The sequence below is a fragment of the Calliphora vicina genome, chromosome 3 (genome assembly GCF_958450345.1).
Source record: "Calliphora vicina chromosome 3, idCalVici1.1, whole genome shotgun sequence".
Classification (NCBI taxonomy): Eukaryota; Metazoa; Arthropoda; class Insecta; order Diptera; family Calliphoridae; genus Calliphora; species Calliphora vicina.
Window position 1 is genome coordinate 51,167,574 of NC_088782.1, and position 72,089 is coordinate 51,239,662.

The window sequence follows — 72,089 nt, forward strand, 5'->3', positions numbered from 1 at the left end:
AATAAGCGTTTAATCAAGAAAAGGAGCTTGATCTGTTATCACTCATATTTCTGAAGAAAAATCGATTTTTTATATAAAAACTCAAAACATCAAAATGTTCTAATAACTTGGCCAATAAGAGTTAAATCAAGGAAAAGAGCTCGATCTGTGATCACTCAAATTTCTTAACAAAATTCGATTTTTTATATAAAAACTGAAAATATTTAAAATCACTAATAACTTGGCCAATAAGCGATTAATCAAGAAAAGGAGCTCGATCAGTGATCATTTATATTTCTGACAAAAAGAACAATTATTTATACACTCTAATATAATAACATGGCCAATAAAAGTTTAATCAAGAAAAGCTGATCGATCTGTGATCCCTTATATTTCTTAACAAAAATTGATTTTTAATATAAAAAGTCAAAATATCTAAATTCGCTAATAACTTGGCCAATAAGCGTTTAATCAAGAAAAGGAGCTCGATCTGTGATCACTCATTTTTCAGACAAAATTGATTACTTATATGCAAATTCAAAATATGTACATTGATTTACATCTATTCTGTTGTTTCAAGACTTAGGTTTTTGACAACAAAGTTATGTTCTTGTCTCTCAGTAGCGTTTCTATGTATATTTTATTAAATGTCATACATGAATAACAATTATCATTCAATAACACGTTTTTTCTTCTAACAAATTCACAAATCGAACACAAAGTTTTTTTTAACTTGGACAGGACAAAGTCTGTCTGGTCAGCTAGTTTGTAATATTTTGTTGGTGAGAAGAAACAAATCTACATTAGCACTATAGTTTCCAATTCAAATCCTGCTGGAAAAATTAGCTAGTAGGTATATTTTAATTTACTGAGCTTGAGGTCAGATCTACAATGTTTTTAAATTGCTATTATCACTGCTACATTGAGGATACAACTTCAGGGAAACGTAACAATTAACAATATATATTTAAAGACAAATTAACTGCCTTTAAGTGTGCTGTGTATTCTTGTACATTATAAAGTGTGCAGTTTAAGTGTGTATACTTCTGTATTTGTATAAAAACACATATTGACTATTGTTGTTGTACAGTTAATTAAATAAAGAGTCGTTACAATTTTAAACTTCTAAACTGCTTTTAGAATTATTCGGTTTATTTAAAGGAAACAAACCACTGTTTTCAAAAAGATAAAAACGTAATACTATTATAATTTCCTTTATTTTTGTTAATTTTTTATGAGGACAAAACACTGTAAAAATACTCCTATAGATTTATTATTTTTCAAATCCTATTTTAAATTAATACCGTTTTATGCATGATTATACAAATATTTCCCGTATCTTATTGAATTGTAGGATTAAGTTTTTTCTGAGTTTAACTAAAATTTATTACATTTTACTATATTTTTGTGAAATAGTTTTCGTATAGTTTTTCTAAACGTAGTCAAAACAGTACTAAATTGTAACTGAATTTTAAAAAAAAAACAACTTTGTTTTGTTTTATAACACTGAAGAACAAAACAAGAAACATAGTATAGTCCCACAAGCTAGTATTATACAGTAGTAGTAAAACTTTTTTCATACGCTGTAAAAATTACTTAATATGGGTTGTAGGTAGGGTTGCAAGCCAGGCTGGACTTGGCTGGATTGTCCAGCTTTTTTGATGCCTGTCCAGTTTCAAGCTAAAATTTCATTTGTCTAGCTAAATAGAAATTTTCGACAATAATATCTATATTATTTATTACTTCAAATTTACTTACTTCTAATTAGTACACAGTAATAACTTATGCAAAAGGTGTATGTATTTTTTGAAGAATGGACAAAATAAATGCCAAAAAGTTTTATGGGAATACGTGTCATATGAAAAAATGTAAAAGTTAAGGATTATCAGAAGCATTTAACAGCATTTTAAAAAAATGTCGCCTAATGAACAAAAAACTTTTAAGACTGATGTAGAAGACTTTTTAAAAACAGCGGCCAGCTATTTAGAAAATCGTTTTTTTAAAAAATATCATTTTTAAATTTAAAATAAAAACATATTTTCATGGGTAGATTTACAAAAACTTCCGCAAAACCCTCAAATATCTGAAGAAATAGATAGCGATAAACTTAAGATACATATGTATATCGATTACTGTAGCCTTCGTGAAGTTTATAAACAAATACCAAGAGATTTGTCAAATGATATGGTCCTATTTTATTAACAAAGGTGAAAGGAATGAATTCGAGAATTTAAGAAAGGTTATATGTTTCGTATTTTCAGTACCAGTAAGCAAAGGTTTTTGTGAAAGAGTTTTTACTATTTTAACCCTCCGACGGTTGAGGAAATGTTGCCCTTATACGAAGTACAAGGTCCACAGGTACTTCAATTATATGAAAACGCATTTTTTAAAAATTTTGTTTGTTTTGATTTATTATTATTTACTAATTATACATGTATAATGAATGTTAGAAAAAAAATTTTTCTTTTATATAAAACATTATTAATTTTTTATGAGTTTTATATGAAAAAAACCTAAAAAACTATTGTTGAAATTTCAGTACAAGTATCTTTTTACACGTGCCCGTACTAAACACATCTGAATCTCAATAGAAACTAAACTATTGGTCGGATCGCTTTGATTCTAGATAAAATTTTCTTGGAATACATTTGGAGGGCGGGTATACTTCCCATGGACCATCAAGGAATAATTTCAGTTTGAAAATGAAAAAGGTCCCCAGGGACCTTCTCACCCGCCGGAGGGTTAAACAATCTTTATACTAAAGAAATAAACCGAATGTCATTCGACCTGATTAGAGCTGGAATATTAATACGAACAAATTTAGAGGAAGTTTGAAAAGATTTTCAAAATGGGTTACAAATCTCTAGGTGTGGAATTGGCTAACCCCCAGTAACACGAAGTCTAGTTGTGCCTTAACTAATAGTTATACTGTCGGTTAAAATTATTTCTGTATGAAAACTGTCAGTATAACTATTAGTTAAAACATAACCAGACTTCGTGTTACTGGGGGTAAAATCCGTAAGCTCAAAAACGAAATAAAGTGGCAGTGTTTTTAGTATTTAATAATATACATATGTATACAATGGACTGAACCGAACAAACTTAAGTTTAGTTAAATAAATTTTAAGGAATGAAATGAAAATATTTAATTGTGATTCTAATTTTTTAAATAACTGCTAAAAATATGGATATTTTCTATGAAAATATATTTTTTTGTACAATGTTTTAAAGAAAATTGTATAAAGAAAAAAACGAGACATTATTGTTAAAATCGGTTTAAATTTGCAAAAGTTTATAAACTTTTTCGAAAAAGTTTTTGACACAATTTGTAATGCACTCAACAAAACCTATAACCCACGCTTTGTAGTTTTCCATGTTTCCATATACAGTGTAATACAAATATATGTTGATTACAATGGATAAAAATATATTTTAATAAAAATTATTTACACAAATCAAAATTAACATTTTCTCAGTAATTTTTTTAATGTCCAGTTTTTTTTGATTTGTCCAGCTTTTTAGACCCCAATGTCAAGCTTTTTGCAAATCTGAATCTGGCAACCCTAGTTGTAGGAGATATTAAGGGCAATCTATAGCTGTATAAATATTTGTCCTCGACTGCTAAAATAACAATAAACAATGCAAACCCAAAAATAACAAAAAAAATTTTTTAAGAAAATAAACCATACAAATGATATACATACGAATATAAAAAGCTATTCACAACAAGTGTTTTATTATTATCGTAATCGGCCCATGAATACAAAAGCGGCTCTAGAATAAAAACTGCTACTAGATACTACTATGACTTAAAAAAAGTTTGTTTAAATCATAAATCATTAATATTTTCATGGAAAAACTGGTAAAATTTTCGAAATAGAAAAAGAAAAACTACATGTGTTGGTATTTACATAGATTAATTTAAATACTCTGAAACGAAAATTGAAAAAACATATAAGCTTTTTGCATAGAAAAATGTAATAGTAAATTATTTATTTAATTTTTTAACTTTAAAACACAAACTTAAAATTAGTTAGTAAAATATTGTAGTAACAAAAATATTAATAAATAAAAATAAGTTTCAAACAGGAGATTAATTAATTAAATATGATTTTAATTCAAAATTTAAACTGTAAATTTGTATCATTAATTCATATTGGTATTCATTCAAACTTTGGATGATTTAATCTATGTTAATTTATAAAATTCTATTTAAAATCTTCTTTAAAGTTGGAAAATGTTGAACAAATAAAAACAAAAATATGTTTGTTGAAGAAATGCACACAAATTTTGTCAAAATACTTAAATAATGTATATACCTTTGGAAAGGCCACATTTTATTTTTAAATCAGTTTAAAAAATTAAAATCGATTGAGAATCAGCTTAGTTAATGGCTTATAAGTGCTTAGAGGTATGGAAAACCGGTTTTTTAGCCGTAACTCATGATTTTGGAGGTGTTTTGCAAATTTCAAAAACATATTCTTATTGTACTCGATAAAGCCTATCAGAAAAATAGTATTACTTTCCAGGTATTTCTACTTTAGTTTTGTTTATCTCATAGTGTAATTCATAAAACTACTAGAAGAAGGCGTTGTATATAGAAATAGTAAGAGCGAGTTGCAGAGAATTCCGTATATTGTAGGCGCAGTTATAGTTATTATCAACCGTATTATCAGTGTATTTTTAAAATGTGTAATGTGTAATAATATATGTATAACAACGTACGACACTAAATATTAGACACGAACCGGATGATATACGTCTGAAAAATAAATTAAATGGAGAAAAACTGCGTTTTTAGTTTTTCATTTCGTGATCTAGTTTCCTTTTAAAAGGACTTCAAATTTTCAGAGGAGTAGATTTTTAAAAAAATGTTTTAAAATACTTCTGACCATCCCACTATATCAAATTTGATGTCAAATGATCAAGAAGAAATATTTCGTATTATTTTAATTTTATCCTGCAAGGATCAAAAGATGTCAAAAATGACCTTTCAAAATTTTATCCTTGAATATCCTTTTAGATTTCCAATAATTTTTTTTAAAACAAATAGTCAGTTAAAGATCCAAATATTGAATACCACATGCCAAAATTTCATCCTTTTATCTTAACTACTTAAGTGTTAAAAAATATTTTAAATTCGAATTATTTGATTTTTTATATTTTATTTTAACATTTCATTCGAAAAAAATATAACAAAAACCATTGTGAAAAGAAACGAAAAATACTTTTTAAAAAAGCAAGTATAATGGTATAGTCGGGCAAGCCCGATCAACCAACTAAATGAATTCCCTACAGCCTACATTTGAAACGTTTTGGAGTATGTCCTGAGTAAGTAAGCAAATTTTTTTAAAGACCCACATAGCACAGCTTCCTACAAAAAGAAATTCTGTGGAAAATTCTAGAAAGCTGATTAGCTTTATGTATAAACTTTCTTACAACTACGTATGTAAAACTACGTCCTATTCAACTAAGCAAATAATAAAAACTCGTGTTATAAGGCCCATACACTACACCATCATGAATCTGCAATAAAGTGATTGTGCCAGCTGATTGGTCGTGTATGAGCTTGTAGTGTGATTGTACCAGCTGCTGGTACTTTATCAAAAATAGTTTGATATTTTTTTGATTGTACCAGTATGATTTCCTTTGTTTTCTAGCAATTTCTTTATCCAAACGCGTTTTTGTAGTCCTTTTACGTTTTAGGATAATAGCAATAACAATTTTTTGCATTACAATTTTTATCGTTATTCATTACAACCTATTCCACACAATTTTTGGTAAAAAGTTTATTTTGTACCAGCATGCTGGTTGTAGTAGGTGTGTCCAGCTTAATTGCACAATCACTTGATGGCACACCATTGATGGTGTTACATTAAAGCTCATTTTTTTTATTTATGTTCAAATAGTGCTATCTGCTTATTTCACTGTTAAAATCGAAAAAACTTCAACTTGTAAAAGGTGCTATCTAACATATAAGCTCGAATGTCAGGAATTAATAAAAATTTAACATATGTAGGATTTAGATGTCGTTTTTAAATAACATTGTAAAATAAACTTTAGTTATTACTCTTATAGTTAACGAAAAAAACTGATTTTTCACTCGCCTGTAAAATGTTGATTTTCCTTATAGCACTATTTGAATATAAACCCTCGATATAATCTACAAATTTTTTAAACGAATACGGTTTATTTAAAGAATACCGTTATTAAAATGTAGAAACGTAACGAATTAATTCTTCATGTTGTAAATATTAATATTGAGTTTAAAAATTTAATTAATATTTTTAAAGATTTTTTTTCATAATTTTCAACCTTCACTTCTAGCTTTTTCATAAACGAAATATTTTAAATTATATATATTTTGTCATAAGAAATTTTTTGAGTCTATGTGCAATTTATTATGTTCATTTCTATGTAATATGCAAAATAAAAAGAAAATTAAATATTACTTTCAAAATTAATTTAATTTAATAAAGATTATTTTATTTGGTAAACTTGACATCAATTTTCATAGAAAATACTGTCAGATACAAACACACAATCGATGACATTTGGTCAAATAAGGTCATACACATAAATTTATTTAAATTTGTTTTAGTTGAGTATTGATTTCTTAAGTATTTGCAAAATTAGAGCAAGGTGTTAGATCACATACAAACTTGACATTTGTAAATATTGATGTTGTCTGTCGTTTTATTTATTTTTTTTTATTTCAATAAAATTGCGAAAAATATTTTACCATCAAAAACCCATCCCTGGATTTATTTTATTTAATATAATAATAGCTCTACATATCTTAATTACATGAATAAATGTTATTCAATATTAAACAGCATATTTGCTGTTGAAATCGAATACACCACATTATAATGAACCTTATAATACACCAAGTAAGTATACTAATGAAACTCAACTTGTGGAGCTTGTTTTACTTAAAATGTTTACGTTCATTAAAAGTTGTAAAATTAGTGATTTTTCTATAACACCAGGAAGATAGTTATGAATTGCACAGTAGTAAAACTTGCATGGTTTATTAGTAGCTCCTGCTAATACACACTAAAATTCTTATGAACCTAATTTACAACATGGTAGCAACCAAATCAATGCAAAACACATGTGAACATGAAGATTATATGTTTGTGCATACAGTATGAAACATAATATTTACAACAAATTTGAAAGGCACTGATACCTTCCATCCTCTTCAAGCCAGCCGTGAATTTGAGTGAATTCCAAAATGTATGTATGCAATGCAGTCATATCTTTATCAAGACAAAGAATGCAAACGCGTAGTTAAAATTTTAAAAAAAAATTATCATACTGCCTTTTTACTTTTTCATACATTTTGCGATATGAAACATTATCAAAGTCTACACGGTTGAGTTAAGAATTGCCCGACTTTTTAAGATTGTATTGCATACATATATTTTGGAATTCACCCTTTGTTTAAATTCCACGATGACGAGAAGAGTTCCTCCACAAGTGCTGTACTATCCGATATAGAGAATTGATAGAGTGTGTAGAAGGACGGTTTTGTAAAATATCATATGGTAGGGCTTATCTAATTACTAGTTTGGCATGAATTGCAATAATCATTGTGTTTCAATATTACCTTTCTCTGTGTACTGTTTCATAATACACTTGATACAATATCGGTTAAGCTGTAACTTAAATCTGCAGTATACGATAAAATTACACATGCACAGGGAACAGCAAATACATTCAAGTATACATGAACTTAGCTATAATCCTGTGAACAAGCAACCATTCATAAATTAGCAATAAAGAGAAGAGGGATTTTACTATATTTCAGACACACCAGTATATACTTAGATGCTTTAAGTATATAAATGCAGACAAGTGGAACAGAAATCATGATTTTTATTTATAGTTTTGTCACAAAAGTGTAAATATTCCAGAAGTTTGAGGAGAATTAATAAAAGACCATGAAAATCAGACGACTTTTGAAACAAGAAAAACCAATGAATTGCGTACAGTAATAAAAATACTTTTCAAGTTGCGACAAACTCCGAATGTGGACCTGTAGTGGACGTTTATGTCCTTTATCCAAAACAAAACCCTTTCATTAAATTTAAGATAGAACTTACTTTTGAGTAGAAACACCAACTCATATCACACTCATAATCCACATTTGTTTTGGTTGTAGAAACATTGGTCACCAACTTATTACATTGCTTTTTGTGTTCTTCGTACATATAACTTGTTAATTTATTCATTATTAACTCTGATAAATTTATTAGTTTATATTATATTATATTTATACTTTTTTTTGCATAATTTGTAAAATTTTCACATTTTTTTTATATTCAGTTAAAATTTTGTTACTCCATTTGTCTCCACGATCATATGGTTTATTACTGATTGTTTGTTTTGTACCTTTGTTTTGATTTATGCATGAGAACAAATTGATGGAAAGCGTATAAGAGTTTTGTCTGAGCTAAATGTGTCCAGGGTTTGGGAAACTTCTTTATGACGAAAAAAAAAAGTTTTTTTTTTTTTGACTCAGACAGTGGGAAGAAAAGTATTTAAACATAAAACATTTTTTATTTCTCAAATTCTACGTAATTCGGAGTATATATAAAATGAATAGAAAGTAACTTTGATCATAATTTATTTAAATTATATTGTATACCGTTTTACCATCAGTATGCATGAAGACTGAGGAAAAGATTGATTGATTGATTGTAGTCTTTGATTAAGTGACAACATAAAGATCTTTGACAACTGATTGACGTACAATGTCAAAATTGATTAAAAATTCTCAGCCACAAGTTTCTTGTATAGAAGAAAATCTACAAAAGATCCTTTTCCTGTGATCTTTTGGAGTGTGAACATCGAAAACTAAATCTTTCCAGAAAAATCTGCAATTTTGCAGAAAATCATTTGATAATTGGTTAAAATTTCTTAATATTTTTCAATAAAATTTCACCAATTACACACCATCAGGTAAATTTTATGAAATTTTTATGATAATTTTCATAAATATAATAATTTCTCATACAATAGGAAAAGGTTTCTTGTCCAGCTTTATCTTGCCTTGACATATTCATACATACATTTGGAATCAGAACCCATCAACTTGTAAAAGTTCTTTACCATTCTTGAAAACTTGTAAGGTAATCTGAACTCCAATAAAAATTAAATCAATCAATCAATCAAAATTCTCACCTAATATTCATTGTATTTTATTATCAAGTTCAATTTGCTAGAAAATCCCATAAACACACAAAATACAAATCCCAAAACCTGGCGAGGGAATCCTCTTCCAGGGGATTCCTTTTGATGACTCAACAGACGGATCTTCTGCCGGCGATTGCGCAGTAGACAGGTTTGCTCTTTTCCAACATCTCATAATCAACATTCTCATCATGCATCTCTAAAACCATCTTATAACAACAAAAACATCATTTTATAAAAACCACCACCATAAATCATCGTGCTCAACATTATGCTCAAATACTCCAAATCAATAGTTCTCTTGCAATGAAAACAAATCCATAATTCTCCTCATAATATAATATTCCCGTCAAACAATAAACAAAATTAAAAGTGCAAAACAAAACAATACAGAAATAAGCAAAACAGTGGTCCCCAATCATGTAAATTTACACAAAATTCAGTGATTCCCAATAATTGGATCAAAAAACAAAATAATCTGTGAAAGTTGTAAAATTTTGTTAAATTAGCTAAAAATCGATAAAGTACTTAATTGTATTAATTTTACCTAATATAGAAATGAAAAAAGATCAGTAATAAATTAAAATTTTAAAGGAAATGAGGAAAAAAAATATTTGCTACCACTGATGTTTCTAAGTGTAAATTATTGAACAGATAGTCAAAGAAAAGAATAAAATGTGCACCCTATAATGGGCAATAGTCGCCGTAGTGAAAACAATGCAACATGTATGAAAATATTTACTAAATACTAAAATTAATTTTCCTAAAACCTAAATCTAATATCACAGATAATTCGTCTAATGACTTAAAAGTTAAAATTCAATGCTTACAAATAATATCACAGTAAAGCTTATAAAAATGATAAATAATTAAAATATGTGAAAAGAAAAATTTAAGTGATTAATAAGTTAAACGCTTAATAACTAATATCACAGATAAGGAATTTCAAAGTAAAGTTTAAACAACATTTTAACAAACTGTGTGTTAAATATCTCGGCTAAAACAATAATGAATTGAAAGTTTTAATAAACAAGAGAAACCAAGTAAAAGAACAAAAGATATGTACCCTATAACTTGTATTAGTCGCACTAGCAAACCATACGACCATTATAATTAAAAGCCTAAATTTAAAATTTAAATTACTTAAATTTAATCTTAAAACTATCACACAAATTAATTATCTTAAAAAGTTAAAAAACATGCAAATTTAAAAAAAAAATATGATTAAAATTGTTTAAAATTTTGTTAAAAGAAATGTTTAAAAGTTTTAAATTTAAAATAAACTTTTACAATTAAAATGTTTCAATGGTTACTAAAGTTTATCTAAAATTAAAATTTAAAGAATTTGCTAAATGATTACAAAACTTAAAAGGAATCTTTGAAATATTTAAATTGTAAAATGTTTAAAATTTTTATATTAAAATAACCTAAATATCAAACAAATGAATAACACAAATCTTAAATTAAAACATAACTAATTGAGAAATCTAAATATGAATATTTAAAACAAAACAATTAAAACACCAAAACCTAAAATATCAAAACCTTAATTAAATATCTTGCGAAAATTAAATCTAGCACACCGTTCCTGGAGAAGGCCTTCTGCAGAGTGTACGATTGGTGAGTGAAATTAAGACATTTTAATTCCTTTTATTTATTTTCTTGCATACTTATTTTATAAAGAAACAAGCAAACAAAACAAATTTATATTGAAGATCGATCGAACACATTACAACTCAAACATGTTGTAACCTAATTTCGTTCATCTACAACTTAAATTCTCTTGGGTCAAACAAATCCTGACCTATATATTTACTTACAACTTATTCTGAACATGCACACAAACCTGTGCAAATTGATCAGCTGTTGCAACCAAGTTCAATGAACTTTTAATATCTTTTTGTTTTGTTTCTTTGTTTATTTTCGTTTATACAAATTGCACAATGGGTCAAAATTACGTAAATAATCTACTTTTGTTTGAATTTTAACTATACAAATTTGGTTATTTTGATATTTAAAATTGCTCCTTATATTGTAATTGATCTTTGTATTGTATTGTTGTTTCATTCGAAACGTTAAATTTTTATTTGTTACAAATTTTATTGTTAGAATTTTAAATTTCCTACTTTTGTTAAAATTTATATTATAAAGCTAGTTTTATTGAATATTAAGATAAATAATGTTAACATTTATCAATTTTTTCTAATTCAATTTTTCTAAATTTTGTTAAAATTTCAAAAGAATTTGTTTAAATGAAAGTTGCTTGAAATTTAAATCTAAATATTTAAACTAAATATGAATAATGTATTTATGATTAATTTAAAAGATAAAAAAATAAATAGTTTGAATATGTTTGCTTAAAATTTAAATAACTTGGTCTTCTTATTGTGAGAATGTGAGAGCTGTTAGATAAAATTTAACCTAGGGGTTCTAGAAATTTATTTATGCCACTAGAACGAAGGTTGGTGAGGGTATCGAGGCATTTGCATCCACTAACATCTGGATTGCATACAAATTTGGCAAAAGGATGAAAACATCAACTTTGATTATATGTAGAATTCCACTTATGACTAGATTAGGGGCTTTATTTTGTTTTTTTAAATCTAGTTTTTTTTTTTAAATAAAACGACATGTTAAGTTTAGTTTTTTTTAAGCGACAGTATAACTATTAGTTAACACCTAACCAGACTTCGTGTTAATGGGGGTAAGAGAGCTATATTCGACTGTTCCGAATATACTTTAAAATAATTTTTTTTTATATTTTTAGGTAAACAAAATTGTTTTTAAACATTTTTTTTAAGTTGTTTTTTAATTGTTAAAAATTAGGGTTAAAAAACATTTTTCCCGATTTTTACCCATTGTAGGTCCAACCTACTATAGCCTTATATACATCTATGCAATGGAATTTGAAATATCTATAGTTAGATATCCATATTGTCTATATTAATCAGCCATTTGTGGCTCGATTTTGTCAACCGAGACGGAAGAAATGTCGAAATATTGATATCTGAATCATGTACATATAAGTTATTTGGGACATAGCTATATCGACTTCGCTATCTATAACGATCCAGAATATATATACTTTGTGGGGTCGCAAATGAAAAATGTAGAAATTACAAACGGAATGACCTTTGCCACTCATGGTGAAGGGTATAAAAATAGATTGACCCACATGTTGGACCGTAACTCTGATTCTGCTATACCCATTTTTCCTATTTTCAATGCTAAACATTTTTGAGGAACAACAAATATTTGGGGGAAATTTATCCCCCTCCATCCTTTCCTAGAAGCTATATCATGCCAATAACAGACGGAAAGACGGACTGACGTTCTAGATCGTCTTAGAATTTTTTAATGAACAAGAATATCAAACATTTCTGATCAACAAAAAATATTTGGGGGAATTTTAACCCCCTTTGTCCTTTCCTCGAGGCTCTATCATGCCAACAACAACCGGAAATATGGACTGACATAGCTAGAACGTCTTGGAATTTGTTAACGTTTGTTAAGAATATTTAAAGCTTTTTGGTTTTATGACCAATATTTCAATATCATACAAACGGAATGACAAATTCAAAATATCCCTCATCTTTTTGGTGGTGGGTATGTAAACAAAACGTTTTTATAGTAGTACAATATTTCAAAATATAAAAGCAAAATCATTCTAAGCAATGAAGCACATTTTGTCTTTTATTGCTTTGTGTGTCTTCAAAATTGCCACATTTCGGTATCAGAGAACCCACATATTATATGATTGACGAAATACAAATATATCCATAACGTATCACTGTGTGGTGAGGATGATGAAATGGAGTGTCTTTGGACCTTACTTCTTTGAAAAAGAGACTGTCAAATTTACTCGTGCTTGATACCACGATAAAGAATTTCTTTCTGTCTAAATTAGATGGCTGGTAAGGAGGTGTTATGGCTATCCATTTCACATCCATGTGTTATGACAAACCTCCCCGTTGTACTAGCTGGAACGGAAAATTGACAAGGCTTATGGGGCGACAGCGGGTGCATGGTAAGAATATAATCCTTATAAATTCCCAGCTGACCTCCATGGCCTTATCTAGTGCCATGGAGATCATTGGTGAGGTCACTTTTGTTATCATCCATAAAAATGTTATTAGGTACGCAAACATACATTTTTATGAATTTCTATGTTAGGTAAATTCTCTGATAGTTGTTAAGTTGTCCCTAATTAATTTGCCAGGTGCTACTTTGAGGAATCCTGGCCGCACCCCTGGTTTAGCCGTCATGGCAGGTACTCACGTAAATCTCTTACACATTATCCAACATATTGAGGTCGACGATTTTTGTTTTTAAGAAGATGTGCTTCACAACATACAGCCCGTGAACCAATTCAAATGCAAGGAGAAAAACCTATGTTTTAAAGCCATTTTAATATTAGTATTACCAGCATTAGATGATCTAACTATGTAAATAAAAATACATGTATGTATGTATATTGGAAAGTGATTCAATTTTCTATTCAAAATTATATCCATTTTTTGTTTATTCATTGAAAAATATACGTGTTGATATAATATTACATTCATACATATATGTAGTCAGTCATACAGACAAATATTGAAATGCTTTTCCAAATCTATATTCTTTCCATACGCATCAGTTACTTCAGAATAGATATGTATTTGAAACGTGAGCAAGCATGTCAGTTCAAATGCATGTTTTTGTTTTTTTTTGTAGAAAAATGTAGTTTTACTTTTAAATTTCCACAACATATTTTTCTTTTCAAATGCGTCACAAACATTGATCTGCTCTCGAAACATTAAACGTGGTGTGAATTTTCTGATTGACTTATAAGGAAACTGAAATAGAAACTGTTTATAAATAGGTTTGAAAAAACATGTTTATTTAGAACTTTCAAGGAAATAATAGCTCCATTTAAGAAAATACTGAATAGCAATCAACAGAATAGCAATCTAAAGTCCGATTAAAATATAATGTATGAACGAATAGTAGAGGAGGAATAAGTTTAAAAATGGCAATTTTTGAGAAAAAGGACAATAAGTGTTTATAATATTTCTCAAGGATGTTATAAAAATGTATAATATTTTGACATATTTAGTAAGAACTGGCTTCGAAAATGACTAATAAGAAATTTTTAAGTCGTTATGATGTTCCTTATTTTGACCCAAAGGTCAAATTTTAAAAAATTCCTCTTTGACCCATTTAAAATGACCGTGCCCCACTAACTATAGAGGGACGACTCACCCATGCTGGTGGCATACCCACTAGAACCCCATGGGGGGGTCCCAATACAATAATTTAAAAAAATCACCATTTTTTCACTTTACATGAAACAATCAGCGAAATGCCTAGGTTTGTTTTGATTTGGAGTTTATTTATTTTTTAATACAACTTAATAATGGAAAAGAAACTAAAAAAAAAGATTGCTTGATTTTTTTTTTGCTCTCAAGTCTGGGCAATTTCGCACGGTTCTCTGATGTCGTCGCCATAACAGCGTTTATATTTTCTGGTATAACTCGTTTGGAAACGCTAGCTAGCAATGGAATATGTCGTTCTTTTCCTTGTATATGTGACGGAAAAATTTAGATTTACATAACCTTTAATCCGTTTATATATAGCGTTTCAATGGGCTCAGTAGTTTTAAAGTTATAATAACAAATTGAAGCAAACAATTTATTTTTAAAAAACTCATGAAAACTCGGCAGAAATTGTTCAGGTTTATTGCTTTATCGTAAAGCCACATGAGATATCGGTCAAAAAAATTAAGTGAATTGAGAAATAACGCATACTATATTAATATTATTCCCCCGTATCTGCTGTAATTTATGATACAAAATATAAAAAACTGATATTCGTTTTAATAATTTGTTTATATTTTTAAAATTTAAGAAGCTATAATTAAACCCCCTGGATTCTGAAATCATTGCAGTTTTGTTGCCAGTAGCGTCATTGACACAAAACTATTTGCTGTTTGGTCAATTTCATAAACACTTAAGAAATCACTAACAAGTATGGTATTAAAATCGAAGTGTATAAATGCGAATGCACTTTAAATGAATTTAATATAATATATTTATGTCAATTTAATTCGAATTTTCAATTTTCTAAAACTGATATACCTTTAAAACCATAAACATATTTGGGGTATTCACACGGTCTACTATTTTGTCATATTGTCATAATGTCCTATTATATTATGATAGTTTAAACAAATTTTTGTTATGTTTCAAACAAAAATGCTGTTGTTACAAAAGGAATGTCAAAGTTAAATAGGATTTCCCTTGTCATGCTCAACAACTGCTCACGTATATATCAAACACTTTGTAAGCAACAAAATCATTGCAAGCTAATTTGTTAAACAGTGGGGTTTTCGTTTCAAAAGTGAGAAATTAATAGAAAACAAGTAAGAGAGCTATATTCGACCAAATCCTATATACCATTCATCAAATTATACTTTAAAATAATTTTTTTAAATATTTTTGGGTAAACAAAATTAAATTTTTTTTTTCAAAATTGTTTAGAATTTTTTTTTAAAAAAGTTTTTTTCAATTTTTTTTTTAAATTTAATTTTTTTTTTTTGGCAAAAGTATTTATGACAAAAAAATGTTTTTGTTGAAAAAAAAATCGGGTTAAAAAATAGTTTTCCCGATTTTGACCCATTGTAGGGTCTACGTACTATAGCCTTATATATATACATCATGGTCTTTGGTCGTTGAAATATCTATCATTAGATATCCATATTGTCTATATTAATGATTTAGTAATCCAGATATACACAGATCAAAAATAGACCAAATATCTCATGGCGAAGGGTATAAAAGAAAAATATTGTAAACAAATTTTGTAGTAATTTCTTATAATTATATAGAGTTCTATTAATATTTATTTATGCTGTGGCATCAATTTGATATTTTACTCTACACCCAGAGAAAAAATGAACACATCCATGTACGATTTGACACCATTTGGTGTCAATACTGTATCAACCCCGTATGTGCACAAATTGTACACGAATGGTGTCAATTTGACAACGAAAAAATGACACCATTCCGTTGTCGATTTGACACCGTCCGTGTACGATTTTATAACAGACCGTTGACAATTTGTCACCGTTCGTGTACGATTTGTCAATTTGAAATCATATGTCATCGATTTGATACCGTTCGCGTACGATTTGGTAATTAAAATAAATAACAATTCCTTTATGTTTTTCATTTATTTTTAAATACAATACGAATAAATACTCAAATATAAAATACATATAAATATTCCATGTTTAAATGTGGCAAAACATTGGTGTCAACTGTCGGAGTTCCTGTATGTGAAATTTCTAAAAATAAAACAAATACTTATTGTATTCTACATTACTGATAATTATGTATATATGTATGTAAAAAAACTGAAGGTATGTTTATTATTTCCAGGAATTTTTGGAGTTGTATATCGTCACTGGATTCGGTGATCTTCTCATTTCTTGCACTGCCTTTTTTAATGTAAATAAAATTAAAACTCACTTATAAAAACAAAGCAGAGAAAAAAGTTTCGCCGCAACACTTTGACAATAACATGTTATCAACTCACATTGAGATGCGTCGGCGAATAATTTAACAACATTGCGTTGTCGATTCGTACCCGTTTGTTTACAAATTGTAAACGTATGGTGTCGAAAAAAAGTGACACCGTATGGTGTCAAAATGACACCAACCGTTGTCGATTTTTCAACGTCATTTTTCTCTCAGTGTATTTTATAAACCCAGTGTCAATTGGTTCATTTGCTCATAAGATAATTGAAGCTCTCCTCAGTCATTGGTAAAGGATGAAATATTCATTGCAGACATTCAAAATATATTCTCCGTCCTTACGAAATCCTAATACTATCTTGATATGTCCATCTGTCTGTTGAAAACACGATAGGGCCCAAACGAAAGGATCTATCCGGCAGAAATTTTCCACAAAAATTCTTTGTTAGCAAGTTTAGCATAGATTAGTTCTAAGTACTCTAAATTATAGTGCAAAATGGCTAACATTTGTCCTTAGTTACCTTACAAGGTCCCAATCAGAAACTGACTTCAACATTCATAATTTTCATATAAAAAGCAATATCCTGACATAAACAAATTTCGTATGAACCGAAATATTTCTACCAAAATTTGTGAGGATCGGTCCATAATTTACACGACCCCCCATATAATCCACATATCAGAAAAATATTTTATTGTCATATGGGAATATATATATGGGAATACAAGATTCGGCACTGGTGAATATAACACACTTATTTGTTAAAATATAATATTGTTAAATATTTTCTGAAATCTCGAAGAATTTACAGATTTACAAAAAATGCGATTAAAATTACTTATACCAACCGTATTCCATACAACTTCATACAACTAAATTCATTATATGAGCAACGTGTGGTATGAGTGATTTTGTATTAACTCACAATATTAACGAGTATACGTTCTCAACTAAAATATTTTAAACAACAGGAAATATGTAAATAATATCAGATATCGTAAAAGATGGAGGGGTATATTGATGTTGTCATTCTATTTGTTACACATCGAAATATTCATCACAGACCCACATAAGTATATATATTCTGGGTTCATATGAAATTTTTTTGAAAATGGTGTTTACCTAATTTTTTCCAAACAAACATTTTTCATCAAAAATACTCTTTAATATTTATTTTAAAGTATACTTTGGTAATGTTTCGAAAACTTGAATTTTTAGAAATCGAAAAATTTCGAAAATTCAAACAATCTACATTTTCTTTTAACTATAGAACCCTAATATTTATTATAAAATTAATTTGTAAATTATGTGCATTGGTCTTTACCCTCAAGCCACTATAAACAATAGCAAGACTATTTAAGAAAATTCCTGGATTATTTCCAAAACCAACATTATATTTAACACTTGTCTAATGTCTTTTTCTAATATAAACATCCGTCTATCTGGTACTTCCTGTGTTTTACTCGATCTGGTAATGCGTCTCTTATATGTGGTGGTGTTAGCATTTGTGGTTATGTTGTCATTGATGAAGGAAAATAATATGTTGTTCTTGTTGTTATTTTGCTTTACATTTTACTACTATTTTGTGATGCCCTAGAAATATTGCATAGGAAGCAGCAGAAATTCATAAGAGTAAACGTACATAACATGAGCAACAATAACATCAAAATAATCACAGACTCACACGCGTACTTAAATAGAGAACGAGTAAAATGTCATACAGTGGGTATGATGGAAAATAAGAAGAAAAATCTGTTTTTGAAATTTGTAAAACACCTACAAAACCTTTATGCATTTATAAGTCAGTAACTTTAGTTGAATATACACTGATTTTAAGTTTCTTTGCAGATTTGAATGGTATATAACTATAGTAACTTTGAAAATTCTAACTGTTTTACAAATATTTATAAGTTAACCTGGTATCTTATAAAATGCTGGACCAATAGGTGTATGTTTAGACGTCTACATATATTATGATTTTCGTATCAAGTATCACTGTGCAACACTGTATTATAAACAGTTATAGGGAATTGTAAGTATATTTATGTAAGTAAACATTTATTACAATGCACATACAAATAAATACATTCATCATGCTTACGTAACCAGTGAGAAAAATATGCGATACAGAAGCCTTCCTAGAGGCCTTATTTTGCATACACAGGGATACTCAGCCTAATTGCAAAATCGTTACAATTTTACATGGCGTTTCATTGGAAAGCAAGTCTGTTAGAGGGCTGATAGAATGTTTATTTAGGAAAGATTATCACGCCTTTAAAGAGGGTTTTGCATGCAAATATTCTTAATGAAATCAGCATAAACCCAAAAGAATGTCATTTTAAATATAAACTAGAAGAAAAATATGTATATTAGAAGATTTTTCACTTTCTTTTAGTTTCATATAACGCACAGTACACGCACAGACAAAATATAGTTGTGCATGTTTACTGTAACCATTTAAATAGTGTTACAAGTTTTTTAACAATATTATAGTCACAGTGACAATTTACATGTTTGTGGTTACCTTAATATGGTTAATTTACGATTCAAATAAGTACAGTGGTGGCCACCAATTTAAGACAAATACTTGAACTTTTTTCATCAACTGAATTTTAAGTGCGAGCAGTTTTAGAAAAATTCTAGGAGAGCGATATTAATAATCTTCTTTTGGATAAAGATAAGGTAAGAATTGAACTTCTTAAAATAATAATTTTGATGATAATATTAGGCCAAATTTGCGCAATTTTACATAACCACAAAATTCGAAAATAAGTGGCTCTAGAAAACGGTGAAGTCCCCAATGCCCTCCTTGAGTCTAGTAGTCTTGGATGTCCTCTATCAGTAAAAAAATAACCAAGTGATTAGGCCTACTTTTCAAAGCTAAAAAGGCGACTTTGTGGATTGGGTATAAAAATAAACTTCGCCATATATGAAATATGAATTTCATTTTCAATTAAAAATTTAGTTTTTTTTTAGAAAATCATAATAAAAAAACAGCTAAGGGTATAAGAATACATAGTAATTATATAAAATATTTAGATGGTGAAAGGTTGACACAAACGTAAATTGTTTCGGCCATTAAATAATGATGCCTAACCTGTTCTTTTATACTGATGGTGATTACCACAATTATCTTATGTTGAAAAAAATGTTAGTTATATGTGTGTATTTTTGTAGATCAAAAATAGGCCAAAATCGAGGTTGTGCCAGTTTTTTGCTTATATCTCAGCCACTTGTGGGCTGAGTTTCTCGATTTTAAATAGTAACCGAACGGATTCTGGGGTCAGGCATTAAAGGGTTAAGAAGGAGAAGCATAGTCCTTCTTGGACATCTTCTGCGAGAAGGCAGAATGGAATGATTATCGCGTATTTTATAGTGTATAAATATGTCTTCTAGAGGCCTGTATAGTGTGATCCTAACATTTTTACCACTGAATACTTTGTACATAAACTTATCTACATACGTGTATAATACGTAAGTATTGTAGTAATGAACATACATAGATATAAACGGAGTTATATACGTATACATACATAGATACGTAATACTTTACAACATGCAGTTTGTGTTGTAACACCATTCTATTACTAGATGAAGAGCCTGAGATTGTACTTTGTATATTTAAATGAAAGACAATTTATTCAGCTTAAAAAGGTTCATTTATTATGCCGTCTTAAAATTTAACACATTCCCTAAATGCTTTTATCCTTGAGCAAATACAAATACAACTACAAAAAACAAATACAAACAACATGTGCAAATACAAAATGGAAAAACTCAAAAATCAACAAGCAAATCATTATACATTAAAAAGATGTAGTAAACTTTCTTTAAATATTTAGTTTTTGTAGTAAAACATAAATGTTTATTGTACTTTGTAGAATGATTTTGTATTCCACTCTAAACTAATTCAATAAAAGTTGTGTGGTATAAGTACACAAAGAGTTCTACCGCCCACATTAGATGGGTTAAATGAATATTTAAATTTTTACAAACAAGCATGTAGAACTGAAGTGAATATAAAATAAATATATACTTTTAAAAGATGTTTTGCATGGTACCCACAACTAAATCTCAAACTATTATACTTTTTTATCTGAATAGTATTTTTTTTGAAGAATCTTTTATTTGTCATAGACAACCAAATCTATATTGTCACTTTATTCTCTTTTTGTTTCTGTCAAATATTTTAAAATATATGAAACTAATTATTTAAAACATTTCCTCACTTAAACGAAAGTGGTTCTTTCTTTTATATGTTTACCATTTAACAACTTCAATCACTCAAATACGCTTTCTTCATACATTTGATTATTATTTCATAACATGTTGATGTTGTCAAATGGATATTTTTTGTATTTTCAACAACATGACTTGACTTTTGTAAAACTTTTTCAAGGTCTCTAAATACTTATGTATGTATGAGAATAAAGACAATTAACAACTATTTCCATTGTCATGAACGTTTTAAAAACCAAAAAGGATACACAAGCACTTGACAATATATTAGACATGACCTTTAAAAAATATATTAGTATTGGATAACTAACTAACTCAACAAGAGCTTGCAAAGGCACTTGGAGCTACTTCAGGAGCAATTTCAGAAAGTTTACAAACAGTCGGATTCATCCAAAAATAGGGAAATTGAATGGAAGCTGTCTGAAATGCAGTTGATCGCTAGAAAAGAAAATGATTTTTGCACAGAATCATTACTTGCGATGAAAAATTAATCCATTAAAATAACCCGAAACATAAGATATCATACATGAAGACCGGCCAACCAGCCAAATCTACACCAAACCCATATATCCATGGCGCTAAGATAATGCTCTGTATTTGGTGGGACCAAAAGGGTCCTATCTATTATGAGCTGCTGAAATCTGGCAAACCATCACAGAGAACCTGTACCGAACACAACTGATTCATTTGAGCCTTGGCCGAAATTGCCCGGAATCTTCAGCCAGACATGAAACCGTAATATTCCACCATCACTACGATCGGCTATATGTTGCAATACCTGTTAAAAACTATTTAGAAAGAAGTGGTTTGCAAGTTTTGCCTCATCCGCCTTATCATACTCACCTTGCCCCTTCCAACTACTATTTGTTTCAATCGATAAGGCATAAAGTAATTTTGATCACACAACTCTGTGCAGGTTTAATATTCACACATGAGTTTACTAAATGAAAACAATTTTCCTCTTAACATAAAACAACTATTTATTTTCTAACTGCACACACAGACGCACAAAAAAAAGTACTCATACAAACTGATTCTGAAAATCTCAAACTTCCGCGTTAAGCTTTGTCTGTTTGTTCTCTTTTTGCAATTCAACAAAAACGGAAACAACGGAAAAAGAAAGGCGTCTCTAAAATCACACAAATAGCATGTCATAGAAAACAAAACAGAAATTCACTTTGTGTGTGTTAAAAAAAGAGCAGTCTGAGAAGTTCTTAAAATTTGTATGGCCATTCATTTTTTTTTTGAGAAGCTAAAGATTATTTCTTCTTTATTTGAGTCTATTGTATTGGCTATATACAAAGATCATAATCAATCGCGAAATGTTTAAGCCTTTTTAAAGTTTAATGAAGCTTTAGTACTAGAGGTATTTTTTTAGTCAGTTTAGGTGTTGATTTAAACTACAAAAAATCACTTTGTATTGATAAAATCAGTAACCAGATGCTCCTCGAGCTACCCCAAATTGCATTAAGAATAATGCTATTTATTTTTAAGGTTTCTTTAGTTACAATGATACCTAAGCCGGGAAAAGATCACAATAAAGTAGAATCATATAGACCCATTAGCCTATTGTCAAATATATCAAAGCTATTCGAAAAACTGTTAATGTACAAGTTAAAGCCGATAGTGAATCATTTTGATTATATTCCAACTCATCAATTCGGATTTCGAGAAAAACATAACACCATAGAACAAACTCACAGGTTGGTAGAAATCATATCCAAGTCATTTAAAGAAAAAAAATATTGTTCTGCACTCTTCATCGATGTTTCGCAAGCCTTCGACAAAGTATGGCATGAAGGATTATCGATAAAAATAAAGAGGGAGACTTCATAAGTTCACCACAGCCTATTGAAGCAGGCGTACCCCAAGGAAATATACTGGGTCCCTTCCTATATTTGCTATATACCTGTGATATGCCTAAAAATAGTCGAACCCACATATCAACTTTTGCTGATGACACAGCTATACTAGCCATTCATGAAAACCCCCAAGAAGCATCTGTACTTTTACAAGACCATATACTCGACATAGAAAGGTGGTTAATACAATGGAGAATAAAAGTAAACGAGCAAAAATGTATACATCTCACTTTCACATTGCGTAGAGAATCGTGCCCTCCAATCCTAATAAATAATCATATAATACCTCAACAAACTAGACCGACGTCTTACCTGGAAAAAGCATATACATAGATACAAAATTGACTCAAATGAAGTTAAAATTACTACAAATTTACTGGCTAATTGGTAAAAACTCGAGATTGAGTTTACATTGCAAACTTTTGTTGTACAGCTCAATAATAAAACCCATATGGTGCTATGGAATTCAATTATGGGGCACAGCCTCAGCTTCTAATATTGAAAAAATTCAAAGATTCCAAAATAAAATATTAAGAATGATAACAGCAGCGCCTTGGTATGTGAGAATTAACATTCATAAGGACCTAGGTGTCTCCCTGGTGAAAGATGAAATAAAAAAACAAGCGGAATCATATTTGAAAAAGTTAGAAGTTCACCCAAACCCACTTGCACGAACAGTAATGAGAAGTAATGGCTACATCCGACTAAGAAGAAGGAATCCAACAGACCTGCGCTGATGATAGGATCTATAAATAAAAATTAATATTTAGATTTAAGATTTGAACATATTATTGATAGTTCACATTATTTTGTGAATATACAATAAATAAAATATGAAATAAAAAAAAAAGTTTAGGTGTCAAGAATTCTGCTTTTGCATTTACATGACTTCAGGTGTTTAATTTAGACAAGATATTGTGGATAGAGAATTTTTGCTCACACAAGTCATATACACTGAATCAATTAAGACTCCGTACAGACATACTCATAATATAAACTAGATATTTATGGTCACTTTTCAATACATATTTCAACCTTTTTTTAATTCATTTTATAAAAAATCGTATAAACTAGAAAACAACATAAAAAACTACAAACATTTTCATTAAAAACATAAAAATTTACATAAATTCAAAAATTGTACGAAAAGTATCACAAAAAAAGTCTCCGTACAGTTAACCGTTTTAAGGCAAGGAATCCAAATATTAATCTTAATTGAATTTAATATGAGGTAGGTCTTCCTTTCTGAGCAATTGCTTCATTTTAATGGCTGTGCATGGAATGGACCAGCTTTAGTTTATGAGTATGTCTGTACGGACACTTAATTGATTCAGTGTATGTACATATAAATTTATGGTGATAGGGAAAAGAAAACAATCGGTATCTGACAAAAACTCTGAAAAGTTTTCTAGAAATTTTAAATCCTTTTGCAAACTATCATCATATATGTACAATTATAATCACAATTTTATTTTCAGAATTTTTGTTTGTCATTTTGAATTTCCTTTCTTTTACAGGCTTATTTTGATTTCTTTAGTATGCAATATAATGCTGATGGTGTATAAAAAAAAAACAAAAAAATAGAAGAAATAAAAAATAGTTCTTACATGCATACATTTATTTACACTAGTCCTGCTCCATTTTAAAAAGTGCCAATTGGAAACCTAACACTAGAGATTTATTACTTGTACAACAAAATATTTCACTATGGTCGCACTACGTTTCCCTAGAATATTCACTAATAGATAATTGTTAGATATTCGTCTAAAACATACCACTTCGATGACCACTTGTGCTGTTGAATGTGGCCTTTTGGTACTCACTGATGATGCAGAGTATCCAAAAATTAAGGAAAGACTCATATGCAATTTTTAATAACAAATAGAGAGCAGTATAAATAAAAGCTCTGTGGCTTAGTGATTAGCGCATTTGACTATTCAACCCCGCTTTCTGAAAAATTTATTTATTATGTTTTTGTCAAATGCTGAAATATTAGTACCACAGATTATTACAGATCTGCAACCAATGCACAGTGGTTCCGCCCATAGGCCAAAAATAAATAAAACAATCACAAAATATTTAGATAAAATGCAAAAAAATTTTCTCTTCAATATCCAATCTTTTTAATGGCAAACCGGTTTTTGCTGGAAATCTAACGGGACTTTTTAAAAATAAAATTAAAGCATGAGCAAATATTCATTTGCAAAGCGTAGCTGAACGCTGGAAGAATAATTCAAAGCAAAAGTGCACTTCAAAGCGTTTTTGCAATTGCTGTAGTCTACAAAATTACATTATTTTCAATTGATTTTGAAGTTAAACGTATGTATTTTATCTTTGGAAAATAATAAAAACTATATTGTGTTGTAATTCTTGTGAAATTAATGTTTTAGTTAACCTATAAGTTGGTTACTTTTTTGTAAAACTTCATTATGTTTACTTAAAGTTTTAGTTGTGTTTCCCCAAGATTCCCCCGTAGGTTTCTTTTTCATTGTATTAATCTGATTCTTAAGATAATAAAAGTGCTGAAGTTAGTTGCGGAAATTATCGGATGGGCGTGTAATCTGTAATATACTAACCCGCTCCCGCAAAAATTATAAGGAGTGGTCGTAGAGCGCTGTAATTTGGCACAGAGAATTATATGGACCAAACAAAGAAAAAAATAAAATTTTATCAAAATCGACTACGCCCACTGCCCATACAATCCAAATAGATTTGTTCGCATAAAATTTTTCCTATCCAAGTAAAAGTCTAGAAACTTGGTACATATATTTTCTGAAACAAAAGAAGAACGTATGCTAAGTTTTATTAAAATCGGCCATGCGACCGCATACCGCCCATGCATTTGGATTGCATGGGCATTTTTGAGCAAAAATTATAAGGGGTGGTTGTAAACATTGAAATTTGGCACAGAAAATTATATGGACTAAATTAAGAAAAAAATTCAATTTTATCAAAATTGTCTACGCCCAACGCCCACTGCTCATACAATCCATATTGATTTTTTCGCATAAAATTGTTTAAATAAAATCGGTCACGCCCACCGCCCACGAAACCCATATATAAGGAGTGAGATCGAAAAATTCTTAACATACATATATGTTTATAAAAAAGAAACCACTAAACTTACAGCTTTAATTTTTTTTTTATTTGATTGAAATTATTATTACAATTTACAAAAAAAATTATTTTTATAGTTTTAATCACTAGTGATGAAATTTTGAACCTTTTTCGGAAACCCTTCCATTAACGTTTTTATAGTGCTTTCTGTCACTTTGCTCGAACATGTAGTCCATCTCCGTTTAAAATCTACCACACTTTTGGACACCTTTTTTGTACTCTTCAATTCTCTTTTAACAAGAGCCCAATATCTCTCCACTGGCCTTAGCTCCGGGCAGTTTGGAGGATTTGCCTCTCTTGGTACAAATACCACATTATTGTTCTTGTACCACTCAAGGGCTTGTTTGCCATAGTGACAGGATGCCAAGTCAGGCCAAAAATAAGTGGACACATTATGAAGTCTTATGAATGGAAGCAGCCTTTTTTGTAAACATTCCTTGATGTAAATTTCGGTATTTATAGAGCCCGTTGTAACAAATGAGTGGCTTCTTTTGCCGCAACTGCATATTGCTTGCCATACCAAGAACTTTCTGGGAAATTTTGTCTGCTTTTGGGTCCTAAACTTTTCTTCAACATTCCCTCGAGCATCAGCAACATAAAATTTTTGACCTGGAAGTTGCGAAAAATCTGCCAGAACATACGTTTCGTCATCCATTATGCAGCAAGAATATTTTTTTATAAAACTTGACTTCAATTTCCGTGCTCTGTTTTTGGCCTCTAAATTTTTAGTAGCGTTCCTGTCAGGAACTTTTTGAGCCTTGTATGTTTTTAAACCTGCATTAGCTTTAACTTTTCGTACCAAATAGTCCGAGCACTGAGCTAACCGGGCTGCTTTCCTACCGGATGTGTTGGGAGCTCTTTTGAAAATGCGTTCTATTTTTTTGGCTTTAGAAACATCATGTGGACCATTCCTTCTACCTGAACCAGGTTTTCTATCAACTGACAAGTTCTCCCGGTACTGTTTAATAACATTGGAAACAGTTTGACGGCAGACCTTTGTATGCTTGGCCAACTTTTTGTAAGACCAAGTTGGGTTTTGTTGAAAATATTTAATAATTTCAGTACGCACTTTTTTCTGGTCACTCATTTTAATCAGATTAACAAAAAAATTAATATAATTGACATTACACATAATAACTGACATGTTTTTCAAAGGTAACTTGATCAAAAAAAAATTCAAATAATACTTGGGTTAAAAAATGTAATGAAAAACGTGTGTTAAGAATTTTTCGATCTCACTCCTTAGATAAGAATTTTTTGGATATTTAGTTTATTATTCGACAAAAAATGTTAAGTTTTCATCCTGTTCCGAAAACTATTTTTTTTATAATCGAAACAAGACACTCCCACCTTATAATTATTAGAGACTTATAGATTTGGGCATATCTTCTTAACGGTTTATGGTATCCCCAAAATTTTTTTTATTGATGTAGGAATGTTATATTTTTCAAATATGTTAAAAGTAAATCGTATTATTAGGAAAATTATACATATATAAACCACTGAATTGCGTGAAAATATAAGTAAATTTTTGCTTAACACCCTTGCATGGACCTTACTTCAATTTTTTTAAAATAACATAATTTTTTTCTTAAAACTATAAGTGTTCATTTCATCTCTACAAAACTGCATCATTTGATTATTGAAATTAAGTGTTTGAAAATTTGACATTTTGGCACCAAAATCCCTCTGTGCGCCGTCATATTTTTGCATCGGTACTTAAAAATCTGATCCATGGAGCTGAGGTAAGCAAGTATGTAGTAGTGTCAATAGTTGAATTATCGGAGGAAGCAGTTGAGGCGAAAAATAAGCATATAAAATAGTTTAGATTGCAACATACCCGAAAAATATAGCGCAATGTTACAAATACAGATAGCCTGTTTTAAGTTCAGATCCATTTATTTCTGGAGGACAAACTTACCAACAAAGAAAACAAGTAGTTTAAGTCAAGGAGTTTTAAATTTGATTAATATTTGATATATGTATATTAATGTCTTATTTTACCTTACTAACTTATATTACTTAGTAATACCTCATATTGCATTATATAACTTTGTATAACTTTTTAATTTATTTTTTTTCTGTGTATAATTCAAATGAATTAAAATGGAATAAAAATTTACTAAAATTGTTTAAAACAAACGAATTTTCATACTGAAATATTTTATTTTAAAAATTCATAAAACAAATCTAAAAGCCAATTAACCGTTGAAAGATCAAAGGGCTACTGTAGTTGTTAATATTTTTTCTTAAAAATTTGCAAACTTTAAGCTATTCGGGCGTGCTATGAGGTGACAAATTTTGAAGATCCTAGATTTTTTAGTTTTGGAGATATTGATTATTGACCGCTTGTTCATATAGGGGAAACCACTATGCAATGGCAATTGTCAAAAAAGTAGTATCGAACCGCAGGTTATTTTGACGTTCTAAAACATTTTTTCAATGCTTGTGGTTTGCAGAGCGAGAGAAAAGATTTTCAATGGGCAACGACTGTGATGTAAGTATATTTCCCCATCTTTCCTAACCACAATCATTTTGACATTTTTATTTAGTTTATTTTCTATTGACATATTACAGAATCCACCTAATTTATATCTGTATAATTTGTGATTAGTAAATACTATTGAGTTAAGTAGTGAAGTGTTATGTAGATTATGCCAATTGGCCAAGTGAAATGACATTCTCATATTAAATTCACCAGTCAATAGCAGTTCTCCGTGGCTAACTAATTCGACGTGGCGAAACTAGTTCAATGAACTGCAGATAATGCTTATAAATTGTTGTTTTTCCTTCGACAATAATAAATAATAAATACTGTAAAAACGTCATAATTCAAAGAAGAACCTATAATGCATTTTTAGTGTGTTGGAAAATATTTAATTTTTTTATCATAAAAGTACTACTGTTTACCCAATTTCGTAACTTTCAAACCGGCAGGGGTTCTCGTTAACTGATTGACATCAAATATTACATTGGAATATTTTAGGAATAAAATAAGACCGATTAAAAGCAAATCATTTATTAAGGGCAGGTCTAATGTACACTTATGTATGTACACAAAGTGATAAATTTAACACAATTGTGAGGCAAAGGCGACAAAAACCATTTAAATAAAAATGTGTATACAAGCTGGTAATTTAAATATTTTTACTTAAGTAAAACGAAATGATTGTCAGCATTTACTGCTTATTTTATATATATTTGAGATTGGTGTTTTATGAAAATTTAAAGTGGAATTTTCACACAATTGTCAGATAGTTTTATTTTTGCTTACTTTAGTAAAATTTTAATGGTTAAGAAAGAGTAACAATTTCTCAGAGTTAATTAGTAGTTTTAGGATTATACTAAAAATTTAATATTGCTTACCATAATGTTGTAATACAAGGGTGGCTTAATAAGACCTGACGTTTCGAATTTCGCTGATCTTAACTGAAAGGACAACATAGCAGCTATCGACAGGCATCTGTCAGTTAACTCCTGCCAAAATTTGAACAAGCTGCATCATTTAGTTTGTCTTTGACAGCCATTGATAGCTAGTTAATTTCGTCAACTCATTAAGCATTATTTTTGGCGGAAAGAAACCTTCACTCAAATAAAGGCTAAGCTTGATAAATACAAACGAAACTCTGGGCGTTGCGGGCGTACAAGCACGGAAGATGCCATAGATATTGAAAAAAAATCACGTGTTGGCCGAAAGTGCAAGAGATTGTACAAATTATAGCCATCTCACATGGCTCAGTTGTTTCAATTTGAATGATCCATTGGGTATTAGAAAGCTTTCCGAAAAATGGCTACGGCATTTACCCACAATCGGGTGCATAAAATGGTAAACACAAGAGCAGTTTCCATGGAAAAAATCCAAGAATTCTATTCTACGAATGTAACTCCGAGTGACTATGTGTCTGTAAAAAGAGATTTGATTCCAACGATGAAATCATCTCACAAAAAATACTTATTTTGATGAGCTCGACAAATCTTATTTTTTGGAAGGGATAAAGAAATTGGAGCTCAAATGGGACAATGTTGAAAAATAAAATAATTTTTTATCCAAAAACCTGTGTTCAAAAATTCACAGACTTTATATATAATTTTCTAGGCGGTTATCGAACTTTTACAATATTCATCCCGTAGTAGTTCAATATATTTCCACAAATACTTTTTCCTTTTGAACAAATGATATTCAATAAAAAAATTGTACTTGCACAAAGTATATCTCAAAAAATCCATTTTCTAAAGATACTCATAAATTATAATTCATTGGATTGGTAACAGTATTGGCAAAATTTGTATTAGAACCAGGAGGGGATCTCGAGATAATAATCATTTAATAAAAAAAATTCTATTATTTCAAGGAATAATCAATATTTTTAGGCATATTCTTTATAATTATTTGTCCGATTTTTATACACTTAGTCTTATATAAATCGCAGGGACTCCAGGTATCTGAGTATAACAACAAAAACAATTTTCCTAAGGAAAAATGATAATAAATTTAAACAATAATCTCTATGGTTCAAAAATTTATTTTCTTTCTTGAATTTTTTTCGGTTCGTCCCTATATATACTTTTATATGCATACAGAGCATAAATAAATTCATAATTGGAATGAATAAATATTATTAATCGAACATGACTTTTTTCATTCAGATTAACAACAAGTTCATAAATACACTGTGCTAGTCAAGCGGGGTTAAACTAATTCAGGTACGCTGAATTCAGTGCTGCTCACCGTTTTTTTTAAGGTTAGCTCGTGTTTTCGAGATATACCGTTATTTCGAAAATGGGGGAGGTTGCACAACATATACTCGCGTAACTCAAAAACGGTTTAAGTAAGGCTTGACACGTTTTTAATCTTCGCAGTCATTTTAGAAATATAAAATTTTAGAATAATTTCGAAATTTTTGGTTTTTAAAACGGCACTAAAAATTGGAAAATTCATATACGTTCTTAATTTTTAAATTAAAATGAATATAACTTTGGAATTAGTCACGATTTGTAAACAATTTTCTTTTTGTTTGAAAATATTTGGAGTATGGTGGGTAAAAATGTTGATAATTTAATTTTCAAATGCGAATATCTTCAAAGCTATAAGAGATAGTTGATAGCTACGAGGAGGTTATTTGTTTTAAAAATCTTTTGCACATGTCAAATTTCATTCAAATCGGACTAAGAGTTTAGATTTATTTCCCTCTTTTCTTTCTATACCAGTGTGCACTGCACGATGTAGCTAATTACTATGAGTTATATACTTTGATAAAATATTAGGTGATATTTGTATTATTTTTTGTGATTAGTATGAAAAGTTGTGGACAGATTTTAATTATTTAGAGCTTGTTTTATTTGGAATTTCGTTTTCTAAATGCGTAAAAACTTAAGAGCATAAATGCATTTTTCAATTTTTAATGCCGTTTTAAAAACCAAAAATTTATAAAAAATTATTTTTTTTGCCAAAAAAAAATTATATTTCTTAAACGACTGCGAAGATTGTAAACATGTTAAGCTTTACTTGAAGGTAATTTCATTGCCAATATTTCAAGATGAATCAACAATACCTGAAATTTTAAAAATATCATTAAACATGATAAAACATTCATAAACATTAAAGCATAGCATCCTGTTAAAAAATGTGTAAATTTCGCGCATATTTTCTAATTTTGAAGATGAAAAAATAAAAAAAAAATTCAAAGGAAATTTTCAAATATTTTTGAACAACATAAAAGTTTAGTACATACATATGTATGTAAATGAAATTAAAATTATATTTTCCAAGTTTTCTAAATTTTGTTTGAAAACATAAAACATATACAATAACTAGATAGGTAACTGAGAGCCAAAAACCTAAGTCTGTTGTCAAAAACCATGTCATGAGAATGTATTGCAAGTATTTTGTTATTGTAGCACCCGTATGTGTGAAAAGAGAGTAATTTTTCAATATATATTACTCTCTCCTTCCTTTCTATGTGTTTATTCTATGACATAAAATATGAACAAATCATACTATTTAAGAAAGTATTAATAAATGAATTGAAATCTATGAAATCAAATCATAATATTAATATTGAAAATTTTTTCTGTGTATATAAAAAGTGTGCCCATAATGCATTCAACAACATCCACTTTTATTCATTTCATATAATGATCGAGTACAAAACGTACAAATATTGTATTGTACTCCCAGAAAAGTTTTCACTTTTCTTCCTCCTTTGTTGGCAAATATTATTTTCGAAACATTCGAAATCAAAGTCCTTCATTAAATTTTCATCAGAAATATTCTGATCAGATTTCCACCCGAACAATCTACAAAATAATTCACTAGCAAACTCTTTAGTTTCTGTTTTGGATCTATGCTTTAAAATATCTGTGCTAAGCAGTTGGACATCGTCATGAATTCAAGTATAATATAAACGTATTAAGATATTTTTAATGTCGTTTATTAATTCGGGGTTTAAACTAATTCTTTAGGAAATTAATTATTCACTATTTTTAATCTATATAAAATAAAAATGGTGTAATAAATGTGTAGTAATTCATAAAATGAGAACGGCTGGACCGATTTCTGTAAAATTTTTCGTCAGTTGTTCATATTTTCGAGGATAAGGTTTTAGCGGAAAAAAATCGAAAATCGAGTTTAAAGACTCTAAAGTTTGTTTGAAGGCTTAAAATTGGGGCGAGGCGAAGTTCGCCGGGTCCGCTAGTTATCTATAACAAATTGTATTATACTCTCAATCACTATCAACGTTTACGAATCATTGCTTAATCAAGTGGTCCTAGGAAGTTACACAAATCTGTCCAATGTTTTATATAATTGTCAGTGAACGTGGCTAATTTTAAGTCAGACAGTGCATGATTGAAGCATTTATAAATACGCAAAAAAATTATTGCCTAGATAGACAACCTGCATGTTTTTCTTGCAACATAACGTGAGTTTGCAATATTTTGTGTTTATCATTAGATTTAGATTAGATTTTCAAAAATGTTAAAATTATTAAAAATTCGCCAGGCCACTTGAACAAGAAATGTAGGAACAAAATTAGCATATTATGAGAAATATTAAAACAAAAGTTTATTTTTACTTAAAATATATCCACATTTTCTTGTATATGAGTCTTGTCTTCGTAGGAAACCATTAACCTATTCCCAGGTATGACCAAAAAAAACGGCAGTTTCAAAACTCAATTTTCAAATTTTTAATAATTTTTGTTAAACAAATTTCATAATTTTTTGATCATCACATGGGGATTTATTAGCAATATAATAGGGAATAAAAATATGAAAAAATATGACAATACCTATTATAGTTTTTTCTGCTATCTGCTATTAAATTTTGCTATTTTCGAGAAAAAATAATTTTTGGGACATATTTGGCGAATGAGCCCAATTTTCTTTTCCTTAGTGTTATTAATTTTAAGTAGAACATGTTCAGAATATTATAGTCCGGGTAATTTTAAATATAGTTTGAAAATTTTACTAAAATCGGAAAACGTTAACCCTTAAATCGTGAAGGTCAAAAGGCAAATTTTTCAATATTTGGAATTTCTCATGGAATGATAGCGAAATGTTATATATTTTTGGGCCGATTTCGATGAAACTTAAAAAAAATATAACATAAACTCCAGTATTTATAATAACAGCTCAAAATTTGAAATTAACCCTTAATAGCACTCGGGGTTAAAATAACCCCATGATATATGTACATTTATTCGCTTATATAATCGAATAATTCTATAATGGTAATTTTTAAATTATTCGTAAGAAATTATTACCAAAATATCTTAGTACCCACTAGTTATCTCTGAGCTGATATATTAACAAATAATTATTATATCTCAGAGCAGACACATAAAATTTCTACTTTCCAACACATATTAGGGTGATTATTATATTGAACTTTTTAAATTTTCGGAGTTTCCATGTATAAAATTGTTCGTCGTAATTTAAGAAGTTTTGCTGACATCCCATTATAACTTAATACTACAGAAAAACAACATATGTTAAATCCCAAATTAAAAATTTTAAAAATTTGTTTTAAACGAAGTTGCAGATTCCGAGATACCATTTGTGTCCTGACGTCAAATTTAGTGAGCTGATTTTTTTCGTATTTCTCGCAAAGGACACATATGAAATATCAGTATTTTGTGAAAGGCGCTTTCTATGCCGTATCGATAATTATTGTGTATGTCCATAAATACTCTAACTTTTGTAATATTTGACAAAAATTACCAAACTTCTAATATTTTTAAATTTGGAATATAATTAAGATAAGCAAAAAAATAAGATAATAAGAAAGCGCCTCACTAATGTTCATACTTTTTGGTAGTTAAGTGTTATTTAAACAAACTAAACTTTGCAGTTTTTCTATCTACCACAAAAATGTTTTTCAAAACCAATAGAGCAATGAATAACAAATAGATATTTTGTAGTTGTGTTGCGACTTTTGCGACTTTGTACAAAAATGTTCATAGTTTTGGTCACAAAAAATAAATTCGAATTTATTCTGTTTTATTTGTCTCCAAGCTGTTCATGCCAATTGTCAAAAATGGCGCCTATGCTATAAAACGCTTACAGCAAAACTTGTTCATCGTTATTGGAAGTGCAAACAAATTGTGGAACAATATTGATTTAACAGAAATAAAGTTCCAAATGTATTTAATATTTGGGAGTTTGAAAAATAATTCTTTAAGGTATTACTTACAGATTCCGAAAAAAAATGTTTTATGAAAATTGTAAACGCCTTTTATATTTTGGGTTTTTAAACATTGTCTTTGATCAAAATGAAGCTTTACATATGTACGAATATAAACAGTTCCTAGACCTCTTACTGTATAAACGCCTATGTGGCTAACTAAAAGTAAAGTGTGTAATGGTTTACTATCAACTGAACTGTCATATTGTGCTCACTTTTTGATATTTATGATCAGTATACTCTGGCAAATCATCGCGAATAGATTGACGCTTGAACAATGCTACCAAATTATTCAAATTTACTTTGATAATCAATCATCGATTTGCACAATTTATTATTATTACTATTATTTTTGCCTTAACCTTTATGTCAACAGCAGAACTTCTTTACGCACGTCAACAGTAACATACCTGGGTATGTATATACGTTTTGTATGAGGAACGGCATGCCGTTAGTATAAAAATGCTAATATCGAACTCGTTTATTGAAATTTGGGTATTATTTTTTTTTTATTTTGTTAAAAATAGACCAAAGGTTCAAAAATTTTATGAAAAAGTGGTTAAAAAAAAATAATTTTTTATTTATAAATATTTTTTAATGAAATTTTACAGTTATATAAATTTTACTATTACAAATGGAAAAATAAAAACAAATTTTGAAATTTATAATCATAGTGGAACTATTCCCAAAAATTTTTGAAAAGTCCCAAAAATGGTATTTTTAGTTTTTAGGCTATAATAGTCATATCAAGGGCGGAGTTATCGGAACACCTTACAAAATAATTTAGAATTTTACATTTGGCCATCTGATAAACCAGCAACAATAGAAGGCGTCTATTGTTGCTGGCCATTTTTCGAGGTCAGGATGCTCGAAAAATGGCCGAAAATTGGATGTCCAGAATGCGCTTCGTCAAGCACTGCCGCTTATGCCAAATGCCCGAAATAATTTTCATGTATTGATTTTTGAATAAAAAATAAACTTTACTTTCTTGTGTTATTTTTACAATTTCAAGTACTTTTGTGCTTAAAAAAACAACCTTTATATACATAAGCTATCTTATGTTCTAACAAACTACAACTATTCCGTTTCTTAATGTGCATTAAACAAAAATGTATTTTAACATGTCATGTTTCCTGTTCGTAACTACTTTTTACATTTCCATGTTTGCTTGCCACATTTAATGAAAGAGTTTTTCCCACACTAATATTGCGCCAACAAAAGCAATAACATTTTAAACAGAAAATATATTTGTTATTGCACAAATGTTAACAAACATTTCAGATAATATACTTAAATATGTAAAATCAGTTCATGAAATTATTTTTTATGTTTAACCATTTAGATATGGTGTAAATGAGATTTTAGCACTTGTCATTTGTGTGAAGAGACTTTTTTATATTTTTGAGAAAAAGGAAGTGTAGTTATTTTGCATTTAAAATCAATGCTGCACTTAACATATCTAATTTATAATGCAGTATTAAATTTTAATTTAAATTCATTTAGTATTTAACCCTAGTCGAACGGAATAGGTACAATTGCAAATTTTAAAATTTTAAAAATATCGTTTGATATCTTACATGTCTATTAAGCCATTATTGTCTTGAAATATAATAATTAAAACTAATAATTACCTCGTTTCAGCTAAGTATCTGTTATTTCTGGGAGCTGATTTGCATGCATTTATTATTGGAAAATATGCGCCTAAAATATGCTTTATAAAAACCAAAACATGAACTTATATTTTTGTGAAAAACACAAAATGATAAACTATGTTTCGTACAATGACCAAAAAATACACAACAGTGTTCCCAGCAGTTAGGACTCTTTATATTAGTTATACCAGGGGGTCGAGTCTGGTTCTGTGAAACGGAGAAATGAAAAAAAACTTTTCATTTTCGTTTTCATAAGAACTTTTCATATTATCATTTCACCATTACACAAATTGCGATTCCCGTTCTACAATTTGTTTTATTCAACTTTTGCTTTTCATATGAAAACATTTGAATTTATTTATAATTTTTTCACTGAAAAAAACTTTTCATTTCACCGTTTCACAGAACCAGAATCGAACCCTAGGAATTTATTAATTATATTTTAAAGCCATAATCTTTAGAGCTTCTATTTTGCGACTTGCCTTGTAAAATCATCAAAATTTTGATCGTGCTGTAAAGTTACATCCAACCTGTAGTTAAGCAAGTAGATATATCCCATATAGACAGTAATCGCCACTAATGTCTGATCAGTTGGCTGACTCCAATTTATATATTTAGGGCCACTTGACGGGTATATGATATTTGTAATGTAGAGAGAAATCAATTGTTTACTTTATACATCCCATGTAATCTAGCGTATAGACAATTATCACTTAAGTGTCTCTAAGTAATCTATAGTGGAGTTACTTTAAACATTACATGTGTAATGTAATTGTCTCTAAGTAATCCAAAAGGGTCAACTTATCATCAGCTTGGGAAAAGCATGTGTTAAAATAACTAGTCTCGTAGCTAGTTTTGTAACAAGTTGTTACCCCACTAGTTTGGTGTAGTATTTGTCAGGAGCAGTAACTGTGTATATGAAGTTACAAACAAGGACAGTAAATAACGGTTATCCAGAAAATTTTAAATCAAAAACTCTATATGTTAGTGTCAACGGAGTCCTTTACTGTTATATACCAATATATTCGTATTGACGTGCTCTCTCAGAATCTATAAAAACATTATCTCAACTCTAGAGTTAACATTTATTTTTCAACGTAAAAATAAAAGTTCGAATGAAACTCTTAAAAAAGAGTTTAATATACTCCTCAAATGTTTTTCACAAAACTCCTCAAACTTTCTCGATAATGAAATCTCTTATAAATCGATATTGCAATGAAAACAAATATGTTTCGATACATTTAATGAATGTGTGATATTTAAAAAAACTCTAAGTAAAATGTTGTAAAATGACAATTTTCAATGCCGATAGAAGATTTAATGCCAGTTTCTCGATGTCGAATGAAGTTAGTCGATAACATTTAATGCTATTTCTATAACAAATTCGACAAAAAAACTTTAGATGAAAAAAATTATACTTTTATTAAAAAAAATATGGATATATAACACTATACAACACCAAAAGAAAATTACGAGGTCCGACCAATAAATTTTGATAGAGGAGACAAAAAAAAAGACACATTTTAACCCCTTAAGTCACTGTTTTAATGGAGTTTGTTGCTCTTTTTTAAAAGAAGGACAAAAAAGACTCATGCCTTGAGGATTTAGAGGGTTAATATATTCTACAAAAATATTCTCCGTAAAATTTTACATAACTTTGCGGATCTTATGAAGATTAACAATAAGAATGTGCCAGAGTTGGGAAACTTTAACGCGCTCTCAAATGAAATTCAGATGTAAACTTTCAAAACGCCGATACACGTACCCTTTTTTTTTGTCTCCTCTATCAAAATTTATTGGTCGGACCTTGTAATTTTGGAAAAAATATGATTTTGTTGTATAGTGTAATTAGTCTACATTGTATTTGGAAGTTCGAGAAAAAACATGCATTTGCATATAAATCCTCCCCCTAGTGATAAGTATATGTAGTTACAATTGTAACTTTACCGCATTATAATATTGTCAAAGTCTTGCGTTTTACTAGGGTTAAATAGAATAAAATAAACTAAGCAAATTCCTAAACATATTTGTGCAATTTCTTAGGTAAATAATAAAAGTATTTATATAACAATATATGAATATAAGGTATTTGCTCAAAGTTGACCTGCAAACGTTTTTGTTAATACATTAAATTGTTTGGAAAATAAACTTAAATTAGCTTTATTTAAGCCTGCCAAAATACACACACAAATACTGGGGAGATCTCTTGGACTAATTTATGTCTTCTATGCTTGGAATTTTATTTGTTTAAGAGATTTAATATTCATACGAGAATAAATAAAATAATTATTTACAAAAGCTCAGTGCCAACATCATCCTGAAAAAGTAGATGTGATTTCAGCAAAATAATGAAAGACAAGACTATATTCCTACAACATAGATTTTATGCGAAATCAAAATTTGATGCAAAAACCGTCGTTCCCCAAGAAATGTGGGTCGATGAAGCCGCCATTCCTAAATCCGAACCCTTGAAACTCATGTGGATTGATATCGTTCTAAATAAGACAATTTAGTTTGTTAACGTATCCATTAGAGTGTACGTTAGATTTAAATTTTTTGAAATGTTGAAACGGTACCCCTTGAAATCTTTCGTAATGACCTAAAATACCACCAAGCAAATGTTTAGCTTGTTCTAAGAAGGGCAACCCGTGCCGACTTTCGATTTAGTTTTGAGTTGCATTTATAAGTGGAAAAAATGCATTTTTTTTAAGTTTTTTAAAAAATTTAGCTATTAAGTAATTACTTTTGCAATTTAATTTAAAAGAATCGAAATTTCTACGTAATTGTCGTTCTAATGAGATATAAATGGCAAAAATTGGTTAAAAAATTGTTAAAGTTATTAAAAAATCGCCAGGCCATTAACGTGTCTTAGGCCACTAGAACAAGAAATGTAGGAACAAAATTAACATATTTTGAGAAATATTAAAAAAAAGTTTATTCTTACTTAAAATATATCCATATTTATTTGTATATGAGTTTTTATCTTCATAGGATACAGTTAACCTATTCGCAGGTATAACAAAAAAAAATATTTTTTTTTAACGGGGTACCCGGGTAACTTTTTGAAATTTAATTGGAATTTTCTCTGTATGTAGAATTCCTGGGCTCAAGAATTGTGCAGTATTAAAAGAACAAATAACAATTGCCAATATCAAGTGGTTGAAAATGAAATAGAGTATTTTATATCTGAAAGCTTAAATGTCTAGCAAATTCTCTTTCAAGACAAAATTGTTATTACACATTATATTCATCATTATATAATGGACAAGAGCCCCACAAACTCTTGAAGGCTTGTGATACTCGATGGCGATCAATAGCCGTTAAACGTCTTGTGGATCTATGCTTCGAGTTAAGACCCATTTTGCAATTCTAAAAAGCCAAACTTTTAAGTAATTAATACACTGATTATAATTTGGCGTACCATCTTTTTTTAAAACCAGTATTGCACAAAGTACAAAAAGTAAATAAATCATTTGCTGTTTTCTGATTTAAAATTCAAGGAATTTGATCCATTATCGTCGCCAATTGAAAATTGTTTAATGTTTTTGACACATTTTTCATACTAGTTTGATGAATGAGAGATAAAATAAAGAACGTTTTAATTAGTGAAGATTATGACAAAAATAATACGACAAATTAAACTAATTGAGCAATTGCGACCATATGAAAACTCTACGCAAAATCAATTTTTTCCCCGTTGATAATAAAGTAGTAAAACCAAAAAAAATATATTATGTCATATTGATGGTGAAAAATTAAAGTGCTAATAAAATTACGAAGCTTAAGGCTCAGGGGCAGAATATATTAAACTACAAATGGACAAATATAGAACCAATAATGTCCATTTTCTGACATGGTTAATCTAGTATTTAACTTTTTAGTACTTCCTTTAAGTAAAGCAGATGAATTTTATGAACATATTTTCTAACGTTTTATTTAAAAATAAATATAAACCAAAATTCATAATTTATAATATTTTAGCTTTTTTTTGGCTTTTTTTCCCGGCCCAAAAATATATAATATTTCGCGAAATATATAATATTTCATGAAAAATTCCAAATATTGAAAAATTTAACATTTGACCCTCAAGAATTAAGGCGTAGCGTTTTCCGATTTTAGTAAAACATTCAGACTATATTTACATTGACCTGGACTATAATATTCTGAATTGGTTTTACTTCAAAATCATAACAGTAAGGAAATTCGGCTCATTCGCCAAAATATGGCCAAACAATTTGTTTTTCTCGAAAATCGTAAAAGTTAAATCGTAGGTACGGAAAAACTATAGGAGGTCTTGACATATTTTTTCACATTTTTATTCCCAATTATGTTATCAATAAATGCCCATGTGATGATCAAAAAATTCTGAAATTTGTTTAACAAAATTTTGAAAAATTTTAAATTGGAGTTTTGAAACTGCCTTTAAATTTTTTTGTTGGTTATACCTGCGAATAGGTTAACTGTAGCCTATGAAGATAAAAACTCATATACATGTAAATATGGATATATTTTAAGTAAGAATAAACTTTTTTTTTAATATTTCTCAAAATATGTTAATTTTGTTTCTACATTTCCGGTTCTAGTGGCCTGAGACACGTTAATGGCCTGACGATTTTTTAATAACTTTAAAATTTTTTAACCAATTGTTGTCATTTATATATCATTAGAACAACAATTACGTACATATTTCTATTCTTTAAAATTAAATTGCAAAAGAAATTACATATTAGCAAAATTTTTAAGAAAAACTGAAAAAAATTCATTTTTTCCCCTTGTAAATGCACCTCAAAACTAAATCGAAAGTCGGCACGGGTTGCCCTTCTTAGTACAAGCTAGTGGTATTTTAGGTCATTACGAAAGTTTTCGGGGGGTATTGTTTCAACATTTCAAAAAATTTAATTCTAAGGGACACTCTAGTATCCATTCATTCAAAAATGGACACTGATGATGAATTTTTAATGAAAATCAGCGAAACGTTGCACAAAGGGATTTTGGTGTAAAAACCCTATTTTTCCACCACTCAAAATCAGATAACGCAGAGTTGTAGACAAATGTTCAAAGATAAAATGTGCACTTAGAGTTTTAAGAAAAATTTAATTTTATTTTTAAAAAATTTAAATAAAGTCTATGCAATGGTTTTAAGTAAAAATTTACTTATATTTTCACGCAATTCAGTGGTTTACATGTATATGTATAATTTTCCTGATAATACCATTTACCATTAACATAGTTGAAAAGAAGATATACCCAAATCTATAAGCTTAAAAAACTTATTTTATTTTTGATTTTCCATGGACATAAAAATAATGTAGCAACACTTTACCCCAAGCTGTTGTTTCAATAATGAAAAATGGATATGAAAAATTTTATCTGAAAAAATCGATTTTGATTGCATGGGATGTAGGCGGTGGGCATGGTTATATTAATTAATTCGTTATTGAATATGGTATTGGACACAACTTGTAAAATATTCTACAAATCTAATTCGTTTCTATTTCGAAAATTCTACTAGCGCATTATTTATGAGAATAATATGCATAACATTAATTTGGTATATTTAAAATGGTATTTATAGTGGGTACAACAAGTCCTTATTTAAGTTTTTATTACTATTTTATGAATTAATTAAAATATTCAGTTTATTAGCCTTACAAGTCATTATCCGACATTGTTCTATGTTAAGCAATTAAATTGCGATGAAATAAAATTAATTCGAATTAAATATTTCATCAACAATGACACATAACTATGTAGGTCTAATTGAATTATTACCTGTCATGTATAGAAATTTACGAAAGTCAATTACTGGCATAATCATAATTAAAAATCAGTCAATTATAATGAGCAAAGTAACGTTTTAATTAAATAAGTGAATGCCAAAAAATAGAAATTAAATAATATTACAGAAAATATAAATTTCTCGCATTATTCATCTTTTGTAGTTAAAATTATTTCAAAAAATATATGCTGCTGACATTAGCCTTTATATTTGGTGTTAAGAAATGTAAAATATTTATTATTGCAAATTGTAATAGTCATACAAATAAAATGTTTTATTTGAACCAGCACAATGCTTATAATCACAATTTTAAGATTTTAAAACTCTCCTTCTATTTGCCGTTTCCACAATAATATTTTGGGCCCCATAACTACCAAAGTAAATTTAACGATTTACTTGCATCGCTTAAAGTATGTTTTCCGAAGACTCTAGATAATAAATTCAAAAAAATGCCGAACGTATGTGTCACCTTTTTATATTTATCGTTATATCTTTGGCATTTATAGTCGGATCTTAAAGTATTGGTCCGGAAGACCAATGTTTTTCTCTAAGGGCAATTGATCTCAAGTATCCCGTTCTAGTATTTATCCACCAGAGCTCTATTTCTTCCACCCATTTCAAAATGTGACATCTACGTTCGGCAAAAAAAATATTTTTTTTCTCTTCGAAACTGCCTTGCAAAAATACTTTATGATCATGACTATATAGGTTCGACTCTACTACCAAACGTTAGTAAAACCCTATACTCAGTTCGTCCATTTTGGTGACCGATTTTTTTTATGGGCCCCCAAAGTTTCTGAAAATCAGTTGGTCCTCTAAAAAAAGTGTCATCAGTTTTTGGTTAACAGCTAACTCAGACATTGTGATACGGCTTAATTTTATATGGCAATAATATAGGTAAGATTCCGCCAAATAAATTTTGTTACAGTTTTTTCCAAAAAAATAGCTTTTTCGTGCACTTTTGTTTAAAAAATATAGGAAGAAAAATTTTTGTTTTTACTTTTTTTTGAATAACTTCCAGGGTCTCCTAATTTTTCACTAACAATATTTAGCAGAGTTGTAGCCTCGGTAAAGTTGAACAACTCTTGAGAACATATCAATGCATTCTGAATGTGTCTAGTCACTCTAAATAGCACATAAAGATCACTTTGTACCTTAACAATTTTCGTTTTTACTATTTTTTACGCTAAAACAAAGATTTTTTGTTAAAATAGTATGATCAAGTCCACACTTCTATGTTGTGCTGTATTATTTATTCGGCTGAGGTGTTGGGAATGGGGATCAGTGAGTGGACCCTCAATGTCACACATTTAAAAAAAAATCGCCAAAAAGTCTTTTATGATTCGAATGAGCTAAAATTTAAAATGTAGATAGTCCTTGTGAAGGTCTACAAAAAATATGCTTTTATCTGTAGGTATCTCTTTTAGTTCAAGAGATATTTAAGTTTAATTTTTTTTTTAAATTTTGCTCGATCTTTTTTTTGTATTTTATATATGATGGGCCTGCGAAAGGTCGAAGTTTGTTTTTTATATACGACGTATATTTGCGATAAAATTCTAAAGAAAATAAAATAAACCTGATAACAATTATTTCGTCCCTATAAAAAGTTACACGCATCCAAAGTTGAAGCATCTTTTTATATATTACAACTTTGTATGCGTGCGTTTTTTTATGTTTTTTCCCAAAAAAGTCCCCATATCTAATTTTCGTCGTGGCTATATACATTTTTTTATGATCTGGAAAGAGAACTTAATGCAAAAATGTATAAAGTAAAATAAGTAAAAATTGTACCCCCCCAGCCCTATCCAAACTTGGCCAATTTTGAAACAAAATTTTAGGTTTGAGTAAAAAATTCTAAAAACTCAAAGCACCGATCCTCAAAACCTCGTCATATTTGTATACCCCTATATATTGTTTATATATATACAAAACGTTTTTACTATCATACTGTAAATAACGTCAAAGTGGGCTATTTTCTAAAAAAAACTCAGTTTTTGGAACACATTTTCCCCGATTTAGGAATTTCGATTTTTGAAAATAAAGAATGGCAACATTAGTGATGCCATTGACTTAAGAACATTTAGATCTATATTACTTCCTAATTTTATTGTGATGCCTGTAACTGTTCAAATTTTACGTTAATTCAAAGTTTTTATTTTTCTTGATGGATCACCATTTTATAATATAGTTAGTTTTTAAGGTAAAATACGTCCGAAAAAACACAAAATTTATTCAGTTCACTAAAATGTCAATCTCCAAGTCATAGGGTTTCCCCCGATATCAAAAACTTATATAAAAAGCTTACATTTACTCTTCAGAAGCTCCATAAAACTTGCCCACTTTCAAAAATTTTGATGTTTTTGCATATCTTGCATCAAGCCGGTATTGCGTGATCAAGATTGGTTAAGTGATGCGCCCGGATCATACCGATAATGATTTGCCCATTCTTCGTTATTCCTGCACAATAGAGATGTATACACTCGAACATACAGTGGTGGTCAAGAATTTAAGACAAAAATTGTTTGCTAAATTCCACGTGATTGTCAATTATTTTTTCAAATATTTCCACAAATATGTATGCATGAGGACTGTTTTAACACAAAAGTGTATTTTATTCGACTGTGTCAATTCATACATATTCACCACGAACACATAAAATTTTTCTACAACTTGACCAAAAAATTTTTTTTTTAAATAAACATATTTTCTCACATTTATATCATTATATTTTTATTATTATAAAATATTCGGACCAAATTTCGTATTTTTAGTTCCATTAGTTTCGGTCATATCATGCTATTAACAGCGGATGTTCGCTGAGGTGGGTCAACGTGTTTCCACATATCTTTGTCCATATATGTTTTACCGATTTTTCCAAACATTTTTCAGAAACTAGAAACATTAATAATAAATTTCATACCCTTAGAGGTCCTTTTATTTTGGCTCTATCGCACTTAAAATACAGTTGATGAAAAAAATTCAAGTATTTGTCTTAAATTGGTGGCCACCACTGTACATTTTTAACAAAAATTTTAGTTTTAGAGTCAAAAAATAGTAAAAAAAATTTGTTCTTCCTATATTTTTTCAACAAAAGTGCACGAAAAAGCTATTTTTTGGAAACAAGTTTTAACAAAATTTATTTGGCGGACTCTTACCTACATTATTGTCATATAAAGTTAAGCCGTATCACAAAGTCTGAATTAGCTGTTAACCAAAAACTGATGACACCTTTTTTAGAGGCTCCACTGATTTTCAGAAACTCTGGGGGCCCATAAAAAAAATCGGACACCAAAGTGGGCAAACTGAATATAGGGTTTTACTACCCTTTGGTAGTAGAGTCGAACCTATACTGTTATGATCTTGTGTTTTTCCAAAAGTCTTCATTTGTTGCATAGTGTAATTAGTCATAGTTCCCATATAAACCCGCTTTCGAAAGTCACTTTTAGTGTTTATAAACCGGTTAACCGGTTAACCGAAAAACCGGCTTTTCTTCAAAATCTCGGTTTTATGCGAAACGGTTAAGTTAAGATGTTGATTTTCGGTTAACCGGTTTATCCGGTTTTTATCTCTCGGTTAACCGGTTTTTAAAATTTGGGACTAAAATTAATAAATCTCACGTTTTTGTTCATTTTTAATATTTATTGTATACACATTATTGGTCTTATTTGAAACCTAAACTGCTGATTTACAATACAAACCTCTTTAGATTAATATTTTTAAGAATTACAATGATTCTAATTAGTAGAGGACTTTAAAACTTTTTCAGAATAAATTTCACATAATGAAACTATTAAAAATTAAAATTAAATTCCGCATAATTCTATAAGTTTCGGCTAAATCTTACTAATGATTCATTAAAAACATAGTGATGGTTTTACCAAACGTTAAATTGAATTCGATGTACACACCTTCTTGCAAAAGATTTGACCTCATTAGCTTTTCTGAAATATTACTGGAGAGACAAAAAACGTTCTAAAATCCATAATTTGAAATATTTATGAAATCTGAAATGGAGTTTTTTTTATAATGACAAATAATCGCAGCTAAATGAAGATGCGTTTGCATCTTTTAGGTCGTTTTTTGGGACTTGTAACATTTCATATCAGAAAGTCGAGGTGATAATAAATTTCAAAATTATCAAATATTTAATTAAAAAAGTGATTTACATTTTTTGGTTGAAATTTAATGAATAAACCAATAATTTAAGAAAGTATTATATATTTAGTAACATATTTATACTCAATTCCATTTGACTGAGATAATAATTTTGAAATATGGACTTAGCACTTTTGTATATTTATAGATCCTGACCATTCCTGACTACTAAATATTAAAAAGTTTTAAAGCTGTATATACTTTATTGGACATTTTATGTTTTCTACACATATATGACGGTTAACCGGTTTAACCGGTTTTTCTATGTCGGTTAACCGAAAAACCAGGTTTTTAAAAAACGCCAATTTTCGGTTAACCGACAAACCGGTGACTCACTTTAACGTGTATAAATCTCTTAAAAATGTCGGTATACACACAAAATTCAACATAAATAATTTTCATATTGAGATAAATCACGCGACCTAATTTCATGGTAATCGGTCCATAATTGGTCATAGCTCCCAGATAAGGCCCACTTCCGAAAATCACCCATGAATGCTCATTTACTTAGTGTAGGGTATTGTATGGTTGGGCTTTACCGAACATACTTTCTTACTTATTTTTCTTAAATATTTTGGCACATTTTTCTTTATTTTACATGATTTTTTTGGGATTACTCAATGAACAATACTAATAAACTGATTCTTATATCATAATTTATCTTCATTTGACATTTTAATTTGGTCATTAAATTAATCTTAAATGTTTAACAATTTTATCAGATTTCGGCAAATGAAAAACAAAATATTTACTGACTACTTTTGATCAAAGGCATGAAATCTTATACCTTCCACTAATTGAAACCATCAAACATTTGTGATACAATTAAACACTGTTTTCGTAATACAGCTTACAGTAAATTTACTTCAGGCGACAACATTTTTAAGTTGTTTGTTATAAAAAAACGAGTTATGTTATTATTTAAATCAGTAAGTAACGACACAAAAGTTTTTCGTCAAAACCGTTGGCAACATAAAAAGAAATAAACGTGAAAGTAAATCTTTCAATTTGGTAACTGAAACTGGTTAAATGAATATTTTTCACATGACACTTGCCGAAAGAAAGAATTAATAAACGGTAAACAAAGCTGACTTTTTCATGGATATGACTTTAAATTAGTTTGAAAGTGAAGTGTAGGAAAAATTAACATCGTTTCGGTTTTTTGTGATATTAGTCATTTTACACATTATTCTCAAAAAAATATAATATATAATAATAATCAAATTATTTTGTACCAGCAACGCGTCATATGCGGGAAGTTCTGATATACTTCTTTAATTTAAAAAAGCTCCATTGGTTTAGAGAGCGAGAGAGATGGATAAAAACTATTGGTGGTGGGTATACAAGATTCTTCGGCCAGCCAAATATAAGACTCTAACATACTTATTTCAAATTTTAGATCCGGTTTTCTCAGTATATTACTTTTGTGGTTAATCGAGTTATTGGATTAGTCCCTTCAATTGGAAACTGTATTTGTTAAAAAAATATTCCTCATGTTCTAAGTAATTTTTGTGAAACTCGTAAACAATCTTTTGGTAAATATAAAGTTCAATAAAATAAATGAATTTTTTGAGTATTCAGACAAGAGTTCTGACTCTCATTTAAATATAAATTTTATATTAAATGTTCTCAAATAATTTTAACCATTTGACGACGAAGAATTTTCCGCTGGAAATTTTTAATATTTTATTGCGGATTCTTACTTGGAAAGGCGACATTACGAGACTCAAGTGTTGTCAAAATTTAAAAATTATTACTCCTTCCACGAGAAAAATCATGGGACATATGTGTCCCATTCGTCGTTAAAGGTAATAAAATTGGGAACAAGTGCATTAAACAATTAAGAGTTTTTTTTTCGTTTCAAAAAGTAGAGTACTGCTTTATTTACATTGCAAAACTAATAAAATCGAATAATGGAAAAAAGCCAATCAAAATTACGTTTCGAAAGCTTATACCGACCTTGATTGCATATACGGGCAGGTTTTATACCCAAATGTATTTTAAAAGTGCTGGGGAGTCGTTATGAGTTTAAATTGGTTATTTATATAAAACTGATATATACACAGGCAAAAAGGCACAGAGAGAGGTTGACATTGGCGAATCCCTGGTTCAATATATGACATCAGACCTAGAAACTGTTATATTTCGAAAACGTTTCCAATAATCCAATATTATTATATAATAAATATTATGATCAATCGAAGATCAGATTTTATGTTCTGATCAATCGAAGATCAGATTTTATGTTCGTCTGTTTTACACATTATCACATTCTCAAACAAGATAGAATACAGGAGTCAGTACAAAGAACTGAATTGATAGTCAAACAAACACAATTTGTTTCGCATGTAAAAATCCAATGTGCTTTACTGGAACAAAAATTGTGTTGAATTTAATCACAATTAAGTTCGATTTTGATTTAGATTTTATGAACTATTTACAGGATCTCATAATTTTAAATAAATATTTTGTCATTTTTTAATGTCTTTTTACTGAATTCTTTGTGTTTCCATTGATTTTCAATTATAAAATATTAAATAAAATAAACAAATTTAAAAGAAAAATCTCCTTTATTTTTATCCTTGACGACGAATGGTAAACATATGTCCCATCATATTTTCAGTCGCCCCGGGAAAAGTATAAAGCGGATTCAAAATGCGTGTCAATAAATTTATACAAAGCATTGGTACATCTAACACTAAAAGTTTATTCAACAGTATCAATTAGAACTCGAGATATACATACATAAGAAAACTAAAATTTTCAAAAAAAATAAAAAAATCTGACTTTGAGAAGCCCTTAAGCCAACTGAAATAACATAACCTAAGTGTTAATGCGAATACCAAAGAATACATTTGTTTTTTATCGAACAACACCGCTTAGATCAAAATCCAATTTAAATTGTGGCTGTAATGACGAAAAAAGCAAATGGGTCATATGTGTCCCATTCGTCGTCAAAGGGTTAAATGTGTATATGGTCTGCTAGATGCTAAGACATTTATTAAATACAAAACAAACAAGTCTCATCACTTAAAATGTGATTGCTCTTCATATTCTGTATTAATATTTTATTTCAGATTTTATTTATCTTTTGAAGTTTTCTTTTGCAGTGACATTTTTCATTTTCGTGTTTATTTTTCTTCTTGCAACTGAAACGATGCTTTGTCAAAGTGTGCTCATGTGAAGATTTTATGAACATTTCATAAAATTTTCAAGCGAAGAAAAATTATACCTTTTTTACGTATGCAGGTCGTTTTATGAGTGAAGTAGCTACGGCCACATTAGTAAGAGGTGGTGAAAATGGAAGTGCATACTATATATACACTTCAAGAGTTTAAACAGTAACTTACGAATTTTAAGTAAAGTGTGACAAGTATATTTTTTTAAGAAAACCTTAAAGTTCTGTAGATGATCATAAACTTGTTTAAGATTTATGAAATATGTATTCGCATAAATTTAGGCTCTAGTTTATTATGTGTCGTATAAGTAATATTAATAAAAATAAATAATACTCAAGGAGATGGCAAATTTATGATTTATTCGAAATTTAACTACTTTCTACATTAAAGCTAACTATAAATGGTGGGTATAAAAAATAATTTACATTATGAGAAATTTATTGTGGCTATGCATTTATTTAGTTTCTGCAGATTACCCTGGATAATAAACTATAAATAAATCCCGAAAGATAATACTTTTTACATTAAGTACTTATTAAAATATACAATTTGATTGAATTAACTTTATTTGTGCAACCTTTTCAGAAGGGACCAATAATATTATTTGCTTATTTATAATTTTTTATTATTAAAAGCTTATTTTATTTATCAATGTGTCTAGACTTGCAATACACACATATCAAATATCATAAATATTGTATGACAATAACTGAAAAACATATATTCATTGAGAAACTTTAACACAACACATGTGTGCATTTTTATGTTAACAAACAAAATCAATCATAGATATTAATCCATATTGAACAAATATAAAAAAATTATGATACAAAAATATCCAAGCTCAATTTAAGTAAAGTGTTTATAATACAATCAGCACTAATCTGCTTGAATATTTAGAAAGCATGGATAATTCAAAGTTATTGATACTACTAATTAACCTCTCATTTATATATATGGGAAAATATCGAGCCCTTAGCGCCAAATTATCGTAAGCGACAAAACACAAATTTTACAGGAGAAGGTTTTTTTTGATTATTTTGAAATTTATACATAGAATTAAAAATGTTATGCTGCGATATAATATAATTCCGTTCAAGCTATTTGTCTATTTTTCAAAAATATTTATAACTTTTGACAATTAAAAATTCATAGTTTTTAAAGAAATTTCACAGTTATGTAGACTTTTCTATTTAAAATGGAAAAATAAAAACGAATTTTGAAATTTATTATCAGCAATCCGCAATTCACAAAAAAGTGTTGAAAAATTCCAAAAATGGTAATTTTTATTTTTTTTTTGCTATAATATCCATACCAGGGTCACGGTTATCGGGACCCTTTACAAGATAATTAGCAACATATTGAGCCACCTATAGTCGGTTACTATATTTTGATATCGGATACGCGATTTGAGAATTTTTGGCCTAAAGTTTTATTTTACATAAAAAAATAGGTGTTTTTTGAAAGGACCTGGTCGCCTCGGTAACAACAATTTTGAAATTGGTTTTCCTTTCAAATATTTTATGATGAACAAGCTTTCAGAGTGTAGAAATTCCTTATACATCCTCTTAGAAATTTTTTGCGATAACTTAAAAAGAAAAAAAGTTATTTTTCCCAAAAAATAGCGAAAAAATGCTTTTTAAATTCAAATGCATATAACTTTGGACTTAGTCATTATTTTTAAACAGTTATTTTTCCATTTGACACACAGTTGTGTTGTTAGTCCAATAAAGAAAAACTGTAGAGAATCGGGAAATATTTGGATACGCTGTTATCAAAAAACTGGAGCAGGGTGGGTAAAAATGTTGAACATTTTATTTTCAAATGCGAATATCTCCTAAGCTATAATATATAATTCATAGCTACGACGAGCTTTTTTGTAGTGCTCGATGAGAGGATTCTACATGTATAATGTTTTTGAAATCGGAACTCAAACCAAGAAATAATATCGTTGTAAAAATGTACCATACCCGAGGTGTCCTAAATTGAGGGCCCTTGGTCGCGCCCCTGGTGGGCCCATGAGGTCCACGTTCAAAACTTAAACTCGACAACACTTCTTTTTTGCGCATGTGAAATTTCATTCAAACTAATCTAAACATTTAGAAATTACAGATTTATTTCCCTCTTTTTTTTTTCTATACCACTGTGTGTCGCTTACGATAAAATTTGTTTACTGTGAAATATAAACATTGCCTTACAATAAAATCTTACCCCCTATATTTTTGATGTTATTAACAATTTTGATATTCTGAGAACGCTAAAACATCAGTCGGTCCATAAAATGTTAATTTCTGCAATAAAACAAAAATTTTAAAAATGTCGCTTACGATAATTTGGCTCGATATTATCAATCCAAAACACTTTTCAACCAGCACACAGTGGTTTAGAAAACGAATAGGGAAATAAATCTAAACCCTTAGTCCGATTTGAATGAAATTGTCGAGTTTAAGTTCTGAATTTTGACCGCATTGGCCAGGGGTGCATCCGGGGGCCCTCAAAGTAGGACACCAAGGGTATGTTCAATTCTCTGGAAAAAAATATAAGCAACAGAAAAATGTCTGCTACACGCAGAGAAAAAACATGGTTGTGGTAACCATAAACTAAGAGCAACATATTATGATCAGATTTTTGCTTGTAGTCCAAAACATATTATGATCATTATTAGTATCATAAAATATCATAATATGTTCTGAAATAATCAAATTATGATAAAAATCAATCATAATATGTTTTGAAATAATCATATTATGATAAAAAACAATCATAATATGACCCAGAGTCATCATATTTATGACCCAATTACATCATATTATGATCCAAAACAATCATATTATGATCCAAAATAATCATACTATTATTAAAATTTATTTTTGGAAATACAAAGTTTTAATAGGATTTAGTTTTAAAGTACTAAATTCACAATTAAAATATTATTGATAAAATCAAATTTATTGTTATTCGCTCTAGGAAAGTTAAAGATAATATACAAATAAAACTATAGAGCGAATGGGAATTACAGACACTCTAAATTTACTTGTAAAAACAACACAGCTTAGACAAACACCAGCACTCACAAATGGTTGGAAAAAAGACTATTAAAAGTAAACATATTTTGTTTGCATCTTAAACATATTATGACTACATAATATAATATGTTTACCTATTTATCATTATATAGTTGTTGTAAACATATTTTGTTTGCATCTTAAACATATTATGACTACGCGTATATAAACTTAACATTTAATGGTTGTATATAATGTTACGCGTCGTTTCCGAAAGAATAACAAAAATTATTGAATATTCGTCTTGACAGAAATGTGTTTATTTTCTAAAGAAAAGAACTTGGTTAAAGGCAAGTTTTGGTGTTTGACTAGCTCAGTGGTCTATACTGTTCTTAACCCGATTTCATGACGCAAACATATAATACACTCTCTTGCCTTAATATACCACAGAGTGTATTTAAAAATAAAATATTTCAACAATTAAAACTTCAAATCTATTGGTGCAAGATATTAAGCACATTGGGGTACAATTTTCCCACCCTTCTGACTATAATTATGTCAGACGCCTTGACAGAATTCATATACCCTTAATTTTACTTCTGTCCCTAAAAAGATGACATATTACCTACTTACAAAAGCAACCATTTGACTGGTCTATCCTTCCCTTTTTAAGTAAATTAAGATTGCATATTTTTAAATTTTAAGAATACAAATTAGTGTAATATTTATTGAGAAAAGAAAATAAGAAAAAAAAAAAAAAAAAATGATCATAATAAAAACAAAAGATACTCATTCATTGATAAAAACAAAATAAACATGAATGAAGTTGAAGAAAATAACAAATTTAAGAAAATAATAAAAGTAAAGAGAATGTGGACAAGGTAGAATCGGACTATCGGACAAATAAATGAGAAATACTTATATTAAGCTATTGATAAATAATTACAAAAAAATATAATGTGTTACAATTTTACTCACAACCAAAATTATGATGTTTCATTTTAATATGTTCCGATCGGAGGGCCCAGCAATCAAATCATACTGATGAAGTTGTTGTTGTTGTTGTTGCTTTAAAAAGAACTTAGTTTTTTTGCAATTAGAGTGTTTATATTATTAGAGAAAAAAAATAAAGTATAAAGTAAAATAAAGATTCTTTAGTTTACACTAGAAAAACTTAGTTAGTAAATTTAAATTTAAGTTTAAGATATTTAAAAGTATTAAATCATTTTAATTTTAATTTTAAATTAATTGTTTTAATTTGATAGTTTTAATTCATTTGTATGTTAAATAGTGTTAGGTTTTAATTTAAGTTTCATGTTTGATTTTTTTATATGTTTTTAATTGTTTTGTAATACTTTTAAATACCTTTTACATATTGTTGTAATTTGATGTTTTTTTGATTTTAGAATTTAGATTTAAGTTTTAATGATTAACAAGAGTATTATTTTAATAATTAATTTAATTCATGTTTATTTTTAAAATTAATTATTTAATTTAGTTATAATTATTGTGCAATATTAAGATATATTAAGTTTTAGAAATAGTCTGATTATTTATATTATATAATTTTGTAACAATTGTTTTAAATTTTAATTTCACATTAGATTTAGTGCTTAAATGTGTTTTAAGGCAAAGAATTTGATTTTTAGGTTAAATATTAGTTTTGATCATATAACATATTTGTAGTTGTGTAGAAATATTAATACATATTCTTTTAATAAGAAATTTCAATTAAATGTGGTTAAGGTAGTATTTTAAAATTTTATATTAGAATTTCTAAATTATTTCAGTTTTGGAAAATTTTGGTATTTAAATGAATTTTTAAAGGAATAATTTATACGTGATTGTGTGTACTTTTCGGGAACGATATTTGTTACGTGGTAAATCTGTTCACATGTAGAGAATTAGAAGTCACTTTCAATGATTTGAAGTTCACGTGGAAACTTAGCGGTTCTTGTCTGAATGAAGTTCTTGTATTGAAAATGAAGTTTTGGTTTGAAATCAACCTCTTGGGATTTTCCAAAAAGCTGTGGGTCGAGGAAAATTCCACGACAAAATTTCAATAGATTTCCTTTAAGGAATAAAAAGATCTGTTTTAGAATTTACACTTGTTTTATTGGCACTAACTCTTACCTTCTATTTTATCAATTATTTTTATTTCACTTGAAATTTGTTTAAAAATTTGCTTTTTATAAAATATAGTGACTTTTAATTAGTTTTAGTAAATTAATTTTCTTGTTTTGGTTTTTTTGTAGAAAATGTCTTTAATTTAAGCAAGATTATTAAAAAAAAACTTTAGGATTTAAATTTAATTTGACCAGCATAGACTTATTGTCACTACGTTCACTTTAATAATGAAATTTAAAATTGGTGTAAGATCATTAAGTGCGTTTTTTTTTTTAATTATGTATTGTGCAGTAAGAAAAACAAAATAGAATAGATATCAAACATTAGATGGTACATACGTGCGAAAAGGACAAAACAAATTTAAACTTGTAAAACAGAATTATTACCATATATGGTAATGAATTTGGCGATCTTAATGAGCGCAATTTAAATGTTACAAACATATGTACATACATGTGTATACGTACTGATCGAGTGGGAGAGTCAAAAGGGATTGACAACTGAAAACAAAATTATAGTATGAGAGAAGGTAATAGTAACGCCAACAACCTTCATTTATTTATCTGTTTAACAGTGTGTTTCACAAGAAAATTTGCAGTGAAAATCTTTTAATATGAGAAATGAGAAATTAAAACAAAAATCGCAACAATAAAAATAATATGTTTACCTAATTATCATTATTTAGTTGTTCGAAAACCATATTCATATTTATAATTGCTATGAAAATGTAAACGTTTACAGTAACTATATTATTGTTGAAATTAAATTAAAACAATAATTATATGTTTACGACAACAATATATTGTTACAGAGAACATAGTATAGTTGTCGTAACCATGTCCAACCATGTTTTTTCTCTGCGTGTAGCAACACCAAGGTGAAAAAACGACATCTTTGTGTCTAAATTTTCAGTGGCTAAAATTCCATAAAATCCATAAATTTTTTAAAAGTATTTTAACAAAGAAGTTATGCTCTTTCATGAGGTCATTGTTAAAAACAGCAGTCAGCGACCATAACATAACTAGTAGGGTATTCAAATTATTCGATTTTTCTCTTGTTTGAATAAAACGAATAAGTCGAATTAGAGATATTAACTTGGTCGAATAATTCGATCACACGTTTAAAATTAATCGAATTATTTGAATAATCAAATTTTTTTTAAAGCAAAAATTTAGGTTTTAGTGTAGGTTTTTTAATATTTTACTGTTAAAGAAAAAGTATGGATAATGTTAAAAAACATTCGAAAACAAAGTCTATCATTAAATTTTCATCAGAAATATTCCTATCCGAACATTCTACAAACTAATTGACTAGCTAACTCTTTAGTTTCCATTTTGGAGCTATGCTTTATAAAATTTGAGCTAGTTGGACATGATCCTGAATTCAAGTACAATATAAACATAATAAGAACTTTTTATGCCGTTAAGTCTTTAGTAAATGAATCTAAATTATTTATAAAAAGTTATATTATACCCTCAAACTCTATCAACGTTTGCCGAATCTTTGCTTAATCAAGTGGTCTTTGAGAGTTACACAAATCTGTCCATAGTTTGATATCATTGTCAGTGAACGTAGGTAATTTGAAATCAAACAGACCATGATTGATAACATCACTTGTATATAATTTAAGATCATGGCCTTAGTCTATTGCAAGGTAATCATTATAAATGTCATCCTCAATATCACGTCCGACGACCGTTTCAAAACCACTTTAATCTAAGTTAATATTTTGATAACACGGTGCTACGATGGAAAAAAACTGGAAAAAGGACCTAGCATGGGTTATAGGGCTTGCTGAGTACATTAGAAATTGTGTCAAAAAATTTCAGAAATACCCTCAAATTCAGAAGCTATTCTGAAAAAAACCGTTTTCAGTGATATTCGTCAACTTATCGATCTATAACTCAGTCAGTCTTCGTACTACTTTAAATTTTTACACGGGGTTAGAAAGAGAACTAATAACGCTTTAAATTGACGTGCATTTTTTGATACACTTGTTAGTTATAAGCAAAGTATACCAAGTAGTCCAACTCTCTATTTTTTAAAATTACTCTCTCACATATACGGGTACTGTGTAAATTCAACACCCTTGTGAGAGAATTATACACATCAACAGTTTCGAGCATAGAATAGTATATCCATAGAAGCGTTACTGAGAGGGAAAAAACCTAAGTCTGTTGTCAAAAACCTAAGTCGTGAGAATGTATTAGTACATAGTTTTGAAATTGTATTGGTGCCTTTTTAATTTTCACCAGACACACAGAGTTCTATAAAAATTTTTAAATTTAGATTTATTTAAATTTTCTTCTATTTTCAATACCAAAAATTGAAACTCTGTTCTATAAATTAAATTCTACCACAAATAAAATTAAGTGTCAAAAATTTATAAAAAATTATTTTTTTCATTTGAGCAAAATTAACGTGTTTCGGAAATAAAAGTGTGCTGTAAATTGTTAAAAAAAAAAAATCATAAAATAGTGTATAGTAGTTTAATAAAGTGGTTCGGTCTGTATTTAGTCGGAAAATTAAAGGTAAAATTCAAGTATTTGGATGTGTTAATTTCTCTCACAAGTATGTTGAATTCACATATCACAAGTACGTGTGAAGAAAGTAATTATTGTTACTCTCAGCTTACTCTCAGTTGCGCCTCTAGTTGTACCCTATGGTTTCGAGATTTGGACTATAAATTGTCGAATAAATATAGTTTCATACACGTAAATTCACTAACACACATTATTTTATAATTTTTTTCAACACATTTAGCTCTTTTTCTTTTCCGAAGTACGTCCATTTCGCACAAACGAAAAAATATTTTTTTTATTAATTTTGACGTTTTATTTTGTTTGTGGTAGGTTCTAAAATATAGAACAGAGTTTAAATTTTTGGTATTGAAAATAGAACAAAATTTAAACATTTTTATAGAACTCTGTGTGTCTGGTGAAATTTAAAAAGGAACATACACATGTACATTTTTGTTACTAACACATATTTAGACTTAGGTACTTTTTCACTAACACATGTATAGAGTTAGGTACTGCTGTCAAAGAGTTGGACTACTTGTTATACTTTGGTTATAAGTATTGTTTTTGTTAAGTATATTTAAAAGAAAAGCAATATTTATCAACTGTTTTGATTTTAGTCTGGAGCTATAAAAATTTATACCATTGTATAAAGGAAATTTTGTTCTTAAAAAACCATAGGTTTAATTATTCAAATCGGATGAAAACTGTAAAAGTTATTCAACTTTTCATTAACACCTTTTTTAGTATTTTCTTCTCCAGCCCATATGAATAAAAAAAACAAAAAACTATACAAAACAAATTTTTGTACACAATTTATAATTTACAAGGTAAATTTTGTGGAACTTTTTTCGAAAAAGTTTAATAACTTTTGCAAGTATAAACCGATTTTAACAAATAAAGTCTTGTTTTTGTCTACATTGTCTTTAAAAACGCTGTGCAAAAAAGAATATGGTTTCATAGAAAAAAAATAAAATAAATATTGTTGAATTTGAAAAATTACGAAAAAAATAAAAAAGCAAGCGAAACTATTTATTAAAACTTACACAATTTCTTGGAATATAGAGATCGGTCGAAAAGTATATGAGTTAGAGGTACTAAAGTACTACGACCTACCCTAAAACCGTTTTTTCAAAATAACTCAAAATTTTGAGGGTGTTTCAAAATCTTTGAAAACGGGTTTAGTATGTCCTCACCTAGGCCTATAACCTCCATTAGGTGGCTTTTCAAGTTCTGACAAAAAGTGTCATTTTGTAGCAGAGTGTAATTAATAGCGATTCTGGTAACAATTTTTAAATTGTTCGAATAATAATTTGTAAGAAATTATTCGATTAATCAAACGATCATTACTCGAATGAATACCCTACTAACTAGATGTATTGGAAAAACAAAACACAGCTTGTATTGTTGCACTACCCGCCAATTCTTCACACTTTTTATAACAACCTGAATTGTTTCAACAGTGTCTAGAATGATGTATATTATGCTGAGACAGATGATAAATTGCTCCTTTCCTATATTTTTGATTTCTCAATAAACTTGACCTAAAGTGATGTAACTCGTTTATTATTGTATATTAAATTGGACCAAAATATCATAAATACAAAAGTGATGTAACCCAAATTTTTTCCTGTAATATGAAATTAATAATAACAAAAATAAACAGCTATTGTAAATTTGGAAGTTTTTTTATAAACTAAAATTAAAACAATTAAAACAATTTTACAAAAGAAATTAAATTCAGAAAATATTTACCAAATTTAAAATCCCCATTCTCTTCCAAGTAAATAGTTTGGGGTTACCCCACTTTTGAGCTGATAGCATTTTGTTTTAATCCTACGACTTTTCAGTACTGTAAAATATTTTTAGGATTTAACCATATATTGTAAGTATTCACACAAAAAATTAAATATGTATGTAAAAGTATTTGTATTAAAAGAAGAAAATTAAATTGTTGAAAAGTTTTTATGGTGTGTTAACATTGATTTGTAGTGTTGAAATGTTAAGCTTATCTTTCTGGTCTAGTGGCTAAACACAGAAATATATATATGTACGTACAAAATTAAACCTAGAATTAGTATAAAATAATGCAAATACAAATTTACATACACTGCATAGTATATTTTACTAAAGAAGGAAATTTTTTGGATACACTTTTATGTATCTACTTAGTTTTATCTGTGTGGGTATGCAAAAAGTTAAGGTAATTTGTTTCAATAAATTATTTAACAAAAATAAAGTTTTTTGCTTGAAACTAAAAAGATTTAAATTTTATCCACACAAGGTTTCCAGAAAAATATTTGCAGTTTAAAATTTACAAATTAACATGATTTAAATATGGATTGTATTTTATTTTATTAACTATGGTAGAACAGTTGTTTAACAAAGGTTAAACAAATAAGCTATGAAGCTATTCATTTATGTTGAATTTTGCAGGACAAATATTATTGGTATGTGTATATAAATATCAGTGCATCAAGTTGAGATGAAAATGGGTGGATTTGGAACAAGGCCGATAGCAAAGTTTATAAAATATTCAACCTAAATAGGAAAACAATCTACTATTCCCTATTGTTTTAGTTGTTATTAAATTTATATACTTTAAATTAATGGCAAAAACTTTCAACTTTTGTTTTGCTGCTATCCACAGATATTATCTGCATCCTAATGGTCAATTATTATTATTAGCAAAGAACATGTAAATTACCAATTAACATTTAGAAAAAAAACTAAAATTTATATTTTAATTAAGTCCATTATTCATTATTGCATCAATATGTTGCATAGCACTAAGGGGAAATACAACTTACCATTACTGTTGCTATTGTTAGGCATGATACATTTTTAATGAACTGTAATTTAATAATCTAATATTGGTTTTGGTTAATAATATGATTTTAGAAATGTATTAAATAGAATATTAATCATATTACATAAACAATTAGGAGGATTCATAAATACAAGATGTATTCAAAACGAGTAAGAGTTTTATATTTGTCTGTGCCGAATCTTGTATAGCCACCATCAGTATGTGACAATAAAATATTTTTTGATATAAGGGTTATATGGGAGGTAGGGTCAATTATGAACCGGTTCTCATAAAGTTTCATAAATAGTTTTAGGTTCATATAAAACTAGTTTATGTTCAACTTCATCAAGCAATTTTCTAGGCGGCCTTTTATGGGGACTATGGACAAATGTTGCCTGATTTTCTTTACAGTGTAATTTCAGAGTACATACTTAGGACTAATTTGCGCAAAATTTTATCAGGATTGCCACATAATCATTATGATTATGGCTGCTCAAACAGTATAACGGGAGAACATTTGTATTACCCTATATTGCCCATTTTCAATATTCAAGAAACCTTATCAACAGAGGATATTTGTGGTAAATTTCAGCTAGCTATTTTCTTTCGTTTGGACCCTATCGTATTTTTAACAGACAGATAGACGAACGGATAAAGCCAGATCATCTTGAAATCTTAGGACGACCCAGAATGTAAATAGTTTTTGGTTCTACGACCAATATTTCGACAGAAACGAGAAACGTCTTTGTACAAAAGTTCTTACTGCTCCCCAGGGTATTAAAAGCTTTTTGTAGCCCGTTAAAAGAATAAGGAATAATGCTAGTTTCTCATTTCCGACTCTTTTAAAGGATGACCAAACATTCACCGACCCGGTCGATAAAGCTAAACTTTTAGCTATATTATTCGCAAGTCATTATCACTTGCCGGAAAGTGATCAACTGTGACAAATATATTTTTTTCGAGCTCGTGCTGTAAAAAGGGTTTTATCGGATCTCATTCAAGCTCTTCAGAGCCGAGCATTGACAGAATAGATAGGATTCAGTATCCTCCTCTTCTTTGTTTAGACAGCTTCTACAGTAATGGTTGTACCGTAGGCACAGTCTTCTAGCATTGTCTTATTAGCCTTATTTGCTAACGATGGAATTCCATAAATAGATACGTCTTGCCGCAATCATATACGGGTGAACCTCCCTTTAACAAAGGTGGTTTCATTAGTCCACCTCTTCTGTGCAATCTCATATAGTCTCTGCTGTACAATCATCATACATTTATCAGGGAGATACTCATCCATCATCGCAACCCTTTTGGCCAATTCATCTGCTATACAATTACCCTGATTTCCATCGTTCCCAGGGACTCATATAAGCATTATCCTGGAATGTCTCGCTATCTCGTTTGGGGATACCTGGCATTCCGCATTTAATCTAGATGTCGTGAAGACACCCGCTATTCCGTTAATGGCAGCCATTAAATATACATAGTTATCCATATATTCGATAATACCCCAGCCTATTGGATACAATAGGCTGGGTAGAATTTTGTCCCATAATTCTCAATAAAGAAACCTCAACCTACCCTATTACCCCTTTTGGAGCTGTTAGTATATATCCTTATGACATTATCAGGGTTTAGAGTCCGCTCAGCCATATATCCCCTGTTTGCGATTACAATATGGAAATGCATATCAAAATATAATTTTGCGATGCAGTAACCGATATTGCTATGTATGTGCCCATAGTAATTCAGTATTTTAGAGTGCTCAAGGTCGTCATTGTACAGCAGAATTGAGAGCCATTTGTATCACCATTAAATCAACTGGTAACCAGTTTAAAGTAGCGCCTGTAATCAGAATCGCAGTGGTCTCTAGAACTCAATGCACGGCCTTCCGATGCACGGCCACCACACTACTACTCCATAAAACAAAATGGGTTTCAAAACTGCTTTTAAGATCCAATTGATACCATTCGGTGTAGATATTTCAAAGGCGTTCGATTGAGTTTGGTTCACATTTGTCAAAACTTATTGCTTTTGGTATCGGTAATACCTTCTCTCGAAGTCTCAGAGATAATACTATACGAGTTGTTGGGGTACCATTCTTTATCGTACTCTATTTCTTATTTTTCTAAACAACCTTCTACGTCACAATTCCAACATTCATGTTTATTCAGTTTCAGACCAAGCCTATCAGTGTTGCATGTTGACACAAATACGAACGACAGGCCATGTCGCTTCATCTGTATTTATGGGTAGTTTAAATATTGTGGAATCAGATGCTCTTAATGTTCTAGACAATGTGTTGTCCGGGGGTCTAAACTCATTTTTCATGTGTCGGAAGAAGCATTCAAGTGTCTCGGTTTTCTAAAACGGTGTAGAAATTACTGCACTCCATCTGATCTCCTCACTATTTACACCACCTTCTATCCGACCGAAAATGGAATAGAACTCCCATGTATGGGCCGGTGATTCAAAGTATATTTTGGAGATTCTCGGTAGCGTAAAGGAGAGGGTAAAGGGGATTATTGGAAACAGTAGGCTATTCAGCTCTATTGATTAGCTGGAGCATCGACGAAATGTGGTCTGCGTTTCACCGTTCTATCGGTTCTACAATGGAACGTGTTCTGACGAAATAAGGGAATCTGTTCTTGATACTCACAGGTTTTTACATTAAACACGTTTTTTATCAAGAACACATCCCTTTGTTATCGATTGACCAGTGGACCGCACTATACACTACAGGGAAAATCCCTACACACAAAAAACTAAATTATCTGAACGCATCGTTTAGAAATAGTCGAACTGAATTCTACTAGGCACATTTACTACGCCCCTTTAAAGTCGCATTCAAATATCCAAGATCTGAACGCTTATTTGGTGTTTACTACGCGACGTTTAGCTCGTAATAGACCAAGCAAACGTTTTTCTGAACGCAGCATATTAAAAACCAAACTTTTCTACTAGCGACCTGAACGTTTTGTTCAGATTTTTAAAATCAATTAAATAATTCTTCGCTGAACACTCATTTAGCATAACTGCCGTTCAGCATAGTGGACGGGATTCTAATATAAAAACAACAAATATTAACTTTGACCAAATCTCATTTGTGAGTTGATTTTTGAAGTGAGTGGTTCATATTTAATACATGTACTGACATCCATACATTAACATTAAGCTTTGTTAGAGCGACTCAATTTCTATTGCAGGAGTTACAAGATAAGTTGTATAAATATATGTTTACCTACATATGTATTTATGTGAATATATAATTATTTGTTGGACATATTATTTAACTAATATAAATGTTTATTATAGAAGCGGGAATCGAGTATAAGCATCTACATCTATTAAACAAATTGGACCCCGAGAAGATATTCGTGAGAAGCCTTTTAAGAAGTGGAACAAGACAGTGTGTATTTGAAAAAGGAGTTTATGGTAATTAATTTTGTTCATTATTTATTTTTAAAAGCTGAACGCACATTCAACGTAAGGCTGAACGTTTTATTCCGTTTTCTACTACAGCCATAATGGGTGCAAACACTTAAGAAATATTCAGAAAAACTAAACGTTTGTTCAGTTTTTTACTATTTAATTTTTTCTGTATACTTTAGCCGTATTGCCGGCATGTGCAACAAACTTCCCGCTGAAGTTTTTCCTGTTTTAGGAAAGTTCTCATCGAATGTCCACAAACACTACACCCTCTTTTCTCCCTCCCATAACCTATTTCCCTAGTTCCAACACAATGTTTTGCAGGAGTAAGGGTGCTGTCCCAAGAAGATAAAAAAACAATAACTTTTATAATAAAACAATATATAATGAACTAAATTGTTTGACAATGTTAATGTTTCAGGTAAAATTATAACAATATTTATAGTGATTTTCAGAAAAGTTATATTTAAATATAGACCTATCTTGAGATTTCCATTTACACGAGAATAATTTCTACTGAATGTAAAATATTTATATGACTAAATTTATACATAAATGCTTTTAAAATTTTTTATGACGCATTTGCTCCAATTACTCCATTTCCGCACAGAATTTAAAAAAATAATAATTTAATTTAATGAAAATTTTATTGTTTTACCATTTGATTTGTGCTTGTACAAATGTAACTTCAGTAGAATTTACAAGGTAATTTATATTTATTTTCCGCTTACACATTACATTTAGAATATTTGAAATATAACAGTATTGAATTTTGTTGCACCGTAAAATTGTTATAACAAGTCATAAAAATTTAGCCATTTCCATTATTACAAATTAAATAGGAAACATTTGTATGAGACATTAAATAAACAGAAACATTGCTGAGGAATTGCAATTGAACATATCTTTTACGAGGGAGGTTAAGAAATTAAATAAAATAAAAAAGAAATTATTTTAACCCAAATGTTTTTAAATATTTCAGAGTACAGTAAATATAGAGTTTGTAAATATCGAGTTTAATTTATTAAAATGGACCAACTAATGCTCCAACGGCGGCGCTGAAATATGCTGGACATTGTTTGATAATGAAGTGGAATTGTCTAGAACTAAACAAATTTAATTAATGAATACTTCCTATCCAGTTTTTCTATCGAAGGTAAAATAATAGAGATATTAGTGATTTTAGTTAAATTTGAACTTTTTGATACTTTAAATCCTTGTTTTATTGGTGTTTTTTGCTCTTTTTTAAAGAAGGACAAGAAAGACCCATGCCGTGAGGATATAGAGGGTTAACATATTCTCCAAAAATGTTCTCCGTAACATTTGACATAAATTTCCTGAACACATTTTATACCTAAAATGTAAGGATCACATGGTTTCTTATGCCGATTAACAATAAGAATTTGCTAGAGTTGGGAAACTTTAACCCCTCCTCAATGAAATTTAGATGTAAACTTTCAAAACGCCAACAGACTTGTCTTTTTCTAATCTCTCCTCTATCAAAATCTATTGGTCGGACCTTGTAATTTTGGAAAAAAAAATGAGTTTGTTGTATAGTGTTACCAATAATATGTAAAAAATTTCAGATAAATATCAATTATGGATCCAAAAATAAACGATTTTCAAATTAAAAATTAAAAATTTATTAAGAAACCTTTCTTTATGAATATATAACAATTTTATACTTTTCTGTACGGTATGTTTACTCAGAATATTTTGGTATAAAAACATGTCCCATTTTTCGGAATTTGACCAATTTTTTATTAAAATTTTAAATTTGGGCTACAGGTTCTAAAATCCCAATGCTGGGATCAGAAAACGGATAGCAACATTGGAAATCCTGATGTGTTCCCTATTTATCCAAAAAGTATGAGCAAAATTGTAAAAAAAACATTTTGGGATTTTCGCTTTAATTTTTAGGAATTGCGGGATTCCCTTTGATTTTTTGACAAGTTTTTTTATTTAGAATGACAAATTCAAAAAATGTTGACAATTTCATTGAGTTTTGTTAATAAATAAAGATTTTATTACATATTTAATACTAGCTGACCCGGTGCGCTTCGCCACCCCAGTTAGAAGCAAGAAATAGTACTATTAAGTCTCCCTTTGTGAATATAATTGTAAATGTCTAATTTCATATTTCTGAGTCCATTATTATAGAAAATGCAAAAGAAAGTTACCTTTTGTGAATTCAAATTTATTCAGAATTATGTGTGCCTAATTTAAATTTTTTAGGTTTATTATTATAAAATATTCAAAAAGTACAATTGCAATAAAGAAACTGGAAACTCTGGGTCCATTATTATAGAAAATACAAAAAAGTACCCATGAGAATAAAGAAAAAGTACCATGAAGTATGCCCTGGAATTTTGACTCACTTGGGACCAAATATGCCTAATTTCATATTTCTATGCCCATTACTACAGAAAATTCAAAAAGTTCCATTAAAAAGTACCAAAAAGCCCCCACTTGTGGGTTTCCACTCACTCGGGTCCACATAAGCTTAATTCCATGTTTTTAGGTTCATTGGTGGAGACATTACAAAAAGTACCATTCGAATAAAGAAAAAGTACCCCTAGAATTCTCACTCACTGAGGACCATATATGCTTAATTTCATGTTTCTAAATCCATTGTTATACAAAATTCAAAAAAGTACCATAAGAATATAGAAAAAGTACCAAAAAGCCCACACTTGTGGTTTCCCACTCACTCGGTTCCATATAAGCTTTATTTCATGTTTCATTTTTTTTATTTCATTGGTGAAGACATTACAAAAAGTACCATTCGAATAAAGAAAAAGTACCACAAAGTCTGCCCCTAGAATTCTCACTCACTTAGGACCACATATGCTTAATTTCATGTTTCTAAGTCCGTTGTTATAGAAAATTCTAAAAGTACCATTAGAAGAATAAAAAAGTACCTATAGTTCAATTCTCACATTTTGGTACCTAAATATAATCCCCTATTTTTAATACTAACCTCACTCAGGTAAAATGTTAAAAAAGTACCATTAGGAAAAAGTACAAATTTCCCTTTTCCTCCTTGAACACCCATCAAGTTTGAAATTTAAAAATATTCCATTTTGCAAAAATTGTTAATGCTACAGACATGTCTCAAATGATTAAAATCTGTGTAAATGTACCCAAGAATAAATATGTTTTAAAATAAGTACCAAATTGTTTACCCGGATTTGGCCCAATATACACCTTGGCACTCGAGTTCCAAATAACAACCTGTTAGTTAATTTTTCTATGAATCGAGGAACCAATGTTAAAAAATTATCAAAAGTGGCTTAATAATTTGCAATAAAAGGTATTTTCCCGATTTTATCGCCTTTATCGTACCTTTTTTATCCCCATTGCGGTGGTAAAATTTTGTTCAAATAAATTTCTGTATCGTGGTAGGAGCTCATAGTAAAATATTCGTATGGCTATGTCAAATTATAGAAAAACATATTTTATGAAAAAGTACCAAATATAAACACAATTTGTATCCCTTAAGGGTTCGAATTTCCAAATTGTACCAAACTTATATTTTTTATTTTTTGATGAGTAAAGAATACGATTTAAATTTTGTTTCTATGTTTATTGGTTTAAAAGATACATAGGGTGCCAAAAAAGTACCAAAATACAGTTTTTACCCGTTTTCTCCCTTAAAAGGTTCGAATTTCGAAAAAGTAAGAGACACCTGTCAGCTTATTTTTTAAATGGAGTAACATTCAATTTTAAGTTTTTTTTAATCTTTCTTATTTTTGAAGATATAAGGTTACCGAATTTACCCGTTTTTACCCTTTTTTACCCCCTAAACATTCGAATTTCCAAAAATCCCTTCTTAGTGGATCGTTTTGGGGAGAAAGGAACCCACAATTAAAATTTCATAATTCTAGCTTCAGTCGTTTGGGCTGTGCGATGATGAATCAGTCAGTCAGTTATTCAGTCAGTCAGTAAAGTTACTCTTTTATATATTACATATTAGAGTAACTTCGGGTATTGTGGACTATGCGTCTAATGTGGACCAGTGTCTTTTTTTTTAGAAACTATTGAAGGTATGATAAAACTGATTCGTCGTACATTTTACAATTTGTTTGAAACCACAATTGCACATTTGCTTTCATGAGTAATTGATATGTTGGCTATTTATTCTTTTATTGAAATTAATGCGCGTGCTCAACATTTTTTTCTGCTCAAGTAAGAAACAAAATTTGGTACAGTTACTTTGTAGAATTTAATGTTTGGTTGTTTTATATAGTTAAAGTGGACACGTAGTTTTGCATATATTTGATAAGAATTTAAGCACATTTAGATTATTAGGTAAAAATATTTTTTTACCACTGTAACCCAAGTTCGTGTAATGTGGACCACTTAAATTACTTGATTATGTACAACTGGTCCATATTACCCGACAATAACTATGTACTTTGTTAAATTTTTTAATCATTCATGATTAGCTGGTTCATGAATTTTATGTATTAAATATTAGTCCACATTACCCTCATATAGTGGTCCATATTACCCTCCAATTTTTTTAATGCTGGTTTTTGGGTTCCTTACAATATTTTCACATATTTTTTTTATCCTTTGACGGAAAAAATTTTCAACTGCAAAAACAATTAGGGAATATATTAGCTAATATATTGCTTCACAACTTTTTTAATATCCATATATATTGTGGCCAAAATTTAGAAGAAACAAAACGGTAGTCCACATTACCCGAATTTACTCTACACATTTATTGAATTTCTAAAACTAAAATTTGTATACAAATTTTAATAGGACTGCAAATATTAGGAACAATTTGATCCACATTTATTCCAAACAAATTTTTTTGTTTAGATATGTTAATTTTTGGTCTTACAAAAAAAATTCAAGTCAATATCTCAATTAGATTCAAAAATATGCTTCTTTAATACTCCGTCCTTCAAAAATATTGCACTTTTTCATAATAAAAGATTTGTTTATATTTTCTTAATATTTTATTCAACAACAAGTCAATGGTTCTGACATTTTATACTAAAATATAAAAAAAAACTTTTAAATGTCGTTACCTAAAAATATTTAAAATTTTTATTTTAAAATATAAATTGGTGAAGGGTATATAAGATTCGGCATAGCCGTACATAGCTTTCTTGCGATTAATTCATGTTGTTTTGCCTTTTGAAACATGTTGCATACATTTCTCGAACATTTGATGTAAAATACAGCTGGGAAATGTTAAAAAAGAATTATATAATTGGGGGATTCAAACGGTCTGCTATTAGGTCGTATTATCATAATGTCGTAAAATATTTTTTTTAGTTTAAACAAATTCTTGTTGTGCTGCAAACAAAAAAAGTGTTATTTTATGACAAACCAATAAACATAGTTCTAAAAGTCTTATTAGTTTATAACTTTTTTGTTTGAAAACCAACAAAAATTTATTTAAACTAAAAAAAATATTTTATGACAATACGACCTAATAGGAGACCATTTGAATCCCCCAAATATATTATAATGAATATTGTTTCTGAAGATTACGAAGATCCCACAATTTGGCAGCTATGGGCCAAAAAAGATATAAACAATTAAAATTTTTTGATTCTTCAGAATTTTTGAGGCACAAGATGCAGTTTTTCGGGTTAATTTGTTTTAAACTTTTTTCTCATAATCTATAACTACAGCCCCGAAGACAGGAAAACAAAATTTCAATTGCTATCCGAGATAGAAGCGTGAGAAAACCAGCATGTTCTTCGAAAAAATTAAGCCAAAAAATCAATTAGACCACAAAATCAGAAGAGCAGTGAGAAATTTCACACACAAAAAAAAAAATTTGCACTGTTTAATCATTAATATTAAACAAAAACTAATTTTAATACAAATTTTATAATGATAGAAATGTTAGTTTTAAATTCATACTAAAATTATACAATACAAATTCTTATTGCCAGTGGTTGCGTAAACGACAAATAAAAATTTTTAAAACTTTTAAAAAAGAACGACAAATAAATGTAAATTAAAACACTAAAAACAAAAAAATTACAATAGCATTAAGCGTTATGCTTCATCGTGCACATTTATGCATTTAGGAAGCAATTTTAACTACAATTTTATACACACTGCCGGCAATAAAGTCTGGAAAATAAAACACAACCTAAAACCGAACTGGCCATTAACGTTTTAGGCAATAGCACGCATAATTATAGACATTTAACTGCAAATATGTAATTTTTTGGAATTTTTACTATATGCTTCCCAACCACCAACTACCGGTTTGACTGCTGAAACTGTAGTCATTATTTCCGTTACACGGAAGATAAATACATGGTAGTACATTAAAATAGGTTAACTGTAAAATGTTACAATCATTAAAGACACAACAATAATAGGAAAATTACAAACATACATACATATTTAAAAATACTTACAATCACACATTACTAATGTTAATGGAAATGAATTCATGAATAAACATACAGTGCAGTATTGTAAAATTGGGAATTTTAAAACACCAAATGTCCTGAATTGATATTTTGGAGTTCTTTGGGGTAAAAATTTCGATATACATAATAAAAAAATAAGTATATTTTAATTAAATTAAGTACCTTCCTAGTTTACAAATAGGTAACGCTTTAAAGTAAATTACATCGTTTTGATTTATCAAGCATTTATTTTATTTCAATTAAACGTTCAGCTATGAAGTGTGATCGTAAAAAATATAAAAGTCTTTTTAATAATTGAAATTAAATTTTTATTTTGTTTTCAAAATAATTCTAAATTATGTATATTATGGCATTGACATCTTCTATCGAAATTAATATAAAGTATTACTATTTGAGCAAATTTTACATTTCCTGTAAAGCCAAATAAATGTTCTGGTTTACTTCAAAGAATTTATTTTAATAAATGCTCTGCTGCTGCTTTCAAACAATAACTTTTTAATATTATTTCTATATCGTAAAAACGAAATAGAATTTCATCAAAGTTATTATAACATAAACCAGTTTCCATAAAGCAAATAAATATACATATACCTGGTAATAACAAAAATAGAAAACTTTTTATATTTATTTTAATAAAACAATATTTTTTACCATACAAAAGTATTTTGGTATACAATTTTTGTATTAAATTATCCTTGTCTAAAATATGAGAATTTATTTACATATAACTGAAGTTAAAAAATGCAGGACTAAATTATAGAATGAGAATAATTTCTCAAATAAAAATGATACCTAAACCGGGTAAAGATTTAACCCTGCCATCTTCTTATAGACCTATTAGCATACTCCCTTGTTTGTCGAAGCTATTCGAGAAAATTTTCCAGGAAAAGATAATACCTTTTTTGAATGATGGAAACATTATCCCAGTACACCAATCTGTTTTCCGTACACATCGTGGTACCATTGAACAGGTCAAACGTTTAACTGGAGAGATTAGAAAATCTTTTGAATTAAAGAAATATTGTTCTGCCGTCTTTTTAGACGTTGCTCAGGCTTTTGACAAGGTATAGCATAAAGGTCTAGTTCATAAAATCAAATGTTTACTACCACTATGTACTCATAAATTGCTGGAGTCTTATTTACGAGAGAATACAAGATTAGAGCTGGCGTTCCACAGAGAAGTGTACTAGGATACGCTATATCTGATTTACACCTCCGACAATTTCAACATATGCTGATGATACCGCCATTATTAGCTCCCACGAAAACCCACTCATGGCATCTAGTCAACTGCAGAATTATCTCGTACGTCTTTTTAACCCCAAGTCCTATTAAGGGTTAATTTAAATTTTTGTTCTGTTATTATAAATACATACATGTTATATTTTTCTTAAATTTAATCAAAATCGGCCCAAAAATATATAACATTTCGCTATTTTTCCATGAGAAATTCCATATATTGAACTTTCACCTTCACGATTTAAGGGTTAACGCTTTCCAATTTTAGTAAAACTTTCAGACTATATTTAAAATTACATGGACTATAATATTCGGAATAGCTTTTACTTACAAATCATAACAGTAAGGAAATTCGGCTCATTCGCCAAAAATATGGCAAAAAAAATTAGTTTTTTCTCGAAAATCGCAAAATTTAAATCGCAGGTACGGAAAAACTATAGGAGGTATTGACATTTTTATTCCCTATTATGTTGGCAATAAATCCCCAAGTGATGATCAACAAATTCTGAAATTTGTTTAACAAAATTTTTAAAAATTTGAAATTGTAGTTTTGAAACTGCCGTTAAAAAAAAATATTTTTTTTGGTCATACCTGCGAATAGGTTAACGGTATCCTACGAAGACAAAAACACATGAAGTTAAAAGCCTCTAGCTTTCATTGGTTAATCAGTGACCAATCAAACTTAAGCCTTGAATATAAAATCATCCTGTATAAGACCGTTTTAAAATCAATTTGGACATATGGAATTCAATTAAGGGGAATGGCTAGCAACACCAGTATTGATCTTATACAGAGGGCCCAATCTAAAATTCTTAGGACCATGACGGAAGCACCTTGGTACATAAGAAATGAAAACATCCACAGAGACTTAGAAGTGACATTGGTAAAAGAAGAATTCAAGAAAGACCGTGAGAAATATATTGTGAGGCTGCGAAACCATCCCAATACGCTTGCAAGACAACTTGTGCAGATCCAAACCCGATCCAGGCTCCGTAGAGCAGATCTACCACCCCGCTAAGATGAGTGCCAGTTAACCATGAAGGCTCTCTTGTTAAATCAATAAAGCGTTAAAAAATAAAAAATAATTTGTAATGCTAGGCTTGTCATTCGAATAAAAATTAGTCGAATAATCGAAGTAAAAAACATAAAATTTTAATATTTAATGGTAAATATCTCTTAAACTA